At 43.7% G+C, this 72,089-nt stretch overlaps 1 protein-coding gene across 1 annotated transcript; it reads left to right on the top strand.

Moving 5' to 3' along the window:
* Positions 1–42,117: 42,117 nt before the first annotated feature.
* On the top strand, positions 42,118–51,199 carry LOC142750577 (perilipin-2-like). The gene is made up of 8 exons (XM_075859608.1): positions 42,118–42,144; positions 42,862–43,057; positions 44,175–44,257; positions 44,759–45,011; positions 46,654–46,838; positions 47,676–47,807; positions 47,889–48,179; positions 51,167–51,199. Exons 1-8 carry the CDS (start codon positions 42,118–42,120, stop codon positions 51,197–51,199), a joined length of 1,200 nt encoding a protein of 399 aa, XP_075715723.1.
* Positions 51,200–72,089: the final 20,890 nt, after the last annotated feature.

The following is a 72,089-nucleotide window of genomic DNA, read 5'->3' as shown; positions in this document are numbered from 1 at the left end:
AGCCGCTTCTAGCACTCTGCGTGGGATTCCAGCTCTGCTCCTGACATCACTGTCCATATATGGACTTGGATGTCAGGGGCAACCCCAGAGCTGGAGTCCCGGGCAGAGCGATAGTAGGCTCTTCCTGGGACTCCAGCTGTACTCCTGACATCACTGGAATTCCTGCTTTGAGGAAGCTCCTGACATCACTGTCGATGTATGGACAGCGATGTTAGAGGCTTCCCTAGAGTCCCTGAGCAGAGCCTATACTAGCGCTCTGCACGGGACTCCGGCTCTGGGGAAGCCCCAGACATCGGTGTCCATATGTGGACAGCGATGTCAGGGAATTCCACAGAGTCCCGGAGCAGAGCCTATACTAGCGCTCTGCCCGGGACTCCACTCTGGGGAAGACCCTGACAACACTGTCCATATATGGACAGCGATGTCAGGGAGTTCCACAGAGTCCCGGAGCAGAGCCTATACTAGCGCTCTGCACGGGACTCTGGCTCTGTGGAAGCTTCAGACATCGCTGTCCATATGTGGACAGCGATGTCAGAAGATTCCACAGAGTCCCGGAGCAGAGCCTATACTAGCGCTTTGCCCAGGACTCCACTCTGGGGAAGACCCTGACATCACTGTCCATATATGGACAGCGATGTCAGGGAATTCCACAGAGTCCCGGAGCAGAGCCCATACTAGCGCTCTGCCCGGGACTCCGCTCTGGGGAAGACCCTGACAACACTGTAAATGTTACGAGGCGGGGTGTGGACCCACTGGGCCGTACCGTGTAGCGGGATGGCAGCTGGCCAAACAGATAAGGTATAGAGTCTATAGTCCAGAAAAGGGTACCAAAGGCAATGTAGACAGTAGCAAGGCAGGCTCGGCTGGGACCAGGCAGCAGGTAGACGTCAGGCGTGGAGTACTAGAACAGGCGTGGAGATGCAGCACAACACGACAACAGCTCAGCACGGCAGTAGACCAGGATGGTACAGATAGCACGGGAAACAGGATACAGGAACGGGAAACACTTGGAAGCTCCAAGACAATTAGGAGACCATTTTGAAGACAGACTAAGGGAAACAACAACAACGATCAGGCGAGGATAAGAAGGACGGTGACCCTCTTATAGTCCAGGAGTTCATGAGTAGGGTGATGATGATTTTCAGGTGCGCGCACTGGCCCTTTAAGAGCGGGCACGAGCGCGCGCACCCTCCGAGAGACAGGTTCGATACCCGGAAGTGAGTGCCGGCGCCTCACAGGGGGACGACGCAGCACAGCAGTAGGACGTCCATGGCCGCGGTCATCAAGGGGTAAGTTAGAACGACAGACCGCGGCCATAGACGTTACAGTATCCCCCCTCTTATGCCCCCTCTTCTTGGGACCAGAACGGAAGAGAAACTTCCTTATCGGGACAGGGGCATCGATGTTCCCCTCTGGCTCCCAAGACCTCTCTTCTGGGCCGAATCCCCTCCAATCCAGCAAATCAAACGTCCTTCCTCCAACCCTCTTGGTGGCTAGAATCTCCCTTACCTCGCAAGTCCCTGACGAACCGCCAGGAGCCACTGCGGTACTAGGAGTCCTAGAGTAGCGGTTCAGGACCACAGTCTTCAGCAAGGATACATGGAAGGAGTTCGGGATCTTCAGTGTAGGGGGCAGCCACAGCTTGTACGACACCGGGTTAAATAGTAGCAGGATCTCGAAGGGTCCGAGAAACCTGGGAGCAAATTTGCAGGACGGCACTCTCAGCCAGATATTGTTTGAAGACAACCAGTCTCTCGTTCCAGGAAGAAACTGAGGAGGATCCCGTCTTCTAGTATCTGCTTTTCTCTTCATGCGATCTACCGCCAGCAGAATAGAAGATCGGGTCTGTTGCCATATTTGCAGAAAGTCCCTGAAGGTCGAGTCAGCTGCAGGCACCTGGGACATAGTAGAGACAGGTAGAGGTATACGAGGCTGTTGACCGTAGACTATGAAGAACCGGCTGGAGGTGGTGGAGTCACTAGTATGGTTGTGATAGGAGAATTCTGCCCACGGAAGCAGCTGCACCCAGTCATCATTTCGTCTGGATAGTTCTCCATAATTTGGTTAATCCTCTCGACTTGCCCATTGGACTGGGGATGATAGGCCGAAGAGAAGCCCAACTTTACACCAAGGAGACCGCAGAGTGCACTCCAAAACTTCGAAGTGAACTGGACCCCTCGATCCGAAACAATACGCAGGGGCAAGCCATGCAGACGGAAGATGTGTTGCATGAAGAGGTCAGCCAGTCGAGCAGCAGAAGGCAGGCCAGTCAGGGGAACAAAATGAGCCATTTTAGAGAATCGATCCACCACCACCCAGATCACACTGCAACCCGCAGAGAGAGGGAGATCCGTGACAAAGTCCATTGCAACATGCTGCCAGGGGGCATCGGGCACAGGCAGTGGTTGGAGAAGACCAGATGGTCTGGAGTGGGCAACTTTTATTACCTGCGCATACCCTGTATGAAGAGACGAAGTCCCTGATGTCTTTGGGCAGCGTGGGCCACCAGAACTGACGGGCGATTAGGTCTTGGGTCTTACGAGTCCCCGCGTGACCTGCCAGATGAAGCTGTGACCCCAGCAAAGATTTCTTCCTCTGTCTGCCAGACATACAAAAGTTCTTCCTGGAGGAATGTCTCTAACCTGCAGAGGGTTCACAAAGAAGATGAAGGAAGGATCAATAATATTCTGTGGGGACTCCACAGTGTCGTCTGTTTAGAATGACCTAGACAAGGCATCAGCCTTCACATTCTTGTCGGCAGGTCAGTGGTGGAGTTCGAACCGCAACCGAGCAAAGAATAACGACCACCTGGCTTGACGAAGATTCAACCGTTGAGCCGTCTGTAAATAGGTCAGATTCTTGTGATCCGTGTAGAACAGGATAGGGTGGACTGCATCTTCCAGTAAATGTCTCCACTTCTGCAGGGCCAGCTTGATGGCCAGTAACTCCCGATCCACATTTTGGCATTCATACCCTTCTTTGAGAGGGAAGAAATGGGGGCTGTCAATGACGAAAAGTTGGGGATGAACAGCCGGTAGAAGTTGGCGAATCCCAGGAAGCGTTGTATGGCCCTTAAGCCTTGGGGGCGTGGCCACTCCAGGACAGCCTGTAATGTCGGGGTAGGGAGACAGACAAGTGAGCCCTAATCTACCCGCCACTCAGTCCCTGCCTACTTGCAACGACCCGCCCTAAGCGACGGGGTACAACTGGGCGACGGTCCCTACACTCAATAGATGCACGACAGACAAACAGACAAGGGTACAAAGAAGCCAGGGAAATGAGGAAGTTGCCCACGGGGACACCGTGAGTAACAAGCGAAGTGAACGAGCCGAGTCAAACCAGGAGATGAGAGAGGTACAAAAACGCAGAGCAGAAGAGTGGTCAGTAAAGCCAAGGTCAATCACAAACAGAGGATCAGTAGTTCAAGAAGCTGCAGCAGGGCCAGGAAACCAGCAAAGAAGAATCACAAGCAAAGGAGGAACAGGAAAGGCAGGTATAAAAAGACAGAGGGCGGGAGCTAGCTCCGTCTGGCCAGGCTGTGATAGGCTCTCCCACTCCTAAGCCTGCCATCCTGGGTGGTGGAAGATGGAGTCAGTCTCACAGACATAGAAGCAGGTGCAGACTGATTACCTATGGGCGTCGACACAGAAGTTGTGTCTGGCAGATCCTTTACAGTACCCCCCCTTTTATGAGGGGTCACCGGACCCTTTCTAGGTGGACCTGGTTTATTGGGGAAACGAAGGTGGAACCTCCTGAGCAATACCCCAGCGTGAACATCCCGGGCGGGTACCCAAGTCCTCTCCTCAGGCCCGTATCCCCTCCAATGGACCAGGTACTGGAGGGAGCCTTGGACCATCCTGCTGTCCACAATCTTGGCCACCTCGAATTCTGCCCCCTCAGGGGTGAGAACAGGGACCGGAGGTTTCCTCGAGGGAGCCAAGGACGGGGAGCAGCGTTTAAGGAGGGAGGCATGAAACACGTCGTGTACTCGAAAAGACGGGGGCAACTCCAGTCGGAAGGACACAGGGTTAAGGACTTCAATGACCTTGTATGGCCCTATAAACCAGGGAGCAAACTTCTTGGACGGGACTTTAACGCGCACATTTTTTGACGATAGCCACACCAAATCCCCGACCACAAACAAGGGGTTAGCAGAACATCTTCTATCTGCCTGAGTCTTTTGTATGCTCTGGGACGCCTCTAGGTTCTTCTGAACCTGGGCCCAGACTGTGCACAGTTCCCGATAAACGACATCTACCTCGGGATTGTTGGAACTACCAGGTGAAACGGAAAAGAACCGTGGATTAAACCCAAAATTACAGAAAAAGGGGGAGACCCCTGACGAGTTACTTACTCGGTTATTAAGGGAAAATTCAGCAAGGGGATGAATGAGACCCAATCATATTGACAGTCAGAGATAAAACACCTTAAATATTGTTCTAGAGACTGATTAGTCCTCTCAGTTTGGCCATTAGTTTCAGGATGGAAGGCAGAGGAGAAGGACAGATCAATCTCCAACTTTTTACAGAAGGCTCTCCAAAACAATGAAACAAATTGTACCCCTCTGTCAGAAACAATATTGACAGGGACCCCATGGAGACGCAGGATGTGTTTGACAAACAAGGTAGCTAACGTCTTAGCATTGGGTAGTTTCTTGAGGGGCACAAAGTGGCACATCTTACTGAAGCGGTCTACTACAACCCACACCACCGACTTGCCTTGAGATGGAGGCAAATCGGTGATGAAATCCATGGAGATATGGGTCCAAGGTCTCTGGTGAACGGGCAAAGAACATAGTAAGCCCGCTGGTCGGGACCTGGGAGTCTTGGACCTAGCACAAACTTCACAAGCGGCGACGTAGGCCTTAACATCTTTGAGCAACCCAGGCCACCAATAGTTTCTGGCAATGAGGTGCTTGGTACCCAGGATGCCTGGATGGCCAGATTCAAATTCAAATTCATGATTTTCCCTAAGTACCCTTAGCCGGAATTGCAGGGGAACAAACAGCTTGTTGTCAGGAAGGCTCCCGGGAGCTGAACCTTGATCAGCCGCAATTTCAGAGACTAAATAAGAATCAATAGAGGAAATGATTATACCTGGAGGCAAAACACAAGCAGGATCTTCCTCCGAAGGAGGGCTGGCCATGAAGCTACGCGACAGTGCATCAGCCTTAATATTTTTAGACCCAGCTCTATAGGTGACCAAAAAGTTGAATCTGGTAAAAAATAACGCCCATCGAGCTTGTCTCGGGTTTAGCCTCCGGGCAGATTCTAGGAAAACCAGATTCTTGTGGTCGGTAAGGACCGTTACCTGGTGCCTAGCCCCCTCCAGGAAGTGGCGCCACTCTTCAAATGCCCATTTAATGGCTAAGAGTTTGCGGTTGCCAATATCATAGTTACTCTCAGTGGGCGAAAACTTCCTGGAGAAGTAGGCACAGGGGCGGAGATGGGTGAGGGACCTGGTACCCTGGGACAAGACAGCCCCCACTCCCACCTCGGATGCGTCAACCTCCACGATAAATGGCTCCATTTGGTTGGGCTGAACCAGCACTGGGGCCGAGATAAAGCACTTCTTAAGGACCTCAAAAGCCTGGACAGACTCAGGAGGCCAGTGGAGGAGATCAGCACCTTTGCGAGTGAGATCCGTAAGAGGCTTAGCGATGATCGAGAAGTTAGCAATAAATCTCCTGTAATAATTAGCGAACCCCAGGAAGCACTTTAACGCCTTCAGGGAGGCAGGTTGGACCCATTCCGCCACAGCCTGGACCTTGGCGGGGTCCATGCGGAATTCATGAGGAGTGAGGATTTGACCCAAAAACGGTATCTCCTGCACCCCAAACACACATTTTTCGTTGTTAGCAAACAGTTTGTTTTCCCGAAGGGCCTGGAGCAGCTTCCTGACATGCTCAATGTGGGAGGACCAGTCCTTGGAAAACACAAGTATGTCATCAAGGTACACTACAAGAAATACCCCCAGGTAGTCTCTTAAAACCTCATTTATGAAATTCTGGAAGACCGCGGGAGCATTACACAATCCAAAGGGCATGACGAGGTATTCGAAATGACCTTCGGGCGTGTTAAACGCAGTCTTCCACTCATCCCCCTCTTTAATGCGGATAAGGTTATTAGCCCCCCATAGATCAAACTTAGAGAACCATTGGGCCCCCTGAACCTGATTGAAGAGATCAGGAATCAAAGGAAGGGGATACTGGTTCCTTACAGTGACCTTATTCAAGTTTCGGTAGTCAATGCATGGCCTAAGACCACCATCTTTCTTCCCTACGAAGAAGAAGCCAGCACCTACCGGAGAAGTAGAGGGGCGAATGTAACCCTTGGCCAGGCATTCCTGGATATACTCTCTCATGGCTTCACGTTCGGGACAAGAGAGATTAAATATCCTACCCTTAGGGAGCTTAGCTCCTGGTACCAAATCAATTGCGCAATCGTATTCTCTATGAGGTGGTAACACTTCGGAGGCCTCTTTAGAGAAAACATCAGCGAAGTCCTGAACAAACTCAGGTAGAGTGTTCACCTCCTCAGGGAGAGAAATAGAATTAACAGAAAAACATGACGTCATGCATTCATTATCCCATTTGGTAAGATCCCCAGTATTCCAGTCAAACGTGGGATTATGCAACTGCAACCAGGGAAGGCCTAAAACCAAATCGGACGATAATCCCTGCATCAACAGTACAGAGCACTGCTCCAAATGCATGGAGCCAACAAGGAGTTCAAAAACAGGGGTATGCTGTGTAAAATAACCATTAGCAAGAGTAGTGGAGTCGATACCCACTACCGGGACAGGTTTAGGCAAATCAATCAATGGCATAGCTAGAGACATAGCAAATTCCACAGACATAATATTAGCAGAAGACCCTGAATCCACGAAGGCACTGCCGGTAGCAGACTTACCACCAAAAGAGACCTGAAAGTGAAGCAAGATTTTATTACGTCTCATATTTACGGAAAATACCTGTGCGCCTAAGTGACCTCCCCGATGGTCACTTAGGCGCGGACGTTCTTCCGGCTGCTTATTCTTACGCCTAGGACAGTTGTTCACTTGATGCTTGTCATCCCCACAGTAGAAGTAGAGACCATTCTTCCTGCGGAACTCTCTACGTTGTTGGGGGGACACGGAGGCCCTGAGTTGCATAGGTACCTCCGAGTCTTCCGTGGAAGAATGAAGCAACGAAACCTCGGGAGGCATCATGTGGGAGTCAGAGGAGAAAACACAAACACGTTCAAGTTGTCGTTCCCTGAGACGTCGGTCAAGTCGTACCGCTAAAGCCATAACCTGATCTAGGGAGTCAGAAGAGGGATAGCTAACTAGCTGGTCTTTCAGGGCGTTCGACAGACCCAATCTAAACTGGCACCTTAAGGCAGGGTCATTCCACCGAGAAGCTACGCACCACTTCCTAAAGTCAGAACAATACTCCTCAACAGGTCTCTTACCCTGACGTAAGGTCACCAGCTGACTCTCGGCAAAGGCAGTCTTGTCAGTCTCGTCATAAATGAGCCCGAGAGCAGAAAAGAAAAGATTAACGGAGGAAAGTTCAGGGGCGTCAGGAGCCAAGGAGAAGGCCCATTCTTGGGGCCCGTCCTGGAGCCGGGACATAATTATACCCACCCGCTGGCTCTCAGAACCAGAGGAGTGGGGCTTTAAGCGAAAATAGAGCCTACAACTCTCCCGAAAAGAGAAAAAAGTCTTCCGGTCCCCTGAGAACCGGTCAGGCAACTTTAGGTGGGGTTCCAGAGGTGAGTTGAGGGGCACTACCAGGGTAGCATCAGGCTGGTTCTCCCTCTGAGCCAGGGCCTGGACCTGTAGGGAGAGGCCTTGCATTTGCTGAGCCAGGGTCTCAAGGGGGTCCATAGTAGCGTCAGGGACCAGGGTAGACTAGGTATATGAGCTTGTGATTAGATAATGTCGGGGTAGGGAGACAGACAAGTGAGCCCTAATCTACCCGCCACTCAGTCCCTGCCTACTTGCAACGACCCGCCCTAAGGCGACGGTCCCTACACTCAATAGGTGCACGACAGACAAACAGACAAGGGTACAAAGAAGCCAGGGAAATGGGGAAGTTGCCCACGGGGACACCGTGAGCAACAAGCGAAGTGAACGAGCCGAGTCAAACCAGGAGATGAGAGAGGTACAAAAACGCAGAGCAGAAGAGTGGTCAGTAAAGCCAAGGTCAATCACAAGCAGAGGATCAGTAGTTCAAGAAGCTGCAGCAGGGCCAGGAAACCAGCAAAGAAGAATCGCAAGCAAAGGAGGAACAGGAAAGGCAGGTATAAATAGACAGAGGGCGGGAGCTAGCTCCGTCTGGCCAGTCTGTGATAGGCTCTCCCACTCCTAAGCCTGCCATCCTGGGTGGTGGAAGATGGAGTCAGTCTCACAGACATAGAAGCAGGTGCAGACTGATTACCTATGGGCGTCGACACAGAAGTTGTGTCTGGCAGATCCTTTACACAGCCTTTACCTTCTCAGGGTCCATTTTAAGGCCCTGATCGGAGATAATGTAGCCCAGGAAGGGAAGAGATCTTTTTTCAAACATGCACTTCTCCAGCTTGGCGTAAAGATGATTCTCCCTTAAACGAAGCAACACCTGGTGGACATGACTCTGATGAGTTACTGGATCTGGGGAAAAAATCAAAATGTCATCGAGATACACCACAACACAGATATAAAGGAGATCACGAAAAATGTCATTGACAAATTCTTGAAACACAGCGGGGGCGTTACACAGGCCAAAGGGCATAACTAGGTATTCATAGTGCCCGTCACGAGTATTAAATGCGGTCTTCCACTCATCACCCTGACGAATCCGAATCAGGTTGTAGGCCCCCCGCAAGTCCAGTTTAGAAAAAAAAATTGTCCCCCGTATGCGATCGAACAGTTCCGAAATTAAAGGCAAAGGGTACCTTTTCTTCACCGTGATCCGATTGAGGCGTCGGTAGTCAATGCAGGGACGGAGGGATCCATCCTTCTTCTTGACAAAGAAGAAACCGGCTCCGGCCGGGGATGAGGATTTACGAATGAAGCCCCTCTCCAGATTCTCCTTAATATAGGTCGACATAGACTGAGTCTCTGGCAGGCAGAGAGGGTATACTCTACCGCGAGGAGGGGATGAATCAGGAACCAAGTCAATCGGACAATCATAGGCACGATGAGGCGGCAAGGTCTCTGCTTCCTTCTTGTCGAAGACATCAGCAAACTGAGAGTATTACGGAGGCAACCGTGCCAATGACTGATGCGGAGAAGGCTGCAGTGGATGGATATGACCCAGACAGAGGTCGGGACACTCGGGAGTTCCAATCCAGGACTGGGGCATGCAAACGAAGCCAAAGCAAACCCAGCAGCACGGGGTTGACGGCCTTGGGCAGAACAAACAGGGAGAGGAGCTTAGTGTGAAGAGCTCCCATTTGAAGTCTCAATGGCTTGGTCATGGAAAAAACTGGATCAGGCAAAGGCAGTCCATCTACCGAGGCAACGACCAATGGTCTTTCAAGGCGGACAGTGGGCAACTGGAGAAGATCCACAAGGTCTTGACAGATGAAATTAGCTGCAGAGTACACGTAGGCAAAAACCGCATGGAGCCTCTCGCCAGCGACGATGGTCACGGCAATAAACATTTTGGAAGAGAGTTCACGATTAAATGCAGTAGCGCCCAGGGTTGTCTCTCCAACCAAACCTAGGCGTTGTTTTTTTTTTTGTTTCTGTGGACACAGACGCACGACATGGCCGGCGAGACAGCAATACAGACAGTGCCCTGAGGTGCGTCTGCGCTGTTTCTCTTGTATAGATAATTTTAGGCAATCCACCTGCATCGGCACCTCAGGCGTAGCAGTAGATGAAGGCAAGGGGGGGTTGTTGATAGTTGGGCGCCAATCTAAGAAGCCGTCCCTCCTGTTGCATCTCATGAGACCTCTCCCTGAACCTTATATCTACCCGAGTAGCCAGAAGAATCAGGTCGTCCAAAGCAGGTGGTAGGTCTTGGGCAGCAAGTTCGTCCTTGCTCCTGGGCGACAGGCCATGCCAGAAAGATGCCACCAAGGCCTCATTGTTCCAGGACAGCTCTCCCGCCAGGGTCCGGAACTGGATCGTGTATTCGCCCATGGAGGAGTCCTCTTGGCAAAGGTTGAAGATAGCCGTGGCTGCCGACGAAACACGTCCTGGCTCCTCAAAAACAGTACGGAACAACCGCACGAACCCCTGGAAGTCTCGAGTTTCGGGTCCCTGTCGTTCCCAGATTGGGTTCCCCATGCCAGGGTCTTGCCAGCAAGTAGGGACATGATCTTGGTTCCGTCCGACGGAAATGCTCGGGCGTGGAGAGAAAAATGGATATAGCATTGGTTCAGAAATCCCCTACACTTACTTGTGTCTCCATGGAACCAAGAAGGTAATGGCAGAGAGAACCGGGAATCTGAACCGGAACCGCCAGGAGGAGTAGCAGGAGGGTCAGTCGGAGGAGCTTGTATAGAGGAAATGAAAGCAGTTAGCGCCCCTAGCTGCTGCACAATGGAGTCCACTGCTACAAGAAGTTGATCCTGTCTTGTTCGGAAATCCTGCAGGTCCACCTGCATGGCTTGGGAGGGTGAGATGCCCTTAAATTGACCAGCGGGGTCCATGGCCTGAGCGTACTGGGTGTGGACCCACTGGGCCGTACCGCGTAGCGGGATGGCAGCTGGCCAAAACAGGTAAGGTATAGAGTCTATAGTCCAGAAAAGGGTACCAGAGGCAATGTAGACAGTAGCAAGGCAGGCTCGGATGGGACCAGGCAGCAGGTAGACGGCAGGCGTGGAGTAGTAGAACAGGCGTGGAGATGCAGCACAACATGACAACAACTCAGCACGGCAGTAGACTAGGATGGTACAGTTAGCACGGGAAATAGGATACAGGAACGGGAAACACTGGGAAGCTAGAAGACACTTAGGAGAGTGCAATACAGACTAAGGAAAACAACAACGCTCAGGCGAGGATAAGAAGGATGGTGACCCTCTTATAGTCCAGGAGTTCATGAGTAGATGATGATGATTTTCAGGTACACCCACACCCGCACCGCGCACCCTCCACGAGACAGGCTCGATACACGGAAGTGTGTGCCGGCGCCTCACAGGGGGACGACGCAGCACAGCAGCAGGACGTCCATGGCCGCGGTCATTAAGGGGTAAGTTAGAACAGCAGACCGCAACCACAGACGTTACAGTCCATATGTGGATAGCAAGGTCAGAGGATTCCACAGAGTCCCGGAGCAGAGCCTATACTAGCGCTCTGCCCGGGACTCCGCTCTGGGGAAGACCCTGACAACACTGTCCATATATGGCTGATGCTAGTTTTATCTTTTGTTCAGATTCTAAATCTAGGTTAGAGGACTTCGCAGAGGACTAATTCAGAAGAGAAACAGTCTCTCTGTCGTTAGTCCTGACAAGGGAATGCACCGAAGATACTGAGGAGGAACAGCACCTGTCAGTGGTACTGAGAAGATTCAAAGGGACTGCTATTTGGGATGGCAGTCGTTCTGAAGCCTGTAACATGGACTGGCAGAGTCTGGGAAGGTCGCCTATGGCCTGGGTTAAGTACCTGGCCAAGTCAGGGGGGCCACATCCAGGGCGCATTAGAGGGATCCTGAGAGGGCCTGTGAAGAAGGCACTAAAAGCAGAGAGAGTTAGGCTGGCCACAAGGAAATTTTATTGCTCGCAGTGAGCTTTTATGAGCGTTCTAGAAATAGCATAGCAGGTCCTTTAAATGATTAACAATGGGGGGATATATTAGTGAATACACCCGGATTATCCTTAAGTGAGGCCCAGAGGTATTCTCAGATGCTGTTAATCCATCACAGGGTTGGATCTATAGGAGAAGCAAACTGCCCTCGCTGTGATATTAAGGATGCTCACCTCCTACACATGATGTGGGATCTTGCCCTATTGGGGCCTTTTTGGAATGAGATAATAGCTTTGATACATAGAGTAGATGGTATCTCGGTTCGGGCAGATCCCAAGGTCTGTATTTTGTGACTGTTTGAAGAAAGTGAAGCTAATGAGGGAATTTCTGTGGGAATTCTTAGAATATTATACTAGAGAGTTGATTGCCAAACATTGGATACACTCCCCACTCCACCCGACAATAACAGAATTTATTGCAAAAATGAACAACACCATTAGACTGGAAAAGGGAGAGAATATGGGGGCCTTGGATAGATACACTGGGAGTACCTTCACCACATTTGCAAAGGACTTCATTTGCTGTACCTGGATGAAAGGTTAGATTATGACATACTACCGATGTTATTGTGGAACTACCGACAGTTATATATTATTCTATTCTCAATCGTGTATATTAGGATTTCTTGATGTATGTATAATTGGTGCCAACACTGTTGCTTTGATAAGTTGTGTACAAACAATGTTGCACAATAGTTTTTGTACAAGAAGGGTGGGTTAGGGAGGCTCTGGGGGGGGGGGGGTTATTGTCTATGTATGTTTTATTTTTATAAAACTGTCAATAAAAACGTATTTGATTTAAAAAAAACAAAATCAACATAGCAAATCGGTGGTTGGACACACATCTATCAGACATTTATGGCATACCTTGTGGACATTTTGTCATAAAAATCTAAAAGAGGAATACCACTTTAAATGCCGAATGTGTCACTGACCAAGTGGAACCTAACACCATCGCCAGGAGTCTCAGCAGCCAGACCTGCAGTATTAAGCGGATTGGTAGGGCAGCTTTCATATGAACAAGGGTTGTGCAGATTGGAGAAATCCTTTAGGGTATGGTCCCAAGTAGTGTCAACCGCAAACTGTTTCCGCATGTGGTGGCCAGGGATTTCAAACAGATTGTTATTCACCACATGATTTTTCGCAAAACTGCACGCTCACTGTGTCAACATATTAACCCATTATGTACGTAACTGTACGTGATAAGGGTTAAGAGGAAGTATGGAACGTGCTCACGGGCTGAGCGCGCTCCATACACAGTGGGCGATGGCTATGTAATACAGCCGACACCTCACTGCAACACGTGGAATCAAAGATCACTTTGATTCCGTCCGTTTAACACCTTAAATGCTGCGGGCAATCGCGACCGCGGTACTTAAAGTGTTAGAATCAGGGGGGCGACCACTCAAACATGCCATCTCGCCGCCCCCACGGCACGATCGGCCGGTTACAACGGTTGTTATGGCAAACTGGGGGCCTAATAGAGGCCCCCAGGTCTGCCATCTTCGTACTTCTCTGAAGCTCTCAGAATCGCGATATACTGCAATACATTAGTTTTGCAGTATATCATGCAAGCTATCCAACGATTGCTGCTTCAAGTCCCCTAGGGGGACTAATAAAAAAAGTAAAAAATAGTTAAATAAAGGGTTTTTTTATGTTCCAAAAAAAAAAAGTATTAAAAGTTCAAAAAATCCCTTTTCAAATTTTTGCCATAAATCAATGTTAAAAAAAATAAAAGTTAACATAACCGGAATCGCCGTGCCTGTAAAAGTTAGAACTATCACAATATAGCATTGTTTAACCCGCTCGGTGAATGCCGTAAAAAATATATATTTATAAAACCCGCAAATTGCTGGTCACCTTAGCGCTCCAAAAAATCAAATAAAAAGTGCTCAAAAAGTCTCATATGCCCCAAAATGGTATCGGTGAAAACTACCGCTCGCACTGCAAAATTTAAGCGCCTCACATCGTTAAATTGATTAAAAAATGAAAAAGTTATGGCTCTCAGAATATGTCGACACAAAAGATTTTTTTAATTTAGCAAATGGTTTTATTTTTTGAAAAGTGGTAAAACATATAAATTTGGCATTGCCGTAATCGTTTCAACCTGCAGAATAAGGTGAATATGTCGTTTTTACCACCTGATGGACGCCGTAAAACAAAAAACCCCCAAAAATAGTGTAATCACTGTTTTTTGCTCATTTCACCACACAAATATTTTTTTTCAGATTCCCAGTACATTATGCGGTAGAATAAATAGTGGCATGAAAACCTACAACTTGTGCCGCAAAAAACAAGACCTCATATTGCTATGTCGACGAAGAAATAGATAAGTTATGGCTTTTGGAAGGCGGGGAGGAAAAAACTAAAATGAAAAACTCAAATTGGCCTGGTCTTTAAGGGGTTAAGGCCATTATGCTAATATCTTACTATTGTTCAAGAAAAAAAAGTTGTAAACAACACACAACTGCTCTAATACTTGTGGTGACTTTGCACTTATAAGGCAATATGAACTTCATCCACATTTAGGGCTTGCCCACATGTTATGGTAGCAGCAAAGTGGGTGAGATTGAACAAATCTCATCCACACGCTGCATAAATATTGAGCGGAAATGGACCTACGGTGCAGAATTTTATTCCACGGCATGTCAATTGTATTTGCGTAATCTCTGTATATTTGCTGCGGGTTTTCCCCATTGCATTCAATGGGGAGGTATAACCCACAACAAATAGCAGTTATGGCGTTTTTTGCGGTGGCTGCGCAGCAATTGCACAACAAAAAACGCAACTCTGAAAAAAAATCTATACTTACCTAGGAGTCTGTGTTTCTTCCTCCAGGTCGACCGCCTGGGATGATGTTTCATCCTATGTGACTGCTGCAGCCACTCACAGGCCGTAGCGGCGGCCACATGGGATGAAACATCATCCCAAGAGGACGGCCTGGATGACGTCAGATGGGGAGGTAAAACCCACAACAAATAGCAGTTGTTGCGTTTATTGCAGTGGAATCGCATCGATTTCACCGCAAAAAACGCAAATAAAAAAAAATTAATCTTGTACTTACCCAGAAGTCTGTGTTTCTTCCTCCAGGACGGCCTCTTGGGATGACATTTCATCCCAAGTGACTGCTGCAGCCAATCACAGGCTGTAGCGGCGGTCACATGGGATGAAACATCATGGAGAGGGCCGGCTTCCTGGAATGATGTTTCATCCCATGTGACCGCCGCTGCAGCAGTTTACTGGGATGAAACGTCACCCCAAGAGGCCGGCCTGCACTGCAGTTTGGTGCAGTTTTTCACGCGGAATTCCCTGCAGCCACAGGAGTGGATACCGCAGCCCGGTACCAAATGATCCATGCCTGGGATTAGTCCGCGGCCAGGTGGTTGGGGGCCATTGCTCTAGAACAGAGGCACTAGTCTTTTGTCCATATGCACATAATTTGTATTGCCTATAGCAGTGCTTGTCAAACCGTGTGGCGGGCCTTACCAGTGAGGTGCACCCAAGCTGGGGAGGTAGTTTTCGCAAAAAAAGGGATCATACGCTGCAAAGTCCTTTTCCTGGCTGCAGCAATCTCTTGTTTAGTAACACAAGACTGGATTTCAAGCTGCGGTTTTGGTGCATTTTTTTGCTCTGTAATCATGACTAAAAAAACGCACCAAAACCGCAGCGTAAAACCCCAGCATAAACTACTCCTTTTGTGCTTAACTTAACCCCTTAAGTACGTGAACTAGTTGTCACGTTCAGGACCCAGCCCCATTTTGTGTCAAATGGGAAGAAAAGAGGTTGATCCAGCGCTGTTGTGGTGTTTAAAAAGGAATCATGTTCCTATATTTATTGGGTATCAAAAAATTTAAATCTAACATATAAACAGACGTGGCAATAAGGCAGTTTCCAGTAGGTATTTAAAGCCTAAAACTTATGCCATTGAAAAAATCAAAAGCTCTGCAAGAGGAGGTAACCTGAAACATATGCTCCTAACCAGGGAAGCATTTTAGATATACAATCTAAAAACTAGATTTCCCCAGGGACTCAACCTTAGAAAAGAGCTTATGTTCTTATATTAAAACTGATACAAAAAAATCTCTTCTATATAGCCAATAATATTCAAACCTTCTATTACGACCAGGTAATTCTTATATATTATTAATACATTTTTTTTTTTTTAAAACACTATATGGAACATATTAATTTTCCTTCCCTACAATGTAATATTGAATAAATAAATACATTGACCATCATGCATATCACTCTATTATACCATCCTATGATATAACGATTCTAAAATTAACAGTATATTTACACCTGTTATAAATAAAACCGATAATACGGGAGTTTCTCTTTCCCCCAAAAAAATATCAAAATGTCTAATACAATAATATAAATATACAACCTAATTAATACTAATACTTATGAAAATTTGTTCCTACTATGAATTTTGCTTTTAACCCTTCACACAATTGATTACATTTATATTTCATGTATGTCTTCTTTATTATCTTTCTATATTATGCTCACTAATAATTTTTGTTTCTTTACGTTTAACCATGTAGCATATGTCGTATTTGAAAAGTAAAAAACGTTTTAATCATCCAGCGATGTACAAGTCCATAAGGTTATAAACACACTTACATGGTCTGTCGGTTTCTGCGGCCCCAGTGCGGCTTTTTCTTCGTGTTGGTACAGGTCCTCCTTGTAAAATTACAGGGAAAATAATTTTATCCAACATGAACAACATAAGTAGATACAATATTATACCCTAATAGAGTGTCCTTATCAATACAAACAAAACTACGTTATAAGCAATATTAGCAAAGTAAATAAATTGGTCCTACCGAAGTATTCAATGTTTTGTTTACTTTCACGCACCCAAATGAGACTTACCTACAGACAACAAAGAGTTATCATTACACCTGCAGCCTAAAATAACATTTTGGCTGCCTCCCTTGCAGAAAAATCTTGTCACACCCATTTAGCCACAACTTATAAACCCGCAGACTACTAACATCGCTGAATGATAGCCATGACTGACAGCACTGTAAGTGCTCGAAACGCGTAGGCTTTAAATACCTACTGGAAACTGCCTTATTGCCACGTCTGTTTATATGTTCTAACTTTTTGATACCCAATAAATAGAGGAACATGATTCCTTTTGAAACACCACAACAGCGCTGGATCAACCTCTTTTCTTCCCATTTGCTACTTACCGTGGACCGTCACGGAGTTCCGAGCGAGGCTGGAGTGTCAAACGTTGGTCTGGTGAGCTGGAGGTTTCCTCCCCTTGTTTCTCTGCCATTTTGTGTCATATGTGGTATTAACTCTGGAATGCTTTTACCTATCCAAGCGATTCTGAGATTGTTTTCTCGTGACACATTGGATTTTATGTTACTGGTAAAATTAGGTCGATCCATGCAGTATTTAATTGTGAAAAACACCAAAATTTGGCGCAAAATTGAAAAAATTAGCATTTTTATAAACTTAAATGTATCTGCTTGTAAGGGTAAGGCCACACGGTGCAGTTACGGTGCATTTATATTGCGTTTTTAAACTGCAGCAAGTCATTTTTCAATAGAAGTCAATGGTGAAATTTTTGTTATGGACAACCTAGAAGCACTTAAGCACAGGGGACAAAACACCCCAATAAATGATATTATATATATATAGTAGTCACGTATTGTAAAAGAATATATAAATCTTTATTAATAAATAACAATACATGGTATCACATGAAATATAATAAGACATTTTTGTTATGGACAGACTGCTATTATATTACAATGTGTTTTTTATGCAGTTAACTGCATTTTCATAATTTCCGACTGCATGCAGTTAATGACAGCGTTGCCAAAGTTGTTGCTGAACTGCTTGTGTTTTTGCTAACAGTTCTGCAACACATTGTAATGAACTATATATTGGAAGCACCTAACAAACTTCAACACGGGTGAAAACTATGTCCATCAATTATTTCCTTTAAAAACGCAACAGAACTGCAGCATTACAGAGACAAAAAAACGCATGCAGTTGACCGCATGTGGTTTTCAAAAGCAACATGTTGCCTTAGCTTAAGACAGGCAGTTATACCACACAAAATTGTTGCTAATTAACATCTCCCATAAGTCTACTTTAGATTGGCATCGTTTTTTGAGCATCCTTTTATTTTTCTAGGACGTTACAGGCCTTAGAACTTTAGAAAGAAATTTCTGACATTTTCAAGAAAATTTCAAAAAGCTATTTTTACAGGGACCAGTTCAGTTGTGAAGTGGTTTTGAGGGGCCCTTTCAATACAAACCCCCATAAATCACCCAATTTTAAACATTTCACCAGTCAATGTATTCAAAACAGCATTTAGAACGTTTATTAACCCTTCAGGCGTTTCACAAGAATTAAAGCAAAGTAGGGGTGAAATGTACAAATTAATTTTTTATTGCAGAAATTAATTTTTAATCCTTTTTTCTCTGTAACACATAGGGTATGTTCACACGACCTATTTTTAGACGTAATTCAGGCGTTTTACGCCTCGAATTACGCCTGAAAAGACGGCTCCATTACGCCTGCAAACATCTGCCCATTGCTTGCAATAGGTTTTACGATATTCTGTTCACACGAGCCTTTATTTTAAGCGTCGCTGTCAAAATACGGCGCGTAAAATGACGGCTCGTCAAAAGAAGTGCAGGACACATCTTGGGACGTTTTTGGAGCCGTTTTCTCATAGACTCTATTGAAAACAGCTCCAAAAACAGCCGTAAAAATACAGCGAAAAACGCGAGTTGCTCAAAAAATGTCTGAAAATCAGGAGCTGTTTTCCCTTGAAAACAGCTCCGTATTTTCAGACGTATTTTGTTAATCGTGTGAACATACCCAAAGGGTTTTTACCAGAGAAGCACAACTCAATATTTATTGCTAAGATTCTGCAGTTTTTAGAAATATCCCACATGTGGTTCTAGTGTGCTAATAGACTGAAACACAGGCCTCAGAAGCAAAGGAGCACATAGAGAATTTTGGGGCCTTCTTTTTATTAGAATATATTTTAGGCACCATGTCCGGTTTAAAGAGCTCTTGTTGGGTCCAAAACAGCGAAAACCCCCAAAAATACACAATTTCGCAAACTACACCCCTCAAGGAATTTATCAAGAAGTATAGTGAGCATTTTGACCCCACAGTTTGTTTTGCTGAAGTTAGTGGAATGAGGCCGTGAAAATGAAAATCAAATTTTTCTCCATTAAAACGTACAGAATTTAAATTTTTACAAGGCATAAAGGTGAAAAAACAACCCAACATTTGAAAATTTCTCCCGATTACGGCAATACCCCATATATGGTAATAAAATTATGTTTTGACACACGGTAGGGCCCAGAAGGGAAGGAGCACCATTTGGCTTTTGGAGCTCAAATTTTGCTGCAATGGTTTTCAGGTGCCATGTCGCATTTGCAAAGCCCCTGAGGGACCAAATCAGTGGAAACACCACAAAAGTGACCCCATTTGGGAAACTACACCCCTCAAGGAATTTATCGAGGAGTATAGTAAGAATTTTGACCCCACAGGTTTTTTGCTGAATGTAGTGGAATTAGGCCGTGAAAATGAAAATCTACGTTTTTTTCTAATAAAGTGTAGCTTTAGCTCAGATTTTTCAATTTTTCACAATAAATAAAGGAGAAAAAGCACCCCAAGATTTCTAAAGCAACCTCTTCAGAGCACAGCAATACCCCATATGTAGTAACAAACTGCTGTTTGGACCCACGGCAGGGCTCAGAAGGGAAGGAGCACCATTTGGCTTTTGGGCTTTTGGAGCTCAAATTTTGCTGGAATGGTTTTCGGGTGCCATGTCACATTTGCAAAGCCCCTGCGGGACCAAATCAGTGGAAACCCAACCAAGTGACCCAATTTGGGTAACTACACCCCTGAAAGAATTTATCGAGGGGTATATAGTGAGCATTTTTACCCCCACAGGTGTTTTGCTGAATTTAGTGGAATTAGGCCATTAAATTAAAAAGCTAAATTTTTTCCGATAAAACGTGGACATTTTAAATTTTTACAAGCAATAAAGGAGAAAAAGCCCCCTGACATTTGAAAAGCAATTTCTCCCAATTACAGCAATACCCCACATGTCGTAATAAACTGTTGTTTGGACACACGGCAGGGCTCAGAAGGGAAGAAGCGCCATTTGGAGCTCAAATTTAGCTGGAATGGTTTTCGGGTGCCATGTCAGATTTGAAAGCACTTGCAGTGCCAAAACAGTAGGAATCCCAAAAAAGTGACCCCATTTGGGAAACTACACACCTTAAGGAATCTATCTAAGAGTATAGTGAGGATTTAGACCCCACTGATCTTTTGCAGAATTTACTGGAATTAGGCCGTAAAATGAATATCAACATTTTTTCCACTAAAAAGTTGCATTTTTTCATTTACACAAGGGATAAAGGAGAAAAAGCCGCCCAACATTTGTAAAGAAATTTCTCCCTAGTACGGCAATACCCCACATGTGGTGATAAACTGCTGTTTGGACACACGGCAGGGCTCAGAAGGGAAGGAGCGCTATTTGAAATGCAGATTTTGCTGGATTGGTTTTTGGGTGCCACGTCGCATTTGCAAAACCCTAACATCAACATATGTCTCACAGGACAGTCAGTAAAGGGGCTAGGTCTCCAACAGTGTAAATAAATACCTCCCCAGTATTTAAATAGAAACTCCACCATATATTTGAAACATAAGAATAAAAGGAGTCATATACTATATTGGTTTTAAATGCCACAGGCATAGAAAAAGTTCAAACTTTATTGGACAATTACAGATAAAATTACATATAATAAAAAAATCGAGAATTCAAATCGGACAACTGTACATGAGATACACATAGGACAGAAACACACATAAATGCCAAAAAAAGCTCTAATACAGAGTGCTAAATAGCCATATCTGAAAATAGCTAAACTGGCAATGTGCTATATCGACAAGAAAAAGGGTATGCAGAAGTAATCCACACAGCAATATCGTAACACAGACAGAGTATATACTATGATGATATATGTGGAGGTAATGGTAGTTTGTAACAATGCTGTGTAGCACTCAAGCGGTCAAATCAGTAAGGCGCCAGTAATCATACTTGACGCTTGTAAACCTCAAGGGGGAAGAAATCCCTAAGCTACAATGGTAATATACAGTGAAGGAAATAAGTATTTGATCCCTTGCTGATTTTGTAAGTTTGCCCACTGTCAAAGTCATGAACAGTCTAGAATTTTTAGGCTAGGTTAATTTTACCAGTGAGAGATAGATTATATATAAAAAAAAAAAAAGAAAATCACATAGTCAAAATTATATATATTTATTTGCATTGTGCACAGAGAAATAAGTATTTGATTCCCTACCAACCATTAAGAGTTCAGCCTCCTCCAGACCAGTTACACGCTCCAAATCAACTGGATGCCTGCATTAAAGACAGCTGTCTTAAATGGTCACCTGTATAAAAGACTCCTGTCCACAGACTCAATTAATCAGTCTGACTCTAACCTCTACAACATGGGCAAGACCAAAGAGCTTTCTAGGGATGTCAGGGACAAGACCATAGACCTGCACAAGGCTGGAATGGGCTACAAAACCATAAGTAAGACGCTGGGTGAGAAGGAGACAACTGTTGGTGCAATAGTAAGAAAATGGAAGACATACAAAATGACTGTCAATCGACATCGATCTGGGGCTCCATGCAAAATCTCACCTCGTGGGGTATCCTTGATCCTGAGGAAGGTGAGAGCTCAGCTGAAAACTACACGGGGGGAACTTGTTAATGATCTCAAGGCAGCTGGGACCACAGTCACCAAGAAAACCATTGGTAACACATTACGCCGTAATGGATTAAAATCCTGCAGTGCCCGCAAGGTCCCCCTGCTCAAGAAGGCACATGTACAGGCCTGTCTGAAGTTTGCAAATGAACATCTGGATGATTCTGAGAGTGATTGGGAGAAGGTGCTGTGGTCAGATGAGACTAAAATTGAGCTCTTTGGCATTAACTCAACTCGCCGTGTTTGGAAGAAGAGAAATGCTGCCTATGACCCAAAGAACACCGTCCCCACTGTCAAGCATGGAGGTGGAAACATTATGTTTTGGGGGTGTTTCTCTGCTAAGGGCACAGGACTACTTCACCGCATCAATGGGGGAATGGATGGAGCCATGTACCGTCAAATCCTGAGTGTCAACCTCCTTCCCTCCACCAGGACATTAAAAATGGCTCGTGGCTGGGTCTTCCAGCACGACAATGACCCGAAACATACAGCCAAGGCAACAAAGGAGTGGCTCAAAAAGAAGCACAGTAAGGTCATGGAGTGGCCTAGCCAGTGTCCAGACCTTAATCCCATCGAAAACTTATGGAGGGAGCTGAAGATCCGAGTTGCCAAGCGACAGCCTCGAAATCTTAATGATTTACAGATGATCTGCAAAGAGGAGTGGGCCAAAATTCCATCTAACATGTGTGCAAACCTCATCATCAACTACAAAAAAACATCTGACTGCTGTGCTTGCCAACAAGGGTTTTGCCACCAAGTATTAAGTCTTGTTTGGCAAAGGGATCAAATACTTATTTCTCTGTGCACAATGCAAATAAATATATATATTTTTGACTATGTGATTTTCTTTTTTTTTTTTTTTATATATTCTATCTCTCACTGGTAAAATTAACCTAGCCTAAAAATTCTAGACTGTTCATGTCTTTGACAGTGGGCAAACTTACAAAATCAGCAAGGGATCAAATACTTATTTCCTTCACTGTAGGTTTAAAAGAACATGAATGACTAACCCATGTCGCTCCAAGTGTCCAGTGGCTCCAAGGTGAAGAAACCCCAACGCGCGTTTCGCGTGGATGGCTTTATTAAGGGGTGTTTTAATAAATATTCATTGCACCGTTTAAAAATAATTAAATGTGAGTAAAAAAATTAAACGTTGTGTAAAATTGATTAATAGTGTTATATAATAAATATAAACCAAGAGTTATGAAATATATAGTGTCTATATAAATATTGAACAAATAGTGCATTAATAAGACGCGGACCAGAAAAGAAACAGTCAGCAATAGAATAATGTGTAAAGGAAAAAATATATATAAATAAAAATGAAAATATTTATTGACGGTGATAAAGATTATGAAAAAATATATAAAAAATATATAAATGAAGCGTTAATCAGAGAATACATATTGTATGAAAGTGAAAGAAATATATATATAATATACTAAGAAAAAGGTTTGTATTGAAATTCATCCATTTATTTTGTACATTAGATGACAACATGTCTGCATTTTGAAGGAGTTGTTAATCCATTTTGGTCCAAGCTTAAAAAATGAAGATCCTTCATTAAACCCTTCCCGCAATTTAACGTAACTGTACGTGATGGGATGCGGTCTGTTCCCGCATTTCCACGTACAGTTAGGTGAACGCTTTGAACTGTCGCCGCATCGGACCGGGATTTCCTCAGAGCTATTCCGTAAATTCAGTAAAGCCTTTCTGAATTGGACTTGCTCCCTGTCACCCGGAGACAGACGACATATCACTTTACTTCTTAATAGATGAAAATCTGTGGGACATTCTTTCTCATCCCTATAATAAATAGGTACATTACCTCTTCTGGACCCATGGACAGTCCCATGACAGAACTAGTCTGAGACTAGTGTTATACCATCCGAAATGTATCATGGATCTCCTTAAAATTTAAATTAATTTAATTAAATTTAGATCCTTTACTTATTTATTTTTTTCAATTTTTCTTTATTTTTTTTTATATTTTGCTTTATACATTTGTTATTTTTATTTTATTTAACCCCTTCCCTCTTTAGCCACTTTTGACCTTCCTGACAGAGCCTCATTTTTCAAATCTGACATGTTTCACTTAATGTGGTAATAACGTTGAAATGCTTTCACCTATCCGGGCGATTCTGAGATTGTTTTCTCGTGACACATTGGACTTTAAGATAGTGGTAAAATTTGGTCGATACATTCAGTATTTAATTGTGAAAAACACGAAAATATAGTGAAAAATTGCAAAAATTAGCATTTTTCTCAATTTAAATGTATCTGCTTGTAAGACAGGCAGTTATACTACACAAAATTGTTGCTAATTAACATCCCCCATATGTCTACTTTAGATTGGCATCGTTTTTTGAACATCCTTTTATTTTTCTATGACCTCACAAGGCTTAGAACTTTAGCAGCAATTTCTCACATTTTCAATAAAATTTCAAAAGGCTATTTTTACAGGGGCCAGTTCAGTTGTGAAGTGGTTTTGAGGGCCTTATATATTAGAAACCCCCAAAAAGTCACCCCATTTTAAAAACTTCACCCCTCAAAGTATTCAAAACAGCATTTAGAAAATGTCTTAACCCTTTACACATTTCACAGGAATTAAAGCAAAGTAGAGGTGAAATTTACAAATTTCATATTTTTTTGCAGAAATAAATTTTTAATACAATTTTTTTTATAACACAGAAGGTTTTACCAGAGAAATGCAACTCAATATTTGTTGCCCAGTTTCTGCAGTTTTAGGAAATATCCCACATGTGGCCGTAGCGTGCTACTGGAATGAAGCACCGGCCTCAGAAGCAAAGGAGCACCTAGTGGATTTTGGGGCATTATTTTTGTTAGAATATATTTTAGGCACCATGTCAGGTTTGAAGGGCTCTTGCGGTGCCAAAACAGTGAAAATCCCCCAAAAGTGACCCCATCTGGGAAACTAGACACCTCAAGGAAATTATCTAGGGGTGTAGTGAGCATTTTGACCGCACAGGTTTTTTACAGAAATTATTGGAAGTAGGTCGTGAAAATTAAAATCAACATTTCTTCAAAGAAAATGTAGGTTTAGCGATTTTTTTTCTCATTTCCACAAGGACTAAAGGAGAAAAAGCATCGCAAAATTTGTAAAGCAATTTCTCCCGAGTAAAACACTACCCCACATGTGGTAATAAATGGATATTTGGACACACGGCAGGGCTTAGAAGGGAAAGAGCGCCGTTTGGCTTTTGGAGCTCAAATTTAGCAGCAATGGTTTGAGAGGCCATGTCACATTTACAAAGCCCCTGAGGGGACAAAACAGTGGAAACCCCCCACAAGTGACCCCATTTCGGAAACTACACCCATTGAGGAAATTATCTAGGGGTATAGTGAGCGTTTTGACCCCACAGGTTTTTTGCATAAATTATTGGAAGTAGGCTGTGAAAATGATAATCTAAATTTTTTCAAAGAAAATGTAGGTTTAGCTAATTTATTCTCATTTCCACAAGGACTGAAGGAGAAAAAGCACCGTAAAATTTTTAAAGCAATTTCTCCCGAGTAAAACAATACCCCACATGTGGTAATAAACGGCTGTTTGGACACACGGCAGGGCTTAGAAGGGAAAGAGCGCCATTTGGCTTTTGGAGTCCACATTTAGCAGGAATGGTTTGCGGAGGCCATGTCGCATTTACAAAGCCCCTGAGGGGACAAAACAGTGGAAACCCCCCACAAGTGACCCCATTTTGGAGACTACACCCATTGAGGAAATTATCTAGGGGTATAGTGAGCGATTTGACCCCACAGTTTTTTGCAGAAATTATTGGAAGTAGGCCCTGAAAATAATAATCTACATTTTTTCAAAAAAAATCTAGGTTTAGCTAATTTTTTCTCATTTCCAGAAGGACTGAAGGAGAAAAAGCACCACAAAATTTGTAAAGCAATTTCTCCCAAGTAAAACAATACCCCACATGTGGTAATAAACGGCTGTTTGGACACACGGCAGGGCTTAGAAGGGAAAGAGCACTATTTGGCTTTTTGAGATCACATTTAGCAGGAATGGTTTGCAGAGGCCAGGTCACATTTGCAAAGCCCCTGAGGGGACAAAACAATGAAAACGCCCAAAAAGGGACTCCATTTAGGAAACTACACCTCTTGAGGAATTCATCTAGGGGTGTAGTGAGCATTTTGACCCCACAGACGTTTCATAGAATTTATTAGAATTAGGCAGTGAAAATAAAAACAGTCCTTTTTCTTCAATAAGACGTAGCTTTAGCGCAAATTTTTTCATTTTCTCAACAAATAAAGGAAAAAAAGAACCCAAAATTTGTAAAGCAATTTCTCCCGAGAACGGCAATACCCCATATGTGGTCATAAACTGCTGTTTGGGCAAACGGCAGGGCTCAGAAGGAAAGGACCGCCATTTGGAGTGCAGATGTTGCTGGATTGGTTTCTGGGCGCCTGTGGACCCAAAACAGTGGAAACCCCCCAGAAGTGACCCCATTTTGGAAACGACACCCCTCAATGCATTTACCAAGGGGTGTAGTAAGCATTTTAACCCTGCAGGTGTTTTGTAGAAATTAGTGTTCACTCGATGTTGCAGAGTGAAAATGGGATTTTCTTCCATAGATATGCCAATATGTGGTGCCCGGCTTGTGCCACCATAACAAGACAGCCCTCTAATTATTATGCAGTGTTTCCCGGTTTTAGAAACACCCTACATGTGGCCCTAATCTTTTGCCTGGACATATGACAGGGCTCAGGAGTGAAGAGTACCATGCGGAGTGGAGGCCTAATTTGGCGATTTACAAAGTATTGGTTCACAACTGCAGAGGCTCAGATGTGAAATAATAAAAAGAAACCCCTGAGAAGTGACCCCATTATGGAAACTGCACCCCTCAAGGCATTTATTAAGAGGTGTAGTGAGGATTTTCACCCCACAGGTCTTTTCCATAAATGAATGCACTGCGGATGGTGCAAATTAAAAATGTATATTTTTCCCTAGATATGCCATTCAGTGGCAAATATGTCATGCCAAGCTTATGACACTGGAGACACACACCCCAAAAATTGTTAAAAGGGTTCTCCCGGGTATGACCATGTCATATATGTTGAAGGAAACTGCTGTTTGGGCACGCTGTAGGGTTCAGAGTCGAGGGAGCACCATTTGGCTTTTGGAGAGCGGATTTTGCTTGGTACTAAATTTGTTTGAGTATTGCTGGTGTTTTATAATGTGGGGGTACATGTAAGCGGGGCGGAGTATATAAGGGGCATAGTCAGGTGGTATGAAAAAAAAATAAAAATCCATAGATGTGTGTTACGCTGTGAAGCAATCCTTTCCGCACAGGCCAGTGTCGCACTGATAAATGGTGTAATTTCTTATCCCCCTTTTGGTCCACACTCCACACCTTTGTAGTTTGAGGAATTTTGCTGGGAAGTGTTGTCCTGGTATAATACGGGCACCGTCGCTTCCAGCGGATATGTTTGGGCCCTCCCTTTCCTGGTTCCCTAATTTTAGGTCCTTGATAAATCGCCTCTTCAAACTGAAGAAATGTTCCCCTCGGGCACAACTGCATATTTTTTTATTTCCTGACTTATTGGAGCCATAACTAATTTTATTTTTCATAGACGTAGCGGAATGAGGGCTGGTTTGTTGCGGGATGAGCTGTAGTTATTATTGGTACCATTTTGGGGTACATGTGACTTTTTGATCACCTTTTATCCTATTTTTTGGGATGCCAGGTAAACAAAAAAACGCAATTCTGGCACAGCTTTTTTCAGTTTTTTTATACAGAGTTCACCATGCGTTATAAATTACATGTTAACTTTATTCTGCGGGTCCGTACGATTCTGGCGATACCTAATTTATAGCATTTTTTTATGTTTTACAACTTTTTTCACAATAAAATTACTTTTGTAAAAAGAATGTATTTTTTTTCTGTCGCCAAGTTGTGAGAACCATAACGTTTTAATTTTTTTGTCTACGGAGCTGTATGAGGGCTTGTTTTTTGCGGGACGCGCTATAGTTTTTATAGGTACCATTTTTGGATACGTGCGACTTTTTGATCACTTTTTATTCTAATATTTGTAGGGCAAAGTGACTAAAAAACAGAAACTCTGGTAACGTTTTTTACGGTTTTTTTTACGCTGTTCACCGCGTGCAATAAATAATATAATATTTTGATACCTCAGGTCGTTACGGTCGTGGCGATATCAAATACATATGGTTTATTATTATTTTTCAATAATAAAGGACTTGATAAGAGTAAAAGGGGGATTGTGTTTTATTTCATTACTTGAAACTTTTATTGTTTTCAAACTTTTATTTTTTGCACTTTTTTTTACACTTTTTTATACTTTTTTTACACTTTTCTTCAAGTCCCACTAGGGGACTTGAAGGTCCAACGGTCAGATTTTTTTTTTTCTAATACATTGCACTACCTATGTAGTGCAATGTATTAGATCTGTCAGTCATTCACTGACAGCAAGCCGATTAGGCTTCGCCTCCCGGCGGGGCCTAAATCGGCTTCCGTAATGGCAGAGCAGGAGACCATTGTGTCTCCTGTTGCCATAACAGCAGTTGCCAGTCCCGATTGCCTGTCAGGGCTGGCGATCTGCTAGTAACCGCTACGATGCAGCAATCGCTTTCGATTGCTGCATCGAAGGGGTTAATGGCAGGGATCGGAGCTAGCTCCGGTTCCTGCCGTTACAGGTGGATGTCAGCTGTACAGTACAGCTGACTTCCACCGCTGATGACGCCGGATCAGCTCCTGACCTGGCGCCATCTTGCCGGCAGCTACGGAAGCCGATCAGGCTCCGCCGCCGGGCGGATCTTGACCGGCTTCGGTGCTAGGCAGACCGGGAGGCCAGTATTAGGCCTCCGGTTGCCATTGCAGCCACCGGAACCCCGGCAATTTCATTGCTGGGGCTCCGATGAGCTGCAAACACCTTAAGTGCAGCGATCGCGTTTGAGCGCTGCACTTAAGGGGTTAATGGCGGGGATCGAAGCTAATTTCGGTCCCCGCCGTTACAGTCGGATGTCAGCTGTAAGATCCAGCTGAGATCCGGTGATGATGGCACCGACTCAGTTTCTGAGCCGGTGCCAAACATTTGACGTACATGTACGGCATTTTGCGGGAAGTCAATGCTTTCCATGACGTACATGTACGGCAAATGTCGGGAAGGGGTTAAAGACACTGCTGATTGCTAATTGGTTTGTTAGGGATAAATGACCCCCAAAAAATAAGACTTTATATGCAATGTACTGTAGGTATATTTCTTAGTACCATATATATGTGTATGTCTCCCGATAGAACTGCTTGATGGAATATTTAGGGGAATTTATAAAAATAAAAAAGATATGCATGACATGATGTTCTAGGTTTGAATTACCGGAATAGAATCAGTATCTCATGATATATCCTAACATATGGGTCCAGTTCCCTTTAAATTCGGCACTATAAGATGCCAGACTTTACTGAACTTACGGAATAGCTCTGAGGAAATCCCGGTCCGGGATGAAACGCGTCAGCTGATTAATCAATCCACACCTGGCAGGTAGTGACGTCAACCTTGCCTCGTTTTGCAGTCTCCAGCGTTGCCGAAAACTCAACGTGGAAACCAGCACAGCACGATACTGACTCTTCAGAGTAAGAGTGTGCTTCATTGCCAATTTTGTTCACCTTTGTGTGAAATCTCGGCCGCCCCCGAGTATATGAAGATCTAAGCCGCTTAAATAAGCATCGACCATTGATGGAGTGGATACAAGAGAAATCTCCTCTGTGAGAATTATGACCTGCCATTGAAAGATCGAAGGGGTAAAAACCTGATTGGTATATCTCAAAAATCTGTCTCAACTCAACATTTGTTCCAGGAGGAGGAACACAGTGGAAAGGAGGGAATCTCCAGTCTGTCCTAATTTGTGAGACCAACATGAAGATGAGTATTAAATAGATATAAAGTCTTTACCCACACTATCATTGCCATCATATAAGAGGAACTGTCCTTGCTAGTTTTGGATCAAAATATATAAAAAAATAAAAAAAAGGAAAAAAAACGCAAGTGTGAACTGAGACCAACGGTATCTGAACAAAAATTTTAGGAAAAAAAACGTTTCTCCAGCTAAATACTGATGTGTTTCTTTAATGGCATGTGTATAGAATTTATATTACTTAGATAACCTATCATGATGTATTATTATGTTTAGAGGGGGATAAATTGATGGAAGTAATGTTATAAAAGTATGTGTTGGTATCCTGGCCAGGAGACATTTTTAAATTGTGTACATCTGGTTTGAAAAAAATGTGTCTATTCAAACCCTTTCCTTTTCCTAAAAAAAATTATTTCACTATGGAAAAAAGAGGAAAGAGATCTCTATATAGATAAAAAATCTTTAAAATATATTTTTATATGGAATTTAATACAATTTCTACAAAATTATTCTTATCCAAAGAGTACATGGTTTGTTTTGGAAAATATTTTTTTCCTCTCTTTTTTTTCTTTTTGATAAATTAATAATTAACCATATAAATTAACCCCTGGTTCACCCAGCAGCCAATCTACTGTGCCCTATACCTGTCCTGTGCCCTATACAGGTGTCCTGTGCTCTATACAGGTGTCATGTGACCTATATAGGTGTCCTGTGCCCTATATAGGTGTCCATCACCAGCCATCTGTACCACAGTACCCTTAGTGCCCTATAATAAGACTGGTAGCCTTGTGTGCCGCATCCAGCATCGTGCGCCCCATCCAGCCTCGTGCGCCGCATCCAGCCCCCCTGTGCCGCATTCAGGCTCCTGTGCACCAAGACGTCGGTTACTGCCCAGCGTTTAAAATAAAAAAATTAATCCCGTCATTGACTCGCCACCCTCTTGTGCCTGATTGGCACCAATAAGCCTCATCAGCACTCTGGCAGCAGTATCACCTGTGATCCCTGCAAATCACTGCCCACCTGTTATTAACCTGTGATACCTGCAAATTACTGCCCAGTGACGTGTGTGAAAAGTGAGGTGCAAAATAAATTCACCCCTTCATTGTCTCATCGCTACCCCCCTGTATTCTGCGCCTATTTGGGACATGCCAAACTCCATCCACCTGCGTTTGACACCTGTTACCCGGGAGTTTTTGTAGATAGATTTAAAAAAAATACCTTGGTTTTAGGGAATTAGTTATTCTATAAAAATAAAAAAAAACACAAAAAAAGTTTTACGTTACTTTCAACGCCTGTGACACTTGTTACTAAGTTTACAGAAGAAAAAAAATGACTAAGCGTCTGTATACTGCCAAACAGGCATGTGCCATGCTCTTTGAGGACTCTGATCCTGGTAGTGGGGATGAGGTGACATTTTTAGTGTCCTCTTCATCTAGTGACTCATTTACTGATGAACCGCCACGTAGGCGCCCAAGGGTAGGCGTCAGTAGTGCACAATCGCAGCCCAGTACAGCTGACTCCACATGGATCCCCGCAGATAATTTTGTGCCCCAGGTGCCTGAATTCACTGTGACTCCAGGCATCAATGTAGATACCGCAGGTTTCAGTGAAATTAACTATTTCCACTGAAATCTGCAAGTTCTGGGGACTTCTATTGAGTATGGGCATTACCAAAAAAAAACACAAAACGTTCCTATTGGAACAGAGACATCCTTTATCATTCCCCTCTTTATTTTCTTGCCATGCCCAAAACCCGTTTTGAAATTTTATTAAAATTCATTCACTACAACAATAATGATGAGTGCCCACCCCCAAACGACCCCAATTATGATAGGCTCTACAAAGTTAGGCCAGTAGTTGACCACTACAACTTAAAATTCAGTCAGGTCTATACGCCCCAAAAATGCCTAGCAGTGGATGAATCCCCAGTCCACTTTAAAGGCAGATTACACTTCCGCCAGTACCTGCCCAATAAAAGGGCTAGGTATGGCGTGAAGTTGTATAAGGCCTGCGAAAGTGTGTCTGGGTATACACTGCGCTTTCATGTATATGAAGGGAAGGATTCAAAGATCGAGCCACCAAACTGTCCCCCGGTCCTGGGAATAAGTGGGAGGATAGTATGGGATTTGCTCCACCCCATACTAGACCAGGGTTACCACTTGTATGTGGACAATTTTTACAACATCGTCCCCCTCCTGAAGTGCCTTTCTGCCAGGAGCACACTAGCATGTGGCACAATTCGGCGAAATCAAAAGGGTCTCCCCAAGTCCTTTATAGAGCAGACACTGCGCCGTGGGGAAAGCAGGGCTGTTTGCTCTGAAAATTTGATGCTTGTCAAATATAAACACAAGCGTGATGTCTTTGTTTTGACCACACTGCATGCTGATCGATCCACCCCAGTTCCAGTCAGAGGAGCCACAGAGCAGACCACCAAGCCTGTGTGCATCCAGGACTATAACCAATTCATGGGAGGGGTGGATCTTTCGGACCAGGTACTGCAGCCCTACAGTGCCCTAAGAAACTCTAAGGTGTGGTATAAAAAATTGGCGGTATACCTCACCCAAGTGGCACTCTATAACGCCTTTGTTCTCTACAGAACATCAGACAATACGGAGACTTTCCTGGGATTCCAAGAAAAAATTATTAAAAAAATGAAGCAGAGGGCAGTAGTGAAGGTAGCAGCACTTCTGGGATCTCCAGAATAATACATGGCCAGCAAGACACCACTCACTACTGAATGACCTGTCCCTCTAAACCAGGCCTCTGCATCGGAGAATGCTTCCGTTTTTATCACACCTCTGTTGATATTCGTTAAATCTAATTTTTACTACTCCAATGACATCACATCCATTCCATTCATTTCTTAAATACCCCCTGGGCATTTATTTTCCAAATTAATTTGGTATCTCAATAATACCACACCCGCTTCCCCCCCCCCCACTCCAAAAAAATATACAAATTCCCATTATACCCCTAGATGAATACTGTGCTTTGAAGGGTGCAATTTTATCAAATAAGGCATTTCTTGAACTTACTTTATGTTCTGGAGCCTCTGCAAACATAAGGTGTTGCTTAAAAATCATCCACGTAAAAAGTAGGCCCTAGAAACCTACTGGTACTGTGTAAAAATCATATATGGAGTATTATTCAGCACAAGATCCAAAAACAAAATGGTAGGCCTTCCCTTCTGAGCCCTACAGTGTGCCCAGGCAGCAGTTAATGGCCACATATGGGGTACTGGCCTTATCCGGAGAAATTGCACAACAAATTTTGGGGTGCTTTTTTTTTTATTACCCTTGTATAAAAGAAAAATTTGAGGATAAAGCAACGCTTTATTGGAGAAAATTAAATTCGGCATTTTCACGGCCCAGTGTTTATAACTTCTAAGAAGCACCTTTCGAGTCAAAATGCTCACTACACCCCTAAATAAATTCCTTAAGGAGTGTAGTTTACAAAATGGGGTCACTTCCTGGGGGTTTCCACTGTACTTGTACCTCAGTAGCTCTGCAAACGCGACATGGCACCCGAAAACCTTTCCAGACAAATCTCAGCTCCAAATAGCGCTACTTCTCTTCTGAACCCTGTCGTGGGTCCAAACATTTAATACCACACATGGGGTATTGCCGTATTCGGGAGAAATTGCTTTACAAATGTTGGGGTGCTTTTTCTCCTTTATTTTTTGTAAAAATTAAAAATGTCTATGTTTTTTCAGAAAAAAAGTTGATTTTCATCTTCACAGACTAACTCTAACAAATTCCGCAAAAAACCTGTGGGGTCAAAATGCTAACTATACCCCTAGGAAAATTCTTTGAGGGCTGTCGTTTCCAAAATGGGGTAACTTTTGGGGGGTTTCCACTGTTTTGATCCCTCCAGGAAGTTGCAAACGCGACATGTCACCGAAAACCAATCCAGCAAAATCTGGACTCCAAAATCCAAATGGCGCTGTTTCTCTTCTGATCCATGCCGTGGGTCCAAACAGCAGTTTATTACCACATATGAGGTATTCCCGTAATCGGGAGAAGTTGCTTTACAAATTTTGAGGTTCTTTTTCTCCTTTATTCCTAGTAAAAATTAAAAATTTCTATGTTTTCTCAGAAAAAAAAACGATTTTCATATTCACGGCCGAATTCCACTAAATTCTGAAAAAAACCTGTGGGTCAAAATGCTAACTATACCCCTACGAAAATTCCTTGAGGAGTGTAGTTTCCAAAATGGGGTCACTTTTGGGGTGTTTCCTCTGTTTTGGTCCCTTCAGGACGTTGCAAACGCGACATGTCACCGAAAACCAATCCAGCAAAATCTGGACTCCAAAATCCAAATGGCGCTGTTTCTCTTCTGAGCCCTGCCGTGGGTCCAAACAGCAGTTTATTACCACATATGAGGTATTCCCGTAATCGGGAGAAGTTGCTTGACAAACTTTGGGGTTCTTTTTCTCCTTTATTCCTAATAAAAATTAAACATTTCTACGTTTTCTCAGAAAAAAATCGATTTTCATATTTATGGCTGAATTCCACTAAATTCTGCAAAAAACCTGTGGGGTCAAAATGCTAACTATACCCCTAGGAAAATTCCTTGAGTTTCCAAAATGGGGGCACTTTTGGGGGGTTTCCACTGTTTTGGTCCCTCCAGGACGTTGCAAACATGACATGGCACCGAAAATCATTCCAGCAAAATTTGTGCTCCAAAATCCAAATGCCGCTGTTTCTTTCTGAGCCCTGCCGTGGGTCCAAACAGCAGTTTATTACCACATATGGAGTATTGCTGTAATCGGGAGAAAATGCTTTATAAACGCTGGGGTTCTTTTTCTCCTTTATTCCTTGTAAAAATGTAAAAATTCTATGTTTTTTCAGAAAAAAGGTGGATTTTCAATTTTACAGACTTTTTCTAATAAATTTAGCAAAACAACTGTGGGGTTAAAATGCTAACTACACCCAAAATGGGGTCACTTTTGGGGGCTCTCCACTGTTTTGGCACCACCAGACCTCTTCAAACCTGACATGGTGCCTAAAATATATTCTAAAAAAAGGACGCCCCAAAATCCATCTAGGTCAGGGGTCTCAAGGACGCGGCCCGTGGGACACAGAGCCGATACTCTGGAATTCCCTGACATCGCTGTCCATATATGAACAGCGATGTCTGAGGCTTCCCCAGAGCCGGAGTCCCGTGCAGAGCGCTAGTATCGGCCCTGCTCCGGGACTCTGTGGAATTCCCTGACACCGATGTCCGTATATGGACAGTGTGTCAGGGTCTTCCCCAGAGCGGAGTCCCAAGCAGAGCGCTAGTACAGGCTCTGCTCCGGGACTCTGTGGAATTCCCTGACATCACTGTCCATATATGGACAGTGTGTCAGGGTCTTCCCCAGAGCGGAGTCCCGAGCAGAGCGCTAGTACAGGCTCTGCTCCAGGACTCTGTGGAATTCCCTGACATCACTGTCCATATATGGACAGTGTGTCAGGGTCTTCCCCAGAGCGGAGTCCCAAGCAGAGCGCTAGTACAGGCTCTGCTCCGGGACTCTGTGCAATTCTGTGACATCGCTGAGTATATATGGACAGTGTGTCAGGGTCTTTCCCAGAGCGGAGTCCCAGGCAGAGCGCTAGTACAGGCTCTGCTCCGGTACTCTGTGGAATTCCCTGACATCACTGTCCATATATGGACAGTGTGTCAGGGTCTTCCCCAGAGCGGAGTCCCGTGCAGAGCGCTAGTATCGGCTCTGCTCCGGGACTCTGTGGAATTCCCTGACACCGCTGTCCGTATATGGACAGTGTGTCAGGGTCTTCCCCAGAGCGGAGTCCCGAGCAGAGCGCTAGTACAGGCTCTGCTCCAGGACTCTGTGCAATTCTGTGACATCGCTGAGTATATATGGACAGTGTGTCAGGGTCTTTCCCAGAGCGGAGTCCCAGGCAGAGTGCTAGTACAGGCTCTGCTCCGGGACTCTGTGGAATTCCTTGACATCGCTGTCCATATATGGACAGTGTGCAGGGTCTTCCCCAGAGCGGAGTCCCGGGCAGAGCGCTAGTATAGGCTCTGCTCCGGGACTCTGTGGAATTCCCTGACATCACTGTCCATACATCGACAATGATGTCAAGGGCATCCCCAGAGCTGGAGTCCCAGTGATGTCAGGTCCACAGCTGGAGTCCCAGGAAGAGCCTACTAGCGCTCTGCCCGGGACTCCTACTCTGGGGTTGCCCCTGACATCCAAGTCCATATATGGACAGTGATATCAGGAGCAGAGCTGGAATCCCAGGCAGAGTACTAGAAGCGGCTCTGCTCCGGGACTCCAGCTCTGGGCAAGCCCCTGACATCACTGTGGCAGCATCTGCGGAGGGCACTGTGGCAGCATCTGCGAAGGGCACTGTGGCAGCATCTGCGGAGGGCACTGTGGCAGCATCTACGGAGGGCACTGTGGCAGCATCCACGGAGGGCACTGCGGCAGCATCCACAGAGGGAACAGCGGCAGCATCCACAGATGGCACAGCGGCAGCATCCACAGAGGGCACAGCGGCAGCGTCCACAGAGGGCGCAGCGTCCACAGAGGGCACAGCGGCAGCATCCAGAGGGCACAGCGGCAGCATCCACAGAGGGCACAGCAGCAGCATCCACAGAGGGCACAGCGGCAGCATCCACAGAGGGCACAGCGGTAGCATCCACAGAGGGCACAGCGGCAGCATCCACAGAGGGCACAGCGGCAGCATCAACAGAGGGCACTGCGGCAGCATCTACAGAGGGCACTGCGGCAGCATCTACAGAGGGCACTGTGGCAGCATCTACAGAGGGCACTGTGGCAGCATCTACAGAGGGCACTGCGGCAGAATTTACAGAGGGCACTGCGGCAGCATCCACAGAGTGCACTGCGGCAGCATCCACAGAGGGCACTGCGGCAGCATCCACAGAGGGCACAGCGGCAGCATCTACAGAGGGCACTGTGGCACTATCTAAAAAGGGGTTGCCCAATCTTGACATGTGTGTCTGCCAAACGCTGCCAACTGAGCCGTCGGACTGCATTTAGCGACACTTAAACTGGAAAACTGGATTGCTGCAGTGCAGAGCTCTAGTACAGGCTTTGCTCCGAGACTCTGTGGAAATCCCTGACATCGCTGTCCATATATGGACAGTGTGCAGGGTCTTCCCCAGAGCGGAGTCCCGGGCAGAGCGCTAGTATAGGCTCTGCTCCGGGACTCTGTGGAATTCCCTGACATCACTGTCCATGCTATCGCTGCATCTAAGTGATTAGATCGCACCCTATGGTTGCTAATGACAACCATCGGCACCCGCGGGTGTTCCGATGGTTGCTATGGCAACCATAGCCTAACAATCGCTTCCTAGTACGGAAGCCTATTAGGCCCCGCCGGGAGGCGAAGCCTAATAGGCTTGCTGTCAATGAATAGCTGACAGCTCTAATACACTGCACTATGTGGTATCCCCGCGTTCGTAACGACCCAAACTATAAAAATATCACGCAATTTTACCCGTTCGGTGAATACCGTCAATTTTTTTTATAAAAAACTATTCCAGAATCGCTGTTTGTTAGTCACTACCCCTCGCAAAACAGTATAAAAAAAGGGATCTAAGTGTTGAATGTACCCCAAAATGGTAACAATGAAAAATACAGATTGTCCCGCAACATATAAGCCCTCACCCAGCTCCGGTGGAGAAAAAAAAAAGTTCTGGCTCTCAGAACATGGCGATGCAAAATGTGCAGAGTGTTCCAAAAGCGGATAAGATCTGGCACCATTTATCAGTGCGACACCGGCCACATATCTATGAATTATTATTTATTTACCCCATTATAAAAACCCTCTTATTATGCCCCTGATGTACTCGACACAGCTTACATATGCCCCCACATCATAAACTGAAATACCAGCAAAACCCCAAACAAAACTACCACTAAGCAAAATCTGCACTCCAATAGCCAAATTGCGCTCCCTCCCTTCTGAGCCCTGCAGCGTGCCCAACGGGCAGTTTACGTCCATATATATGGCATCGCCATAACCGGGAGAACCCGCTTAACAGTTTGAGGTATTTGTCTTCAGTAGCATGAACTGGGCACAAAATATTGTGCACTAAAATGGCACATACCTGTGGAAATTTGCAATTTTCACTTTGCACCATCCACTGAGCATTCATTTCTAATAGAAAAAAAAAACCTGTGTGGTCAAAATGCTCACTACACCGGTTAATAAAATGCCTTCAGGGGTGCAGATTCCAAAATGGGGGTCACTACTTGGGGGTTTGTTTTACTATTTGACCCCAGAGCCCTGCCATTGTGGGCTAATGCTGCGAAAATCACCAAAATAGGTCTCAAATGCGCCTTTCACTCCTAAGCCCTGTCATATGTCCAGGCAAATGATAAATGCCTTGAGGGGTGTAGTTTACAAAATGTGGTCACTTCTCAGGGTTTTACACTCTACTCTGGTACCTAAGGGAGCTCTGCAAATGCGACATGGCGCACATACACCAGTCCAGCAAAATCTGTGCTCTAAAAGCCACATGGCACTCCTTAGATTTTGAGCTCTGCCATGTGCCCAAACAGCAGTTTAGGGCCACACATGGTGTATTGCCGTACTCGGGAGAAATTGGGTAACAAATTATGTGTTGTTTTTTCTCCTATTACCCCTTGTGGGAAAATAATTGGGTGCAAAACCACATATTTTGGGGAAAATATTTTTTTTTCCGTTTTCACTGCCTCATTCTAATACAATCTATGAAACACCTGTGGGATCAAAATGCTCAGTACACCCCTAGATGATTACCCTGAGGGTTATAGTTTGCAAAATGGAGTCACTTCTCAGGGGTTTCTACTGTACGGGTACCTCAGGGGCTCTGCAAATGTGACATGGCGCCTAAAAAACAATCAACCAAAATCTACATGCCAAGTAGCACTCCTGCCATTCTGAGCCCTGTGGTGTATCCAAACAGCAGTTTAAGACCACATATGAGGTATTAACGTACTCGGGAGAAATTGGTTTACAATTGTTGGGGCGCTTTTTCTCCTTTATTCCTTGTGAAAATGAAAATGAAAGTGAAAATGAAAAAAATTCAACATTTTAGTGGAAAGAATGTAGATTTTCATTTTCACTGCATAATTCCAATAATTCAGCAAAAAAAACTGTGAGGTCAAAATGCTCACTATACTGCTAGATAAATTCCACGAGGGGTATAGTCTCCCAAATGGGGTCACTTTTGCCAGGTTTGCACTATTTTGGCCCCTCAGTGGCTTTGCAAATGTGACCCGCAAACCATTCCAGCAAAACTTGAGCTCCAAAACTTGAGCTCCAAAAGTCAAATGGCGCTCCGTCCTTTCTAACTTCCGCCATGTGTCCAAACAGCAGTTTATTACCACATATGGGTTATTGCTGTGCTCAGAAGAGTTTGCTTTACAAATATTGGGGTGTTTTTTTCTCCTTTATATATTGTAAAAATGAAAAAATCTGAGCTAAAACTACATTTTATTCGAAAAATTTAGATTTTCAATTTTACGGCATAATTCCCATAAACTCAGCAAAAACCGTGTAGGGTCAAAATGCTAACTATACCCCTAGAAAAATTCCTTGAGGGGTGCAGTTTCCAAAATGGGGTCACTTTTGGGAAGTTTCCACTGTTATGGTCCCTCCAGGGCTTTGCAAACACGACATGGCACCGAAAATCATTCCAGCAAAATCTGTGCTCCAAAATCCAAATGACCCTCGTTCCCTTCTGAGCCCTGCCGTGGGTCCAAACAGCAGTTTATTACCACATATGGGGTATTGCTGTAATCGGGAGACATTGCTTTACAAATCTTGCGGTGCTTTTTCTCCTTTATTCCTTGTAAAAACTAAAACATCGTATGTTTTTTCAGAAAAAAAGTAGATTTTCATTTTCACAGACCAGTTCCAATAAATTTAGCAAAAAAACCTGTGGGCTAAAAATGCTAACTATACCCCTAGAAAAATTCCTTGAGGGGTGTAGTTTCCAAAATGGGGTCACTTTCGGGGGGGTTTCCACGGTTTTGGCACCACAAGACCTCTTCAAACCTGACATGGTGCCTAAAATATATTCTTATAAAATAGAGGCCCCAAAATCCACCAGGTGCTCCTTTGCTTCGGAGGCCTGTGTTTCAGTCCATTACCGCACTAGAGCCACATGAGGGATATTTCTAAAAAATGCACAATCTGGGCAATAAGTATTGAGTTGCGTTTCTATCGTAAAAACCTTCTGTGTTACAGAAAAAACTGTATTACAAATGAATTTCATTAAAAAAAAAAAAAAAATTGTCAATTTCACCTCTACTTTGCTTTATTTCCTGTGAAATGCCTAAAGGGTTAAAATAATTTCTGAATCCTATTTTGAATACTCTGAGGTGTTGAGTTTTTAAAATGGGGTGATTTATGGGGACTTTCTAATATAGAAGGCCCTCAAAGCGACTTCAGAACTGAACTGGTCTCTGAAAAAATAGCCTTTTGAAATTTTCTTGAAAATATGAGAAATTGCTGATAAAGTTCTAAGCCTTGTTACGTCCTAGAAAAATAAAAGCACGTTCAAAAAACGATGCAAATATAAAGTAGACATATGGGAAATCTAAACTAGTATTTTGTGGTATTACTATTTGTTTTACAAGCAGATACGTTTAAATTTAGAAAAATGCTAATTTTTGCTAATTTTCTCTAAATCTTGGTGTTTTTTACAAATAAATATTGAATTTATCAACCACATTTTTTCCCTAACATAAAGTACAATATGTCACGAGAAAACAGTCTCAGAATCACTTGGATAGGTAAAAGCATTCCGAAGTTATTACCACATAAAGTGACACGTCAGATTTGAAAAATTGGCTTCGTCCTGAGGCTGGGTTCACACGACCTATTTTCAGACGTAAACGAGGCGTATTATGCCTCGTTTTACGTCTGAAAATAGGGCTACAATATGTCGGCAAACATCTGCCCATTCATTTGAATGGGTTTGCCGACGTACTGTGCAGACGACCTGTCATTTACGTGTCGTCGTTTGACAGCTGTCAAACGACGACGCGCAAAAATACTGCCTCGTCAAAAGAAGTGCAGGACACTTCTTTGGACGTTTTTGGAGCTGTTTTCTCATAGGCTATGTTCACACGGGGTCTTTTGCCGAGTTTTTTGACGCGGAAACCGCGTCGCAAAACTCGGCAGAAACGGCCCGAGAACGCCTCCCATTGATTTCAATGGGAGGCGTCGGCGTCTTTTTCCCGCGAGCAGTAAAACTGCCTCGCGGGAAAAAGAAGCGACATGCCCTATCTTCGGGCGCTTCCGCGTCCGACCTCCCATTGACTTCAATGGGAGGCAGGAGAAAGCGTGTTTTATGCCCGCGGCGCTCAATGGCCGCGGGCGAAAAACGGCGCGATAATTGCTATTCACACGGAGTATTTTGGGGGAGGAATATCTGCCTCAAAATTCCGTTTGGAGCTTTGAGGCAGATATTCCTCCCCCAAAATACTCCGTGTGAACATAGCCAAAGACTCCAATGAAAACAGCTCCAAAAACGGACGTAAAAAACGCCGCGAAAACGGCGTGAAAACGCCGCGAAAAATGCGAGTTGGTCAAAAAACGTCTGAAAAGCAGGGTCTGTTTTCCCTTGAAAACAGCTCTGGATTTTCAGACGTTTTGGTTGACTACGTGTGAACATACCCTAAAGGGCAAAACAGGCTCAGTCCTAAAGGGGTTAAGCTATCATTGCTTTAAAACTGTTAACGCTATGACGTACGATTATGTCAGTTGGCGTTAACAGGCCATCGCCCGTGACGTACTAGTAGGTCACAGGGCGTTAAGGAGTTAATGTTCTGCAGAAGACAGCGTTACATTGAGCAGTATTTTGTATTGTGGCATGGGCTTCGACTACGGGTGGTGAGGCCCCGGCGCCACCTTGTACTGCTTAGTGACGTAGAAAGAGAAGCCGAGTTCTATAACATTTTATATTTACAAGCTAAACACAAATTCAAAGCTTCATTTTACAGAGAAATGTAATAAGAGGCTAATCTTTACTAAGGGGATTTATACTCATACGAGTAGAGATAATATCCATCGCAGCTCCTCAGCGTCACGCCAAATGTTCCTCAATTCGCCCCGAGAATACGCTTTTTAGTTCATTTGAAGGGCACTTTTTAACACTGGATCCACAATGCCGGGTTTTCTTTTCTAGAGTTTCTATTGACTGAAAAGTGGATGAAATTTGAGCTGCAGCTGCTGAGCTGCTTTGAACCTGCGGCTCTCCAGCACAGGAGACCTCTGTTATAGAGCAACTAATATAAAAGCTAATCCCTCCTCACCAGCTTCATCTCTTATTATCTACCCTGTACTGGAACAATACATGAACTGCTCTATTGCCATGGACATACAGTGTAGAAATCACAATGTGCCGCTGACTTATGCTCTTTCCACACACGCACTCCCTCATACCCTGGACCCCTGCCTGTCGCGCGCCGCCACACTTCCAGCACTCAGGAGAGCAGACTGCATGACGTCACCGCGCCGTCTCACCAGTCAGATTCTAGGTGGCGGCGCCTAGTCAGGTGGGCGTGGCTATCCGCCTATAAATACGCAGACTCCCTAAGCTCCCTCATTCGTTCTTCCCTGCTCGTAGAGTTTGCTGTTTGTTACGGCTGTGGAGGCGTAAGGTGGATGTCATTAGTTCTGTGCGTGTTTGTTCGGCGTCTTGAGGTTGTTGTCAGTTCTTGTCTTTGACTGTGCTTCCTGCTTTCTATAGGTTTTTACCTAGCAATATGGCTGAAATGGTGGAGGAGCAACAGGTAACTATTAAGTGCCGTGTTCTGTATGGTGGAAGGAAGAAACTGCTATTGGCATCTCCACCCTGTTACTAATAGATGTATACTATGGCTGGGAGTCTTGTCAATGCAGTGCACATATTTATAGTGTGAATTGTGCCACAGATCAGTCATAGGAAACGCATGCGATCTTTATATTGATTTGTCTATAACATGTTATTTATGTGTAAGGTTTATTCAATCAGACAGTAATATGTAGCAGTAAGTATTCTCAGCTGAGTGGAGTACATATGTAGCAGTGGAAACACACAACTTCCATAGTTACTATTAGTAATCTACTGTTGGTGGTTTCAGGTTGGGCTTTACTGTTGTCTGGTTCTGAGAACCTCCCAAGATGTATCTGGAATACCCCCGGGACCCAGCTGATCAGAATAGAGGGGCTGTATTGCTCCAGTGAGCACTGCTGTCCCTTTAATGCTTGTGGTGTCCCCTTTCATTATATTGATTGGCAGTGTTTGGTGTAAGAGCCCCCCCCCCCTCCCCCATACTGGTGCCCTATCCAGAGGACCGGCTATCAATGTGTTCCTGTTAACCCTTTGTGGGTTCTGCTTTATAAAACGACTCCTGTAATCTCGGAATATGACTACGAGGTTTCTGTGCTTTATTAGGGACTATTTACAGGCATGTTTCGAGTCCTGGCCTTCCATTGTATTTCAGCGTGTTCTGCTCTTTGTTCCTTAGAATGTGGTGGTAAGGCTGATAAACCTCCCATTGGTGAGCTCTACCTATGATATGGTGTCTTCTGTCTACGTGAACACCAGAGACAACCATCCGTACTTGAAGTCTGTATGTGATGTCGCAGAGAAAAGTGTGCGGACTATCACGTCTGTGGCTGTGACCAGTGCCATGCCAATCCTCCAGAAACTTGAGCCTCAAAGTATGTTTACGTATAAAGTGCATTTCTTTACCAATGAAAGGGAGTAACTATATAGTTTAGATTTTCAGGGTTAGGCATTACTCTGTATTGAAATTATGGTTTGCATGTGTGGTTCTGATGTCTATGGGAACCTATGGGTATGCCATAATCTTGTGAATGTTCTTTTTAAGGTGGTCTAGAAATAGAAGGTGAGCAAGGCAATGTGTGCTAATACAGTAAGGCTGGATTCACACGAGCATGTTCGGTCCGTAAAGGATGGAATTTATTTCGGCCGCAAGTCCCGGAACGAACACACTGCAGGGAGCCGGGCTCCTAGCATCATAGTTATGTACGACGCTAGGAGTCCCTGCCTCGCTGCGGGACAACTGTTTCGTACTGTAATCATGTTTTCAGTACGGGACAGTTGTCCCGCAGCGAGGCATGGACTCCTAGCATCATACATAACTATAATGCTTAAAGCCCGGCTCCCTGCAGTGTGTTCGGTCTGGGACTTGCGGCCGAAATACGTTCCGTCCTTTACGGACCGAACATGCTCGTGTGAATCCATCCTTAGGCTGGGTTCACACGACCTATTTTCAGACATAAACGAGGCGTTTTTATGCCTCGCTTTACGTCTGAAAATACGGCTCCAATACGTCGGCGAACATCTGCCCATTCATTTGAATGGGTTTGCCGACGTACTGTGCAGACGACCTGTCATTTACGCGTCGCTGTCAAACGACTCGTAAAAAAGACGCCTCGTCAAAAGAAGTGCAGGACACTTCTTGAGATGTAATTTGAGCCGTTTTTCATTGATTCCAATGAAGAACAGCTCCACATTACGCCCGTAATTGATGCCTCGCAAAACGCGAGTACATGAAATTACGGAGCTGTTTTCTCCTGAAGAAAGCTCAGTAATTTCAGACGTAAATGCAGTTATCGTGTGCACATACCCTTAGTGTGAAGCAGACAGCATAAGAAGCTTCTGCCAGGAGATCTGCAGTTCGTTCCATCCTAGCATAGGAAGTGGGTTAGATGTCATGTTGGCTAACCGTCCCTGTATTAACAAGCTAGCCAAGGTCCTGGTAAAGACGTACGAATGAAGCTGAGAATATTTACACGCTTTCTCCTCCCTCAGTTGCTATGGCTAATACCATTGCCTGCGTTGGACTGGATAAGATTGAAGAGAAGCTGCCTATTCTCTATCAGCCGACTGACAAGGTAACTATTGGGGTATGTTCACACGCAGTGTTTTCAGGTGTATTTCTGGGCGTTTATGCCTTTGAAAAAAAGGGAGCTGAACGCCTACAAACATCTGCCCACTGAAATCAATGGGAGAAACAGCGTTTAGTTAATACGGGGTGACTACGCCGCTGTTTTAAAAAAACTGAGTGTAAAAAGACTCTCCGTAGAAAGTGCATGTCACTTGCGGCTTTTTTTGTAGCTAATTTTCTATTGAACACTATGAAAAACGCCTCAAAAGAAGCTTCATTTTCAGCTGCGTAACGCCTGAGAATCAGAGGCTGGTTTCTCTCTAAACCGCTCCGTATCTTCAGACGTTCCTTATTTTGTGTGTGCACATACCCTTAAAATAATTCTATGGTCCCTTATAAATGTAATTACAATTAACCTAGATTGCAAAACTGCAGTATCAATTGATGGGTGGGAGTTGATTTGGTGTGCATGAATCTAAAATCTATGAATTTATTTTCCCTTTCCTAGGTTGTAGCGAACGCCTCAGAAGCAGTTGTTGGTGCCAAAGATGCTGTGATTCAGGGTTTCACAGGAGTAGTTGATAAAACTAAGGTGGCTGTGCAGGATAGTGTGGCGATGACCAAGTCTGTTGTGAACGGCAGCATTAACACTGTTCTGGGTAGCAGTGTAGTAAAGATTATGAGCAATCGTGTGGACGCTGCACTAACCAAGTCTGAAACTCTTCTGGAACAATACCTGCCCCCAACGGACGAAGAGTTGGGTAAGCTGAAACCTGCTTTAAACCAAGCTTGGGTTATGTGAATTTTGGTCCCTGCAGCGCACTTGGTAGTTACCTCATCAGAGGTACAACTCCTTTGCATAGGAGGGAAATGTTAAATTATCTGTAAGTAACATCACGTGAGCCTCTCTGGAGGTTATTGAGGCCTCCTAGATCAAGACCTACCCACTGGGGCAGTTCTCATATCAAACTTTCTTTTTTCGAGGCGTAGCTTCTATAAATCTACTTTACCTAGAAGCTGCATCTCTAAAAGTAAGGTGTCTTTATCTGGAAAACCAAGCAGATGCCTATGAAGATGTATATTTTATTTTTAGTTAGTATGTGAGTTCACCCTAAGGCCTCATTCACACGGCAGGGTTTCCCGGCCGGGTGCCGGCCGTTCATAAATCGGCCGGCACCCGGCTGCATTAGGAATGATAGACCCCTAATGGGGCTATTCACACGACCGATTTTTTTTGACGGCCGGAAAATCCGGCCGTCAAAAAATAGGACATGCTCTATCTTTGCCCGGGCACCCGGCCGCCCGGCTCCCATACAAGTCTATGGGGCCGGGTATTACACAGCCATCACCGGAATGTGTTCCGAGTGATGACCGGGTTTCCCGGCGCTTGCGCTCTATCTCCTCCTCCTCACAGCGCAGAGTGCATGTGAGGAGGAGGAGGAGTTGATGCCATTCTGACGAATGGCATCGCTGTACACTGTGTTGCAGGGCCGGGGTGTACAGCAGGTGGAGGGAGCGCTGCGCTGGCTCCCTTCCCCTGCTTGTTAAAAGCACCCTGGCTCGGCGACACCTTCGATGGCGCCGCTAGTAGTAGTAGTAGTAGTAGCAGCAGCTGCTGCTGCGGCTGCTACTACTCTAGCGACGCCACTATAGCAGAGCAGGGAGGTATCTCCCCGCTCTGCTATGTGCTAGCCGCACTTTAGCTCCTTGAAGGAGCGGAATCCCCGTGTTTTCGGGGATTCCGCTCCTGGACAGAGCGCTTGATGTCTCTGTCCATATCTGGGCAGTGACATCAGGGGAAACTCCTGAAGCGGAATCCCCGAACACATGGGGATTCCCCTTCAGGAGCTGCCGCTGATGTCACTGTCCGGATCTGCCCGGCCCGGCACGGATGCATAACTTTATGCAAACCGGCCGGGCAAAATGGCCGATTTTACCGGCCGACACTCGGGCTCGGGAACGACCCGGTCGTGTGAATCCCGCCTAAGGGTATGTTCACATGGCAGCGTCCATAACAGCCCCGTAATTTCAGCCGTAACGGCATGTGCAGGCGATTGAACGCCGTCTCCATTACGGACGTAACTGGAGCTGGCTTTCCATGGAAAACTGCTCCATTTACGTCTGAAAAGTGACATGACACTACTTTGGCGCGTGCGTCTATTTACGCGCTGTCTTTTGACAGCGATGCGTAAATATACGCCTCGTGTGAACAGACGTCAGCCCATTGCTTTCAATGGGTAGATGTTTGTCAACGCTATCGATGCGCGTTTTCGGACGTAATTCGAGGCGTAAAATGCCCAAATTACGTCCGTAAATAGGCCGTGTGAACATACCCTTAGGCTGAAATTCATGTGAAATGTGGCTTGTACTGTTATGTGGGCATAACTAATTTCTCAATTTTAGTTAAGGAAGCCACAAAAACAGAAGGCTTTGAATTGTCCGTTGATCAGCCAAGCTATTATGTTCGTCTGGGATCCCTCTCGGCGAAGGCCCGCAAACGTGCTTATCAACAAGCTTTGACCCGAATCAAGGATGTGAAGTGCAGAAGTCAGGAATCCATTGCTCAGCTCCAGAACACTGTTGACCTGGTTAGTAAATCTGCTTCTGTTCTTTACTAATCTTAAAGCATCTGCATGAAAAAATGCACATGCGTGTGTTTTCTAACTTGCAATGTAAAGGTCCTATTATGTGGGCTGCCAGGTCTCAAAGAAACCATACTCTCTTTTTGGAGGTAGGCATTTACCCAATCCATGCATAATAGAAAGACTAACTCTTCTAAAATAAACTGAGGAATGAGATGTCTGGGCCCTGCCAGGTTTGCAGGATAGTTTTTAGGGCAGCAGCAGAAGTGCAGAAAATGAGCTTCTTGTAGAGCTAGGGAACGGGAGGCAGATGACCAAAAAGTGCATCCCCCAGATTGACTGGGACCCTGGCAAGGTCTGTAAGCAGTGGTACACGTCAGCCACATGTGCCCTACGCATGAAGCAAGCCGTGGTTGCTCATTAAGTCCGTACGCCACTAAACTGATTTCCTGAGAGCCAAACAAGCTAAGCAGCTGAGCACTTTTGTGCTTAGTTTTAGTGATTGGTGGTCTCAGTGCTCAGACTGCCACCAGTCCAGACTTCCGATGTGTCATTCATGTCTGAACATTAGTTGCCCTTTAAGGCACCATATTTTGTGTACTAGGTCTAGTACCACCTGCTAAATTGTTCTAGAGCCATCATAGATTGTCTTGATAAAAGGAGTATGTACGGGTGGTGGTGAAGCTGCCTGAAAAGGGAGTACTGTATAGAACAGTGGGTTTTGGTGCTAGAACTCATATTGTAAATGCATACCAGGCTTACTGTTTAATCCATATTGAGGGTGGGTAATCTTTGTAGTCTCTCCCACATCTTTCATATAAACATTACCCTGTTCTCTTTAAGATTGAATATGCAAGGAAGAACATGAATGATGCTAATCACAAAATCCACGATGCACAGGAGAAAATCTACAATAAGTGGGTGGAGTGGACAAAAGGCACAGGACAAGATAGTGGAGAAACTGAAAGCACTGAGGTAAGTCCCTTCTATAAAATATATGCTAGATCAGATCTGGTACACTGAACTTCTGTGTAATATGTTACTTTCCCTTCACAGCAAATTGAATCCCGCACTCTGAATATTGCCCGACACCTCACTCAGCAACTGCAAACCACATGTCTCTCCCTGGTCACAAGTGTTCAAGGACTTCCAAAGAACATTCAGAACAAAGCTCAAAATGTTAGTGCCTTGGCTGCAGATGTCTATCAAAACTTCCGTTCTGCCTCTTCCTTCAGAGAAATGTCTGATGGCCTCTTAACCACCAGTAAGGACCAGTTCACAAAAATGAAGGACTCTATGGATGATGTGATGGACTACTTGGTTAACAACACTCCACTAAATTGGCTGGTAGGTCCCTTTTACCCACAATTGGCTGATGGCCAAAATGGGGCTTAACAAGTTGATGGGGGTGACTCTGCCAACAAGGAATGAGAAATTCTTCATTTGCATAAGTGACTTTACACTTGGTCAATGAAGTGGGCAAACCCTAACTAATACTACACCGTTTATTACACTTCCAACCCCTTGTGCTGACTTGTGAGGGACAGATGGTGGCAACGGGCCACATTGCAGTTATGAGGATTTGTCTATCATTGGCCTCTGCCTTGCGCTTGGGTATTGATGCCAATATGTCACTTGTATCACTGATTTTGTGTAAATGCTACTCTTTATACTGTTTTTGTGCACCTTTTGTATTAATAAACTACCTGCATTGATTGGTCTGTGTTAAGGTCCTGTGTTCATAGAACTGATCAACAAATTGGATAATAAATTAGGTAGTGCACACTGGTTCTATTTGAGAATTGCAATGAATGGTGCCCCTGAAGTAAGACAAATCCTCACTCTAATGAGGCACACACTACATAGTGGTAGCAGTACCTAGCTACTGTGGACACCCACTTAGGCCATCTGTCTGTGACCAGGGTAGCAAACGTCAGGTTAAGGGTAGGAACGCACACCGCATATTCAGGATATGCAGTGTCAAACTTTGCAGTGTATACCGCCCTGAAAGCCATCCGAAACTCTGCGGTTTCCAGGCGTAAATTATGGCACGTGCTTACCCCCCCCTCCTTCCTCTGACTACTGCTCTGGCCTCCCTGGATGACACTGCAGGCCATGTGACTGCTGTAGCAGTCACATGGCCTGCAACATCATCTAGGGAGGCTGGACTGGTTAAGCAGGGAACTCTGGGTAAGATTTTATCCCTTACTTACAGTCACTGGTTCTGCTGCCAATGTCGTAACACCACTTTGCTTGCGGGTTTAAGCACCCCATTGAATTCAATGAGAACCTGCAACGGAAGAGCTGCGCACACGAATTGACATGCTACGGTGGAAAGTGCACTGCAGGTCAATTTATGTGTATATTTTTCCAGTGTGGGGATGAGATTTGTTGAAATCCTACCCACTGCTTCTGTAATACACGGCGGAGTTCCCGCAATGATCTGGAAAATCCAGTGTCTGTTTGTACCCTTAAACTCTGGTTTTGTGGCTTCTCCATTGCCAAAACTGGTATGTCAGGTAACGTAAGACAGTAGAACTTGGGGCTGTGTATTGCAACATGGGTTCTGACTCACTGTATGCAGAGTTTCTCCCCTAGAAGTATTGCTTCCAGAGATTAACCTCAATGCGTAGTGTCTTATGGAGCATTGTTTTATTTGGTTCTATACAATTTTTAAAGGGAAAAAAAACCACACCCTCTGGATAAACTGAAGCACATGGCAGAGGTATTGGGTTCTTAGACATCTTGGAAGCCAAATTACAGCTTCACTAGGTACACTGGCTTAATACAGTGAGCACAAAGCAACCTGCAGTTTACACTTTAAAGCCCAAAATAAAATGTAACATTAAACACCCTACACCCTGAATTTACATCTGGAATGGCTGTTAGATTCCGACTGGCTGCCAAGATGTTTGTCTGGAGGAAAGAATAGGGTAAAATGTCATAGTCCTGCTCTGAAAGTGCTACAACTATGCCGTAATACTGGGATTTACATTAACCTGGTCCGCTTTCCTTGTGTTGTAGGTTTTGTTGTAAAAAAATATTTCTGTTGGCATAAAGAGCTATTGAGCTCTGCACATTTTCATAGTCTGAGGGAGCAGATATTACTATACTCAGTGAGCTGGCAAAATCTGAGGGGATAAATATCTTGGTAGGTTTACTGCGGAAAATGCACCAACTCTGGCATACAGGCCGTGCACTGCATTAATTAATGGTTTTAGACACTGGCAAAAGGGTGTGACTTGTCAGTGGAGTGGAAAGTTAGCATGGCTTAAAGAGGCTCTGTCACCAGATTATCAAATCCTGATTTCCTAAGGTTGAAGGACCTTTGGGTGATGCTGGCTGGGAGTGATGTCACCCACAGGTCCTTCAACATTGGTGTCGGAAGAGTGAAGATGCCACAGCTCCCGGCGTACAGTTGAATTTGCAGCCACATCACCATGTGCAGGTAAGCATAGTAAACTCCCTAGAGACGAGCATATTAACCTTTTGGACGCCTGTAGCTGTGGTGTCTTCTCTCTTCCGACGACAAGGTTGAAGGACCTGTGGTTGATGTCACGCTGTGTCTCTAGTGAAAGAAGCTGGGTGGGAACGATGAGCAGTGTATGATGCTGATTCGTCAGCGTCCTACACTTCTATTCACAACGCCCAGTTGGTAAAAACACAATACATGCCCAGTTGGTAATACGAGAAAACGCACCCAGTTGTCCATTGAAAAGCTAATTAGCATAAATATAAAATTGCGCATAACATGGGCAAAAATGATGATTTTTCAAAAAAAAAAAAAACAGAAAAAAACTTTGCTGTTATCTACATTGCAGCACATCACATTCAATGGGGATTTGATAATCTGGTGACAGATACACCATGTGTCAATTTTGGCACAAGTAATTGGTGTCAACTAATAGGTGGAGTAAGGAAGTAGCTAGATGTCACGTTTAACATACAGCTTGAACCACTGACCTTTTTTTTAAACTTCTAACAAGCTTACCCTGTCTGAAGCTTAGACTCTATTAGTAAATTTGCCCTGTTTGTCAATACTGTCCAAATGAATTGTGAATATTAGGAATGTAGAAAAATGATATAGCAGAAACTAAAATCCAGCACTTTTATAAACGAGCTGAACGGTGTTTGTGCTTTTTGTTTAATGGTAGCTATGACCTAATGTACTCCAAATCTGCAGAATGCTCATATTACATATTAAACCACTTTGCATGGCAAGCCACTAAGTTCCACATGCAACACAACTGTTCATAGTTGTTTTTTTCTTTCTGAACTTTTTAATTCTGATTAATATAATCTGTCAAAAAAAACTATTTTAAAAATGTTATTAGGTACCTGACTTCAGCATCAATGACCTTGTCTGAAACTGATGGAAACTCTGATGTATTGGAGGAAGAACTGCAAGATTTCTCACGTGCTTACGGCTGTGTAATAAGCCGAAAATAATAGAAAAGATTCTTAACACATTTTTTTTTTATTTTTTTCAAAAACGCCCCATTATACCTACTTAACATTGGAAACCGTTGCTCAAACCTACAAATGGCTTATACTGTAAATGCATTAGAAAATGTGAGGTGACATAATTCCATTAGCAAGCACTGTAGACTAGCAACCTAAAAGAATTAAGTCAAAGACCAAATTTAAATAAAGAATTATAATTTTTATTACACAATACAAGAAATAAATATATTTACTCACAAGTTTAAAAAGACAAGGATGACTACCACAGTGTGGAAAAAGTAGACTAGGTACAGTATAGGCAACGTGCTTTGCAGGAGACTCATGTACAGGAAGCTTGGCAGAATTTAGATCGTAAGTAATTTGCGTCATACAATTCTATGAAATGATTTAGCTGGCTATGCAGCCAGTATGTTGCCTTAACACTAAGGGTATGTGCACACGATAACGACCATTACGTCTGAAATTACGGAGCTGTTTTCAGGAGAAAACCGCTCCTGCGGTTCAGACGTAATTGCTCGTACTCGCGTTTTGCGAGGCGTCAATTACGGGTGTAATTTGGAGCTGTTCTTCATTGGATTAAATGAAAAACTGCTCAAATTACGCCCCAAGAAGTGTCCTGCACTTCTTTGCCGAAGCAGTAATTTTGTGTCTTTTGACAGCGACGCGTAAAATTAAAGGTCGTCGGCAAACCCAATGGAAAGATGTTTGACGTCTTTTCAGGCGTAATTCGAGGCGTAAGACGCCTCGTTTACGCCTGAAGATAGGTCGTGTGAACCACGCCTAAGAGTGAGTAACCGTATTGCCTTTTTACAGCTTATTTTGCTATACTAATCTATATAGAAGACCCAATGTTTTGTTGGTCATGGGCTGTTTTTTTTGTTTTTTTTATATATATATATATATATATATATATATATATATATTTTTATTTATTATACACACTACTGCATTTGCCAATAAGTATTCTATATATATTAAAGAATCTTGTTCACAGCAAAGTTCAGTCTTTTCATTATATTCAAGTTAGCCATAAAGCTCTGGTGGTTGAGAAGCGCTACTTTGCGGAATGTATCGCTGGAATCATAAAAACAATACACTTACGTTCAAAGCCCTCTTTAGAGGTTAGAAGGGGCCTCCCTCCCCTCTACTTGCTCGGGATCCAATCCTAGTGTTGTAGTAATAAATACAGTAACAAGTACCATAATTGAGACTAAAGTCATAACTTGGATATCCGTCTGTTCCTGGTATCAGTAAGGGTATGTACACACGCAGTGGTTTCAGCTGTTTTTCGGGCCGTAAACGTCCCAAAAAACGGCTGAAAATTTGGTAGCAGATTGCCTCCAAACATCTGCCCATTGATTTCAATGGGAAAAATGGCCGCCTGTTCCGACTGGGCGTTTTTTTACGTCTCGTCCAAAAACGGCACGTAAAAAGACACCCATGAAAAAGAAGTGCATGTCACTTCTTGGGACGTTTTTGGAGCCGTTTTTCATAGACTAACCGAAAATCGCAAGTGGCTTAAAAATCGTCTTAAAATCAGAAGCGGTTTTCCCTTGAATACAGCTCTGTATTTTGAGACGTTATTGAGTTTGTGTGTGCACATACCCTCAGGATCTTATGAACGAAATGCTGGTGACAAACATATACTCCCTCGGGGGAGTGGGGGAGGGGCTTTGCAACGTGGGATAAATAGACACATCTCTGTAGCTCCTACTTGAAACCTGTGATTTTCTAATCCTGATCAGTTGTGCTACTCCCAAACTACTCTCCCTCATGTTCTAGAAGGAGGAGGCAGCATTCGAGGAGCAACAAGAGTCAAATTAAAGACCAGTCGGCAATTGAACTACTGCAAGAATATTCCCTTGGTAACATAAAAGATGGCACTTGATCTCCCCACCTAGCGTGTCTGATACCACTACTGAGGAGCCTGAACGTAAGCTGAAACAGGTCATAAAATAGCTATCGGCTGCGATCTCATCCTGCAAAACTCCTCTTACCAGTACACCGGAGGAGGTTAAAATTGATAATTAACTAATAAGGCAGGATATGCAGGCCTTAAGAAACCACATAGCTAATGCAGAAGATTGTATTTCTGGCATTAAATACTGGATAATGTCTGTACTGTTGGCCATTTCGTCCCTAGAGCAAACTGATTTATGGGAGTAGAAGGTCGATGATCTAGAAAACCAGCTCTGCCAAAATAACATAAAGATTGTAGGCATACTAGAAAAGGTGGAGGGACAATTCCCTGAGACTTTTGTTGAAAACTACCTACAAACGCTTCCTTCTCACCTGCCTATGGTGTAGAGTGGGCCCATAGAGTGCCATCCAGGCCGCCATCTCCTGGAGAATTGCTTATGCCTGCCTGCTAGCTTTATTGCAATGATCGAGATCTAATTCTTAAGGTGGCTAGTAGAGTTAAAGGTAAAACCTACAGCAATGTGGCTGTGTCCCTTTCCTAATTTATCAGTGGACCTACAGAAGAAAAGGGCTACTTTCATGACTGTAAAAAAGACAACTGAGAGATCTGAATATTGAATAGTATATATGATGGCCTACCTAGCTCAGCTGCATTTGGTTGAAGAAGAAAGGGCCTTGGTATTTTATTAATCTCCAAGGGGTTGATGACTGCGTGTCCAGGCAGCAAAGAGCACCATGCCGTTAGAAGATGCATGACTTTTCGCTCATCCTGGGACAGATCATTTGTAATCATCTTAAAATTAATTCTTTGGCTATAGTCCTTTGCCACAAGGAGACTGACACTAGGTAGGGAAAAGTGTTTGCTCTGCCCAAGCAGACCATAACCTTCCCACCCGGACTAGGCTAGTGTCAACGTCTGTATCAAATCCTGAGTTTGGTGGCTGAAACAATCTTGCAGGAGGGTGATAATAGCAAGAGCAGTAAAGTAACAGTCCAGGTTTGATACACAGATAAATGGAAACAGGTTGTAGCATGAGGCAGAGACATGATCAGAAAACAATCCTAATTTGTTACAGACATAATCGGCAACAGGTTATAGCATGAGGCAGAGATGTGGTCAGAAAATAGTCCAAGTTCGGTGCCAAGATAAGTGGCAACAAGTTTTAGCATGATGCAGAGATGTGTACAGGAAGCAAACCAAGTTCAGTGCACAACTAAGCACCAACAGGTTGTAGCATGACGCAGAACAAAGTCAGGAAACAATCCAAGTTCGGTACACAAATTAGCAGCATCAGGCCTCATGAACACGAACGTATTTTTTACTGTCCGTAAATACTGGGGTAAATACGGGTCCTTGGTCACACGTATTCGACCCGTATTGCACCAGTACTTACAGACCCGTGCCCGTAAATACGGGTCCAGTGTCACCAGTATTCCACCCGTATTTACGGGCACGTTTTCGCTGCAGGATAGAGAGAATGAACAGCCCTTTCTTTAGTAAAAATAAAAGAAATTCATACTTACCCGGCCGTTGTCTTGGTGACGCGTCCCTCTTTCGACATCCAGCCCGAACTCCCTGGATGACGCGGCAGTCCTTGTGACCGCTGCAGCCTGTGATTGGCAGCAGCGGTCACATGGGCAGAAACGTCATCCCAGGAAGCCGGACTGGAGGAAGTAGCAGGGAGTTCTGGGTAAGTATGAACGTCTTTTTTTTTTACAGGTTGATCTATATTGTGATCGGAAGTCACTGTCCAGGGTGCTGAAAGATTTACTGCCGATCGTTTAACTCTTTCAGCACCCTGGACAGTGAATATCCCCTGACGTAGCCTAGCAATGCTCCCGTAATTACGGCTGCACACATGCAGTCACCCATAATTACGGGAGCCCCATAGACTTCTATGGGCCTGCCCGTGCCGTAATTACGGCCTAAAATAGGACATGTTCTATATTTTTCAACGGCCCGGGCACCTTCCCGTAAGCATACGGGGAGGTACCCGTGTCCAATAGAAGTCTATGGGCCCGTGATTACGGGTGTGTTTTTACGTTTGTGTGCATGGGGCCTTAGTTTGTAGAGAAGCGGAAATGAACTAGACAACAGGCAAGATGCTCAATAATGTGGCAGTCAGGAAATGCAGGGGTCAGACTTCTATAGTAAGCGAAAAGGCAAGAAATCCAGAGAGGCAAAAATCAAGAATACCTAGACAATAGTTTCAGCAGTGGAGCAGCATTTTAGATGGCTCAGTAAGAAGAGATACTGCTGTGGATATAGGAGTTTTTGGGCTCAAATCATGATATTACTCCCCTTCTTCCCGGACATTCTAGGTGTTGGCTTGTTATGATATCTCTGATGAAATTCTTATGTAAGCCTAGGAGCATGAACATTTTCTTCTGGTTTCCAAGAATTCTCCTCCGAGCTGTACTCCTTCCACCTGATCAAGTCCTGCAGTTTATTCCGATTTTGTGGTCCAAGGTCTTTTCAACAATATATTCTTCTTCACCTTGCACATTCACCGGTGGTGGAGGAGGCAAATTGCAGCATGGAAAAGGATTTACCCAGGGAGATGTGCTGCAGACAACAATAATACTTTACTTTTTTAAAACGATATGATCAGCAGACGAACGAGCGTTTGCTCGTTTATCTGCTGATCGCTGCCCTATTTACACAGGGCAATTATCGGCAACGAGCATTCTATGAACGGTTTGTCTGCCCGATAATCGCCCAGTGTAAAACCCCCTTAAGCCCTTAAGGACACAGCCTAGTTTGGGCCTTAAGGCTCAGAGTCTATTTTTCAAAACTGACATATTTCACTTTATGTGGTAATAAACCTATCCAAGCGATTCTGAGATTGTTTTCTCGTGAGACATTGGGCTTTATGCTAGTGGTAAAATTTGGTCGATATATTCAGTGTTTATTTGTGAAAAATAGCAACATTTTGAGAAAATTTGAAAAAAATAGCACTTTTCTGAATTTAAATGCATCTGCTTGTAAGGCATATCGTTATACCACACAAAATTATTACTAATTAACATTTCCTATATGTCTACTTTTGATTGACATCGTTTTTTGAACATTCTATTATTTTTCGTGGACGTTACAAGGCTTAGAACATAAACAGCAATTTCTCATATTTTTAAGAAAATTTCAAAAGCCTTTTTTTTAGGTACCTGTACAGTTCTGAAGTGGCTTTGAGGGGCCTATGTATTAGAAACCCCTATAAAACACCTCATTTTAAAAACTAGACCACTCAAAGTATTCAAAACAGCATTTAGAAAGTTTATTAACCCTTTAGACATTTCACAGGAATTAAAGCAAAGTGGAGGTGAAATTTGCAAATGTCATTTTTCTTGCAGAAATTAAATTTTATTCCATTTATTTCTGTAACACAGAAGGTTTTACCAGATAAACACTATTATATTTGGATTGTCCAGATTCTGCTGTTTTTAGAAATGTCCCACATGTGGCGCTAGTGTGCTTGTGGGCTAAAATACAAGCCTCAAAAGCAAAGAAGCACCTAGTGCATTTTGCGGCCTCTTTTTTTATTAGAATATATTTTAGGCAGCATGCCAGGTTTGAAGAGGTGTTGTGGTGCTAAAACAGTAGGAATCCCCCAAAAGTGACCCCATTTTGGAAACTACACCCCTCAAGGAATTCATTTATGTTTTGTTGTTACCATTTTGACCCCACAGTTTTTTTCACAGCACATATTTGAATTGGGCTGTGAAATTAAAAAAATGACATCTGTTTCAATAAGATGTCATTTTTGACCAAAATTTCTTATTTTCACAGGGAACAAAATGCCCCATTTTGTTGCCCAATTTCTCCTGAGTGCGGCAATACCCCATTTGTGGTGATAAACTGCCGTTTGGGGCCATGGGAGGCCTCAGAAGGGAAGGAGCGCTTTGTGTTCTTTGGAGTGCAGATTTCACTGGATTGGTTTTGGGGTGCCATGTCGCATTTGCAGAGCCCCAGAGGTATCAGAGCAACAGAAACCCACAAGAAGTGACCCCATTTTGGAAACTACGCCCCTCACGGAATTCATTTATGGTTGTTGCTACAATTTTGTCCCCACAGTTTTTTCACAGCTCATATTTGAATTTGGCTGTGAAATTAAAAAAATTAAATTTGTTTCAATAAGATGTCATTTTTGACCAAAATGTATTAGTTTCAAAGGAAACAAAATGCCCCATTTTGTTGCCCAATTTCTCTTGAGTGCGGCAATACCCCATTTGTGGTAATAAACTGCCGTTTGGGCCCATGGAAGGACTCAAAAGGGAAGGACCATCATTTGGCCTACTGGAGCTTTTCTGGTGCTAAGTCATGTATGGAGAACCCCTGAGGTACCAGTACAGTTGAAACCCCCGAGAAGTGACCCCATTTTAAAAACGACACCCCTTAAGGCATTCATTTAGAGGTGTAGTAAGCATTTTGACCCCACAGTTATTGTGTAAAAGGTAATGCGCAGCAGATGGTGCAGAGTGAGATTTGCAATTTCCTATACATATATTTGCCATTTCAGTGTCCGATATATTGTGCCCAGCATCAGAGGCGTAGCTAGGGGGGGCAGGCGGGGCATGTGCCCCGGGCGCAACTTAGAGGGGGCGCCAGCGCCTCCTCCTCCTGCACTATAATTGTACCTGTGTCTATAGGACACAGGTACAATTAGAAGCAATGAATGACCGGGCACGTTCCGTGCCCGGCTATTCAGGGCTTTTGCACCAGTGAAGCGACTGGTACCTTTTGTACCAGTGAAGCTTCCGTCAATGAAAGGCACTGAATGACAGGCAAAGTCATCCTGCCCAGCCAATCAGCGCCTTTCATAGACGTTGCGTTCAACCCCCAGGAGACCTGCGCAAAAGAGAGCAGGTCTCCATGGCTGTCGGACGGTGTGGGAGCGGGATTAAGGTGAGTTTAAATAGTTCTACTGGGCTTATACAATACAGCTATTCAGCCTCAGAATAATACATAGATGCAGCAGAGAGCTCTCTATCGGCATCTACTGCGCTAAATTAATATACCAACGGGGGAACCCCAAGGTATCTAACCGGATTATGGTAGCACTATTTGGATAAATAAAATTATAAAATATCGAAAATATTATAAATAATAATAATAAAAATATATAAAAATCACAAAAATATATATAAAAATAACAAGATCCAAGTAACAAAAAATAATAAAATAGAAAAATCCATAATAGCAATCAACTATTGGATACCAGCTCCACATCCCGTTGTAACAAATTTATGAGTTAATTTATATATTTCAGATCTCCAGCAGGTCACAGAGCTAATAGTGGCAATGTTAGTGCATTTGCACTTGTACTAAGCAATGACATTACTGCAGTCTGCACTGTGTATCAAACAGAAGCAGGTTGCATTTTGAATAAAATACAGTGATATCGTCACATTACAGTATATATCCCTAAAGACATAAACCAGTGACTAATCAAAACCTTACTAGGGAAAACAAAGGAGGTATTTCAAACACATATAATTATGATCACAAAATGATCAGAAACTCTTTAAACAAACACTGGGGGATACTACAGAGCGACCCAATCCTAAATAAAATCATCCCAAAAAAAACAGGGATCACCTTCCGTAGAGGAAGAACAATAAAAAATATCATAGCACCAAGTAGACTAAGGGCCAAAACTCATAATTCTAATACTGACTTTCTTGAAAAACCTATAGGGATTTTCAAATGTGCCAAAAAAAACTGTTTATGCTGCCAGAGCATCAGTGCTGGAAAGAAGGAAATTATGTCAAATATAACCAAAGAAAAATTTAAAATCCATTCACACTTGAACTGTGATTCGGATTACGTGATCTATATGATAGAATGTGAATGCAGGCTGCAGTACATAGGGAGAACGACTCAGACACTCCGCAGCAGGCTGAATGGACACCGTTTTAATGCTAAAAAGGGTTTTCTTAAACATAGTTTATCAAGACATCTAATACAGCATCATCAATCAAATTTAAAAAATATCAAAATTTCACCCATAGAACAAATAGATGCAAATACACACAATAGAATACAAAAATTGAACAAAAGAGAGTCGTTTTGGATCTTTAAATTTGAATCACTGAGCCCAAACGGACTAAATGAAAAAATAGACTCAGTATAACTCTTTGAACTAACAACAATACACACATTCCAAAAAAAACAGAACACTCATGAAATTATAACATCACCATCGTCTGTGCTCCTGTCCGGGTACGCTCCATGATACTCCAAAAGGAAGCTGACAAAAGAAAAAAAGATAAAAAATAAATATAAATAGGATTTTTTTCGAAATAGGACTCCAGAACGAAATTATAATATCCCCATTAGAGAGAAACGAAAAACCAGTAAAACATAGACACAAGTAAAGCGGTGTTCACTGAGGCAAAGAAGAAACATGATACTCCAAAAGGATGTTTAAAGTAAAAACATTAATTAGACTGTTCAAACTAAGACACCAAAACGAAATCATAATACCCTGACTAGAGAGAAACGAAAAACTTGATAAAATATATATGGAAGCCAAACAGTGTCCCTCAGTACAGAGTAGCAATATGATACTCCAAAAGGAAGGTGTTAATGAAAACACCAAGGCAAAGAAGAAAAATGACACTCCAAAAGGATGATTAAAGCAAAATCACTAATTAGACTGTTCAAATTTAAGACACCAAAACGAAATTAGAATATTCTGACTAGAGAGAAACAATTTTTTTCTATAAAATATAGATAGAAGCCAAACAGTGACCCTCAGCACAGAGAAGCAATATGATACTCCAAAAGGAAGGTGTTAATGAAAACACTGACGGGACCTTTAGTAGGAAGACAGCAAAACGGAGTTAAAATACCCCTGCTAGGGAGATACAAAAAACAGTTCAATATGGACATGGGAAGTAGCCTTTTCAAGAAACTATATATTTAGATGATCACCTATGTGCCTTTTTTTTCCTTTTATATTAACTTTTTAAATTGTTTATATAACACATGTCTCAACCTTATACCTTTGAACCCTGACCCGCCTTTGTTTTTTGGCGTTTTTTTCTTCGAAACTCCACCCTAATTAGTGCAATTAGCATTACCACAAACATGTCTATATATATATACATCTATAGCATATCTCTTTTATACCTGCCTGACGAAGACGCCGGTCCGGCGTTGAAACGCGTTGCAGCCCACACACATTTTATCCTTTTATGTTTTACAAGTTGTCACTTACGTCATGTGAAAATAAAATATATTTTTTATCAAAAAACGGGTCTGGAGTGAACGAAAATCTTGCTACACGGAAGCGCCCGAAACAAGGAGCTTTTTTCTATATCCCGAAAAACAATTCAAAAGACCACGTCGAGGAAACTCCAGGCTTGGAGGTATCCACCGTGGGTCCGCTCCCGAGGCTAGCACAGTGTACCGGAAAGTTTACCAGACGAGCAATTAAGTCAAGTTGTGCTGATGATCCTGCACAACTGTACCAGGTTAGTGGAAAACTACTTCACTGTAAAAAGATAAAAAGATATTTCAAGGACAAAATACAACATCACCCCAGAGGAGCGCCCCTTCTTCTCTTTTTTATATACCCTTTTCCAAGCAAGTCCTTTATAGAGCAGACACTGCGCCGTGTGGAAAGCAGGGCTGTTTACTCCGAAAATTTGATGCTTGTCAAATATAAAGACAAGCGTGATGTCTTTGTTTTGACCACACTGCATACTGATCGATCCACCCCAGTTCCAGTCAGAGGAGCCACAGAGCAGACCACCAAGCCTGTGTGCATCCAGGACTATAACCAATTCATGGGAGGGGTGGATCTTTCGGACCAGGTACTGCAACCCTATAGTGCCCTAAGAAAATCTAAGGTGTGGTATAAAAAATTGGCGGTATACCTCACCCAATACGGAGACTTTCCTGGGATTCAAAAAAAAAATTATTAAAAAAATGATTTTTGGAGACCAGGAAGCAGAGGGCAGCAGTGAAGGTAGCAGCACTTCTGGGATCTCCAGAATAATACATGGCCAGCATTTCCCGGGAGTACTTCCCCCCACAGAAAAAAAACAAAAACCCCAGAAAAAGTGTAGAGTTTGCTCAAGCAGAGGGATTAGGAAAGACACCACTCACTACTGTATGACCTGTCCCTCTAAACCAGGCTTCTGCATCGGAGAATGCTTCCGTTTTTATCACACCTCTATTGATATTCGTTAAATCTAATTTTTACTACTCCAATGACATCACATCCATTCCATTCATTTTTTAAATACCCCCTGGGCATTTATTTTCCAAATTAATTTGATATCTCAAAGATACCACACCCGCCTCCCCCCCCCCAAAAAAAAAATACAAATTCCCATTATACCCCTAGATGAATACTGTGCTTTGAAGGGTGCAATTTTATTAAATGAGGCATTTCTTGAACTTATTTAATGTTCTGGAGCCTCTGCAAACATAAGGTGTTGCTTTAAAATTATCCACGTAAAAAGTAGGCCCTAGAAACCTATTGGAACTGTGTAAAAATCATATATGGAGTATTATTCAGCACAAGTTCCAAAAACAAAATTGTAGGCCTTCCCTTCTGAGCCCTACAGTGTGCCCAGGCAGCAGTTAATGGCCACATATGGGGTACTGGCCTTATCTGGAGAAATTGCACAACAAATTTTGGGGTGCTTTTTTTTTTATTACCCTTGTATAAAAGAAAAATTTGAGGATAAAGCAACGCTTTATTGGAGAAAATTAAATTCGGCATTTTCACGGCCCAGTGTTTATAACTTCTAAGAAGCACCTTTCGAGTCAAAATGCTCACTACACCCCTAATTAAATTCCTTAAGGAGTGTAGTTTACCAAATGGGGTCACTTCCTGGGGGTTTCCACTGTACTTGTACCTCAGTAGCTCGGCAAACACGACATGGCACCCGAAAACCATTCCAGACAAATCTGAGCTCCAAATAGCGCTACTTCTCTTCTGAACCCAGTAGTGGGTCCAAACAGCAATTTAATACCCCACATGGGGTATTGCCGTAATCGGGAGAAATTGCTTTACAAATGTTGGGGTGCTTTTTCTCCTTTATTTTCTGTAAAAATTAAAAATGTCTATGTTTTTTCAGAAAAAAAGTTGATTTTCATCTTCACAGACTAACTCCAACAAATTCCGCAAAAAACCTGTGGGGTCAAAATGCTAACTATACCCCAAGGAAAATTCTTTAAGGGGTGTAGTTTACAAAATGGGGTAACCTTTTGGGGGGTTTCCACTGTTTTGGTCCCTCCAGGAAGTTGCAAACGCGACATGTCACTGAAAACCAATCCAGCAAAATCTGGACTCCAAAATCCAAATGGCGCTGTTTCTCTTCTGATCCCTGCCGTGGGTCCAAACAGCTGTTTATTACCACATATTAGGTATTCCCGTAATCGGGAGAAGTTGCTTTACAAATTTTGAGCTTCTTTTTCTCCTTTATTCCTAGTAAAAATTAAACATTTCTACGTTTTCTCAGAAAAAAAAGTTGATTTTCATATTCATGGCCGAATTCCACTAAATTCTGCAAAAAGCCTGTGGGGCCAAAATACTAACTATACCCCTAGGAAAATTCCTTGACGGGTGTAGTTTCCAAAATAGGGTCACTTTTGGGGTGTTTCCACTGTTTTGTTGCCTCCAGGACGTTGCAAATGCGACATGTCACCGAAAACCAATCCAGCAAAATCTGGACTCCAAAATCCAAATGGCGCTGTTTCTCTTCTGAGCCCTGCCGTGGGTCCAAACAGCAGTTTATTACCACATATGAGGTATTCCCGTAATCGGGAGAAGTTGATTTACAAACTTTGGGGTTCTTTTTCCCCTTTATTCCTAGTAAAATGTAAACATTTCTACGTTTTCTATATTAAAAAAAGTCGATTTTCATATTCATGGCCGAATTCCACTAAATTCTGCAAAAAAACCTGTGGGGTCAAAATGCTAACTATACCACTAGGAAAATTCCTTCAGGGGTGTAGTTTCCAAAATAGGGGCACTTTTGGGGGGTTTCCACTGTTTTGGTCCCTCCAGGACGTTGCAAACATGACATGGCACCGAAAATCATTCCAGCAAAATTTGTGCTCCAAAATCCAAATGCTGCTGTTTCCCTTCTGAGCCCTGCCATGGGTCCAAACAGCAGTTTATTACCACATATGGAGTATCGCCGTAATCGGGAGAAAGTGCTTTATAAACGCTGGGGTTCTTTTTCTCCTTTATTACTTGAAAAAATTTAATTCAATTTTACAGACTTTTTCCAATAAATTTAGCAAAAAAACTGTGGGGTTAAAATGCTAACTACATCCCTCGATAAATACCCTGAGGGATGTAGTTTACAAAATGGGGTCACTTTTGGGGGCTCTCCACTGTTTTGGCACCACAAGACCTCTTTAAACCTGACATGGTGCCTAAAATATATTCTAAAAAAAGGAGGCCCCAAAATCCTCTAGGTGCTCCTTTGCTTCTGAGGTCCGTGTTTCAGTCCAAGAGGACACTAGGCCCACATGTTAGATATTTCTAAAAACTGTAGAATCAGGGTAATAAATATTGAGTTGCAATTCTTGGCTAAAACCTTCTGTGGTACAATTTTTTTTATTACAAATGAATTTTGGCAAAAAAAAATGAAATTAGTAAATTTCACATCTATTTTGCTTTAATTCCTGTGAAACGCCTAAAGGGTTAAGAAACTTTTTGAATGCTGTTTTGAATACTTTGAGGGGTGCATTTTTTAAAATGGGGTGATTTATGGGGGGCTTCTAAATTGTAAGGCCTTCAAACCCACTACAGATCTGAACTGGTCCCTGTAAAAATAGCCTTTTGAAATTTTCTTGAAAATGTGAGAAATTGCTGCTAAAGTTCTAAGCCTTGTAACGTCCTAGAAAAATAAAAAAAACTATGCAAACATAAAGCAGACATATGGGGGATGTTAACTAGTAACTATTTTGTGTGGTATTACTATCTGTCTTACAAGCAGATACATTTAAATTTAGAAAAATGCTAATTTTCACACATTTTCTCTAAATTATGGTGTTTTTCACAAATAAATACTGAATTTATCGACCAAATTTTTTCACTAACATCAAGTACAATATGTCACGAGAAAACAATCTCGGAATCGCTTGGCTAGGTGAAAGCATTCCGGAGTTATTACCACATAAAGTGACACGTCAGATTTGAAAAAATCGGCTGTGTCCTGAAGGCCAAAACAGGCTGTGTCTTTAAAGGGTTAAAGGTCACTGGCGTAGCTATAGGGGTCGCAGCGGTCGCAATTGCGACCGGGCCCCCGAAGCCAGGGGGCCCGCAGCCCCCCGCACCACATCAATAAAAAGTTACTATAGTAACTCTGGCCGCGGGCCCCTGTTACTATAGTAACAGACTTTACTTACCTTCCTGGTTCTGGATCGCAGCGGAGGTCCTGACGTCAAGCGCTGTGCGCAGCGCATGACGTCACAGCGCTATGCGCCGCACACAGCATAGAGACGACAGAACTCCCGCCGCAGCTGAAGAGGAAGGTAAGATTAGCCCTGACTGGCGGGGTCCGACTCCCGGGACCCGCCAATCAGCTGTTTTGAAGGGGCCGCAGCACTCAGACGAGAGCTGCTCCCCTTCATTCCGGTCACTTCATTCCGGTCACACTGTGAATCGGTGTCGGCGATTCACAGTGTGAGCGAGTAGTGAAATGAAGGGGAAGCAGCTCTCGTACGAGTGCTGCGGCCCCTTCAAAACAGCTGATTTGCGGGTCCTTGGAGACACATCAGCTATTGATGGCCTATCCTGTGGATAGGCCATCAATGTTTAGGGACTGCACAACCCCTAAGCCTATGATGTAGCAGGCTTAGGGGGCCCATGAGACAGGATCACAGATTGTGTGATCCTGTCTGCTGGGCCCTGTATCTAAGCCAATCACATGGTAGGCTTAGATACATGGCCCATGTGTGATCCTGTCTGCTGGGCCATGTATCTAAGCCAATCACATGGTAGGCTTAGATACATGGCCCATGTGTGATCCTGTCTGCTGGGCCCTGTATCTAAGCCAATAACATGGTAGGCTTAGATACATGGTCCATGTGTGATCCTGTCTGATGGGCCCTGTATATAAGCCTACCACACTGTAGGTTTAGATACAGGGCCCCAGCACACAGTAATCTTATACTGTATAGATTTTTTTTTTTATTGAAATAAAAAAACACAACCCTCATTAACCATTTTATTGAGAATAAAAAAAACGCTGTCATTGAAGTCCTCGTATCCGAAGTCCAACAACCGAACCTGTAAAAAAACACAAACACACAAAAATAATCAGTAACACATAAAGAAGCAAAATTATTATTCTTACCTTTCCTGGGTCCAGCGCTGGAGCCGCAATATCAGCGAGCTGAGCCCTGTATCTAATCCAATCATGTGTGATACTGTCTGCTGGGCCCTATATCTAATCCAATCATGTGTTATACTGTCTGCTGAGCCACTGTATCTAATCCTATCATGTGTGATACTGTCTGCTGAGCCACTGTATCTAATCCTATCATGTGTGATACTGTCTGCTGGGCCCTATATCTAATCCAATCATGTGTTATACTGTCTGCTGAGCCACTGTATCTAATCCTATCATGTGTGATACTGTCTGCTGAGCCACTGTATCTAATCCTATCATGTGTGATACTGTCTGCTGGGCCCTATATCTAATCCAATCATGTGTGATACTATCTGCTGAGCCACTGTATCTAATCCTATCATGTGTGATACTGTCTGCTGGGCCCTGTATCTAATCGTATCATGTGTGATACTGTCTGCTGAGTCACTGTATCTAATCCTATCATGTGTGATACTGTCTGCTGGGCCCTATCTCTAATCCTATCATGTGTGATACTGTCTGCTGGGCCACTGTATATAATCCTATCATGTGTGATACTGCCATCTGAGCCACTGTATCTAATCCTATCATGTGTGATACTGCCTTCTGAGCCACTGTATCTAATCCTATCATGTGTGATACTGTCTGCTCAGCCACTGTATCTAATCCTATCATGTGTGATACTGTCTGCTGAGCCACTGTATCTAATCCTATCCATAGTTTATAGGGTCGTAGTGCTATAGATATGCTATGCTGTCTCCTATACACACATTTTTTTTGGGGCGGACAAATATGTATTGGGGCTATTTCCCCTGACATTTTAAGCCCTGAGGGTATGTTCACACGGCAGCGTCCATTACGGCTGAAATTACAGTGCTGTTTTCAGGAGAAAACAGCACCGTAATTTCAGCCGTAATGGCATGTGCAGGCGTCTTTCGCTGCGTCCATTACGGACGTAATTGGAGCTCTTTTTCCATGGGTCCATGGAAAACGGCTCCATTTACGTCTGAAGAAGTGACAAGCACTTCTTTGACGCGGGCGTCTTTTTTACGCGCCACCGTTTGACAGCGGCGCGTAAAAAAAATGACCGTCGGCACAGAACATCGTAAAACCCATTCAAATGAATGGGCAGATGTTTGCCAACGCTTTTGAGTCGTATTTTCGGACGTAATTCAATGCTAAAACGCCCGAATTACGTCCGTAAATAGGGTGTGTGAACCCAGCCTTAGTGACGCCCCCGGCTGCTAGTGCTGCATTGTTGGGTCACTTAGGAGACCCAGCGATGCAGCTGAAAGCTGCGGACCGTCGGCCATGAGGAGTTTGCAGGGGGGGCCCAATAAGAACCTTTGCATCGAGACCCATTAGCCTTTAGCTACGCCCCTGTTAAAGGTCCAATATGTCCCATCACGAACACGACAACATCAAGCATCATGACATGCATGATCAAAACTAAAATGTGGAACTAAACAAAGAACATAAATTTGTAAACATACAGTTAAAAACATAGTAAAGAGAACATGTGCGTGATATAATCGCTGCAAGAGAAATTGAGGATCTTACACTTTTAAAGAAGATCCCCAGACATTTCAAGTTATATTATGCTTGTGATCCAAAAACATTTAAGGCATGGGGGTATAGACAGAGTGCTCTGTGGCATCAGAGGAGGAGATGTAAAGAAGTTATTGGCTCAGAGGGAATGTAAATGGATCATCACTCTTGGAACGATGGCCCCTGTTGGTTTCAATGAGACATTAAGCTTTGCGTCATTTCTGTAATTTCTCTACCTTTCTCTTTTTATATGTTTTTAACTGTATGTTTACTAATTTATGTTCTTTGTTTAGTTCCACATTTTAGTTTTGATCATGCATGTCATGATGCCTGATGTTGTCGTGTTCGTGATCGGACATATTGGACCTTTAATGAGGGATCTTCATTTTTTAAGCTCGGACCAAAATGGATTAACAACTCCTTCAAAATGCAGACATGTCATCTTATGTACTTCTATACGTACAAAATAAATGGATGAATTTCAATACAAACCTTTTTCTTAGTATATTATATATATATTTCTTTCACTTTCATGCAATATGTATTCTCTGATTAACACTTCATTTATATATATTTTTTTATATATTTTTTCATAATCTTTATCACCGTCAATAAATATTAGAATTTTTATTTATATATATTTTTTCCTTTACACATTATTCTATTGCTGACCGTTTCTTTTCTGGTCCGCATCTTATTAATGCATTATTTGTTCAATATTTATTTTGACACTATATATTTCAGAACTCTTGGTTTATATTTATTATATAACACTATTAATCAATTTTTTTATTTTATTTTTATACACGTTTAATTTTTTTACTCACATTTTTGAAAACACATGAAATGTATATCTATTTTAAAGAGGCTCTTTCACCAGATTATAAATGCTCTATCTCCTACATAATCTGATCGGCGTTGTAATGTAGATAACAACAGTGGTTTTTATTTTGAAAAACGATCATTTTTTAGCAAGTTATGAGCTAGTTTAGATTTATGCTAATGAGTTTCTCAATGGACAACTGGGCGTGTTTTTACTTTTTACCAACTGGGTCTTGTACAGAGGAGTGTATGAGGCTGACCAATCAGTGACTAATCAGTGTCCTACACATCTCATTGTTCCAGCCCAGCTTCTTTCACTGCACAATCAGGCCTCGTTTACACGAGTGTGATATACGTACGTGCGACGCGCTTGCTTTTCACGCGTGTCGTACGGACCTATGTAAGTCTATGGGGGCATGCAGACAGTGCGTGAATTTTGCGCAGCGTGAGTGCGTATTCGTGCTTTGTTCGCGCATCACGCACCCATTGAAGTCAATGGGTGCGTGAAAATCATGCATGCCACACGGAAGCACCTGCGTTGGATGCGCGTTTTTCACGCATCACTTGTTATGTCCATGTAAATGACTTGATAAAACTGGTCCAAACAAGCACAAGCCAGGAAGTGCTTATGATTCCTCAGCGTGTTTGCCACAGTCCAACCTCCACACAGACAACTGAAGTCATGCCGCGTGGGATGGACGTAGAAAAGATGATCTGCCTTGTGCAGGAGAGGCACGAGATATGGGACACCCGTGCGGAGTCCTATGATGACCGCTCGGCGAAGGAAGTCGCATGGGACCACATAGGCCAGGCGCTCTTCTCCAGCGAATGGGATAAAAGCACCAGCCGAGACCGGCAGAGAATTGGTGAGTACATGTCTTTAAACGATGCAATGTCCCCCCTATTGAAGTAGTGTGTCGCTGTGTTTTACTTTTGCAAAATGCCCAACTTTAGTTTGGTGTCGCTGTAGCATCACCGTGTGGAATGTACTTTGCTGTGTAGGGACCGTCATGTATTTGACGGTCGAGTTGTTTGTGCGTTAACACAATGAGTGACCATGTTTTTGGTGTTCATCCTACAGTCCAGGATATTAAAACCCGGTGGAGGAGCTGCAGGGACCAATTTCGGCGCGAGTTCGGCGACAGAGGCCGAAGTGGTGATGGGGCATCAAAGAAACGGAGGTACATATATACCAAGCAGATGATGTTCCTCAAGGATATCATGGAGAGAAGATCGTAAGTAAATGTCCTATTGCCTGCGTAAATGTTGCTTTGCACATGTCATGTCCGCCATAAAGCATTTTTGTACATTGTTGACTATTGGTTTCTGATTCTGCTTTTCTATTCCAGAACAACCGACAATCTTAACGACTCTGAGGAGGAGAGTGACCATGCAGAGTCCCAGCCGCATCCTCCCAGAGGTTGACTGCTGCCCCTAACCCAGGAGCCTACACCCTGCCCCAGTAGAGTCGGCCCCAGCAGAACTCCCTCCGGAAGAAAATCCACCCCCTCGAGCACCAGCCAGACGCCGACGCAGTCAGCTGCCAGCCGCTGGGGCGCAAGTTGATACAAGGGTCCTTGAATACCTGCGTCGTACGGCCGACAAAGACGGGCACAACTTTTTTGCTCGCGGACTCGTGCCACTGTTGCGGAAGGTTCCAGACGATAGGCTGCCACGCCTACAGTCTGCTATAATTTCCCTTATTGACTGCGCCACACCCCCCAACAATCCTCGCCAGTGTTTCTCTACAATTGAGCATTGGCGAGGATTAACGGAGGCATCTACAACCTCTAATTACCCAGGCCCATGCCAACCAGCCACCCCCAGCGCACGACAACACTAATATAGAGCAGTGCCTGCCCGGTTTTCCCCTGGTCCTCTTCCTGCCCGTAAACGCCATTTTGCTCAATACAGCAGAGGTCCTGAAACCTATGCTCGGCCTTTCCCTGGACCCAGCTACCAGGCACATCATCAGCACCACTATGCTGTAGACGAACATCCTCAGCAGCTCCATGGCCAGTATAGTGGTGCTGAAATGCCCGCGTATAGTTCCCCGGACCATCAATACCACAACTTGTGAAAGTGGCTGTGGGATGATCCGACGAAGGTTACTGTTTGTAGGCCTGCATTGTTTGGTCCTATGTGTTTTGCACCATGTTGGTGCCACCTTTACTTATTTGTGTTTTGTTATATTGCACCACGTTTTGGGTGTGCATTCAACATAAAAACTAAGGTGTTTAACCCCTTCCCGCAAATGGGCGTTACTGTACGTCCTTTTTAGTGGCTCGTTCCCGCAAATGGGCGTACAGTAACGCCCTGAGGATGAAGCAGGCACAGGAGCTGTGCGCGCTTCATCCTCAGCGGGTGTCGGCTGTAATATACAGCTGACATCCCGCTGCAACGGCGGCGATCACTGTTATGTCCGATCGCCGCCATTTAACCCCTCAAATGCCGCTGTCAATAGCAACAGCGGCATTTAAGTGATTGATACAGAGGGAGGGGGCTCCCTCTGTACCCCGTTGGCCCCCCGCGAAAAATCGCGGGGTTCTGATGGTTGCAATGGCAACCAGGAAGCCTAGCAATGGCTTCCTGGTTGCCAGGTACGGGAGCCTATTAGGTCCTGCTCGAGGCAGGACGTAATAGGCTCAACTGTCAGTTATAAAATGACAGTTATAATACACTGCACTACACAAGTAGTGCAGTGTATTGTACAGGGGATCAGAAGATCAGATCTTCCAGTCCCCTAGTATGTGTAAAATAAAAAGTAAAAAAAAGGTTAAAAAAAGTTTTAGATAAATAAATAAATAAAAGTTTTATGTAATAAAAACAATAATCATCTTGTGTCCCTGATCAAGTCCTTTATAATTAGAAAAAAATGGAAAAAAAGACAAAAACTAGACATAATAGGTATCGCCGCGTTCGTATCGGCGTGACCTATAAAAATATAATATTATTTATCCCGCACGGTGAACACCGTAAAAAAAATACAATAAAAAACAATGCCAGAATTTCCTTTTTTGGTCACGTTGTTTCCAATAAAATGGAATAAAAAGTGATCAAAAAGTCGCGCGTAGCCAAACATGGTACCAATAAAAACTACAGTGTGTCGCGCAAAAAACAAGCCCTCACAAAGCTCCGTCGACATAAAAATAAAAAAGTTATGACTCTCAGGATATGGTGACACGAAAACATTTTATTTATAAAAAGGGTTTTTATTGTGTAAAAGTAGTAAAACATATAAAAACTATATAAATTTGGTATTGCCATAATCGTATCAAACCGCATAATAAAGCAAACATGTTGTTTATGCTGCACAGAGAACGCCATTAAAAATTGATTAAAAAAAAACAGCGAGAGAATTTCTGTTTTTTGGTCTCCTCACCCCCCAAAAAATGTAATAAAAACTGATCACATTATCACATTTACCCCAAAATGATACTAATAAAAACTACAGCTCATCACATGAAAATCAAGCACTCACAGAGCTCGTCAACGGAAAAATAAAAAGTTATGACTCTTGGAACGCAATAATGCAAAACGACGGCCCAGACTAATTTATATGTGCAGCAGTTCTTCACCTAAAACCCCACGTCATCATTTGCAGCCCCCATTTGTAGACCCTGTAAATGCAGCGAAAACTATGAGATTTTGGGGTCTGTGCTACATATGGGGCTAGTGAAGTCAAAGATTAGACAATGCTGGAGTGCGGATATTTTGTACAATACCACGGACACCCTTTAGAAGTGCGACTCCTACACCCAAAAATCCAGCCTGTGCATGAAGGATTGGTTGAAAGCGTACGTCACTATCCAGGGATCATTCATTTTATTATTCATTCTCCCCATTATTACATCATCCTATTATGACCTGTTTCACTCCGCACAGCTTACATATACCCTGATGTACTCCTCACATATTACATATACCCTGATGTACTCCGCACAGCTTACATATACCCTGATGTACTCCCCACAGCTTACATATACCCTGATGTACTCCGCCGAGTTTACATATATCCTGATGTACTCCGCACAGCTTACATATACCCTGATGTACCCCTCACATATTACATATACCGTGATGTACTCCGCCCAGCTTACACATACCCTGATGTACTCCTCACATATTACATATACCCTGATGTACTCCGCCCAGATTACA

Source organism: Rhinoderma darwinii, chromosome 1 (assembly GCF_050947455.1).
Source record: "Rhinoderma darwinii isolate aRhiDar2 chromosome 1, aRhiDar2.hap1, whole genome shotgun sequence".
Classification (NCBI taxonomy): domain Eukaryota; kingdom Metazoa; phylum Chordata; class Amphibia; order Anura; family Rhinodermatidae; genus Rhinoderma; species Rhinoderma darwinii.
The sequence above is the reverse complement of the archived record's forward strand: the minus strand, read 5'-3'. Positions and strand labels throughout refer to the sequence as shown.

What these genes read in the sequence shown, in the direction of transcription:
- LOC142750577 (XM_075859608.1), top strand. Translation starts at nt 42,118, where the DNA reads ATGGCTGAAATGGTGGAGGAGCAACAG. An exon ending in CCAGAAACTTGAGCCTCAAA is followed by an intron (nt 43,058 to 44,174) that starts GTATGTTTACGT and finishes CTCCTCCCTCAG; the next exon opens with TTGCTATGGCTAATACCATT. An exon ending in CCCAACGGACGAAGAGTTGG is followed by an intron (nt 45,012 to 46,653) that starts GTAAGCTGAAAC and finishes TCTCAATTTTAG; the next exon opens with TTAAGGAAGCCACAAAAACA.